Source organism: Oncorhynchus nerka, linkage group LG13 (genome assembly GCF_034236695.1).
Source record: "Oncorhynchus nerka isolate Pitt River linkage group LG13, Oner_Uvic_2.0, whole genome shotgun sequence".
NCBI classification, from domain to species: Eukaryota; Metazoa; Chordata; class Actinopteri; order Salmoniformes; family Salmonidae; genus Oncorhynchus; species Oncorhynchus nerka.
The window spans coordinates 32,589,329-32,661,417 of NC_088408.1; the positions used below are offsets into that span (position 1 = coordinate 32,589,329).

Here is a 72,089-nt window from a genome sequence, read left to right on the forward strand (position 1 = left end):
ACAGAGAGTGGAATGCTGGAGACCCACTTGACAGAAACGCAGAGGAATGAGGAAATGTATGTCACACCTCGAAGAAGCCTCAGACTGAGAAGCAGAGCTGTGTCCTCACCATATCCACAGTGTAGATGAAGCATTGTTTCCCATTACATTCCCTCACATTCTCTGGTGCAGAAAAGGAACACAAGATAGGTGCTGTGAAAAGGAATGATATTAGACATCTATGTCAACCAGTGATGTTGAACAAATCTCCTTTGCTATTAGTGGTATTGTAAATACAAATGAGTCTCTCCAGGCCAAGGTACCATGATACTGTAGGTGCACACTACAAGGATGAGATGGTGAAGATGCATGAAACGAGAAACGACTACCGAGACCTTGCATAGTCAGGGTATCAGTGGCACCATTGTTGACGTGAGCAGTCTCCTATTGTCTTTTAATAAAGTTCAGAGCGCTCCCTACTGGCCTGTAATGTCATGGTTGAAACAATAACCCAATGCTTTTCTCGCACAGAGGCTTTGGGATCAAATCCCAACTGTCTCTGTGTATCACTGTCTTACCATCACAGTATTGAACAACCAAAGACAGAGAATTTGAGTATGTTTATATTTGTTGGTATCTCCAGCACTGTTATAAAATTATTTAATATCCACTACCCTAACCTCAGATAGCTTAAAAATACAGAATAGCACTTTACTGTCTCCCAATCAGTAATGGAATGCTGTGTATTGTCTGTCGCTGCCTGAAAAGATCTAGCATGAAAGCCCGTTCTACCAGGAGAGAGAATGACTTATTTGGAGAAAAGGGATCCATTAGCCTGCTATCAAAGGGAGGGAATTCCACCGAGACACATTTAAAGGACAAATACAGTAACAATAGCCTTTTTACTGTTGACTCAAAAGAGATGATGTCTGTCTGTCTGCTGTTATGGAACAGAGATAGAGAGGACATCCAAGGACAACCATTATCCTGCATGCTACATCCATATCATCCTGAAATGTGTTTTCAGTCTGGTTGCATGTGGAATAATAACATCCGAGACACAAAATACACATTTCTTTATGTAAATTCCTTATTATACCTTAGACAATATATCTTAGGACAACTGTGAGGCAAAGTCTGCCCACCCATGACAAGTCATACGGTTTCCTAATACCTTTGAGCTCTGCCCTGACGACTAGAGCACGCAGTCAGCTTTGTCTCTATCATCTCTCCCGCTCAGCACAATCGCTGACCCCTCCCTGGCCATCGCTATCCTCCCCTCTCTCAAAGCCTCTGTGTCCCTCAATGGCACCTTTTGTTCAGGTGATGTTGCCATTGCAAGTGGAGAAGTACCAGAAACATCTCCACAATAGATCTGCATATGAGGGAAAAAAATAGCCGGTTCAATGGGAATGACCTAGCAACAGCTCTGACCGATCAGGACAAGAGAAATCCTTTTAAACCTTGAACAAAATTCAGAACAAACACAGAGTTGTTCATTACATACTTTGTTTATTGAGGGTGACACTTATTTTTGCTGTTCTGTACACCAATGTGATTTTACAGTTTTTTGGGGGCAAATTGGATAACAGTTAAGTGGTCTTTACATTTCACAAATGCATTGAATATCTCTCTTTGTGAAAGTAATGGCAGTCTCCAATGAGGATGTCATACTCTTCACAATCCAATCTTTAAACACCATCAAAGCTTATGCTATAATCTATGGTATATGTCTATTGTTCTATTATTTCTATCTTTAAAATCCCACCATTTAAATGGTTCATACAGCACCACTGGTCACTGTAGCCGTGTCTCCTCCTGCCATAACTTGTACCAATTACCTTCCCTTCAGCTCCACGTGCACACAAAGATACTTGCTTAAAATGGACAGTATCTATGGCAACTGGCCCAGAAGGATTTAGTGAACAAAACATTGATGTTTCACAAAAACAACAACCAATGAATAGTCATACAAAGTCACAGAAGGCTATTAATGTCTGTGTGTGATGAGAGTAGTTTAAATATGATAGACATATCTGAAGAATGATACACAAGGTATCCATGCAGAATATTACTGTATATAAAACAAGATCATCTCCACTTGCCATAAGTCTTAATAACATCACACCCTATACAATCGTGGAGGGCTTAACAGACACTGATACCATCTTCAGACTATTGAAGTCTGCTACTCAAGTGAGTGGTTAAACAGCTGATAATATACACAAAAGGAATAAACTGCACATTTCACTTTTTCATAAAAACCACTGAACACTGAATATTGCCCCAGACAGGATAGATAGTCCTTAGCACATGGTACAGTACTGTACATACAGTTGGCACATATTTATATTCTATTGTGTTATATTCTCTATTTTCACAGGACGCTTCGGGGTGTAGAAAACGTCTTTCCATCGATATTGACGTGCTCCTCATTCTACAAATGAGCTGTGAAGTGGAGCAGCAGCAGTTGCAGCAGTAGGCGATACGGTACAGTAGGTAGGGTAGGGTTAAGCCTGTGACTATCATCCTGCCTTGGCTCCCCGCCCAGTGGTGAGGCCTCCTCGCAGCTCTTTCTCTGCCCCAGTTGGTCGGGGGGGATGCTAGGAGACAACTCTACATCCAGGCTTAACGTTTAGCTGGGCTCAAACCTGCTGGGGAACCCCCTGATCCCTATAGCCTGGAGGAGAGACAGGACACAGTGAGGTTACAGGTCGATAAGTAGACTGGTGAACACACCACCTGAACACATTGAATGCAACGGTGCAGGTGAGCCCTGAACAGCCTGAGCAAACTGAGTAAAGCCATGCAGCAAGCTGGAAAATGCTTAATAGTGAAACCTTAATATATAACTAAATTTGAATCTATACTGAAGAATCTTATTAAAAAATCTTCCCAGACATGCACTGCTGAGAGTATAGCGTGCTCTCTGATCTGTGATGTTGCTAGTTGCAAAGCATGTTGTGACGGAGTCAGGGACAGTGCTGAGGACATTCAGGGCACTCCCAGCTATTTCTCCATTCCGGTCCTGCCAATGACGCCCGGTATAACGAGCATGATGGAGGACAACAAAGCCGAACAGTGTGAGAGACAGCCAGAAGGGAGGTGGTGGGATGAACAGGAACATTATCAGAGGTGGAGTCGATGGACCAGGAAAAAAGCAGTGGGGGCAGCGAGTGAAGAGCAACATGTTGGTGGAAACACAGAGACGGTGTAGTACTACAGAGACGGTGTAGTACTACACACACAGTACGTACCATCAGAAACTTTCATCCGTTTAGGAGGAAAAACAAAGAAAAACAAAACAAGAGAAATGAGTTTTGAAACCATGACAAGCTACAGGTGTACTGCACAGTGGCACATCGTGTTCCAGGAGATGTTCTGATAAAGACTATTATAGTGAGAAGCACGCTCGAAAAACATCCCTCTTTGATATGGAAAGAAGACGAGACAGAAGATGGGACCCAGAGCTCAGTGGTTAGATTCGATAACAGGGTTGATAATAACAGCATGAAAATGCTCAACAGTGTTCTGGGAGCAGTCTTTCCCTCCCACACACAGAGCAATTAATACCACACTGTTATCTTGACAAAGACCTCTTCTCTAGGCAAACAATAGTAATTGTCATGATTCCAATGAATCCATCCCCTTATGTGGCTCGGAGGGAGAGAACTATAATAATGTAATCCAAGATATATATCTAAGAAATATCAGTGGGATCCATGGGGAGAAAGAACTATGTAGCTAATGTAGCCTCATTTGAATAAAATACTGACTCAAGTGATAACATAAAGCAGACACAAGAGAGTGCAAGGGGAAGAACGGGGTTTGTTTGTTTATTTGGGTCCCCACTAGCTTTTGCAGAGGCAGAAGCTATTATTCCTGGGGTCCACAAAAAACACAGAGCATGACAAGTAACAAAACACTGATACACTGATAGATTAGGACAGTCACACAAATGTAAAATACACAACAACAGCACTTAAAGTTGTCCAGGGCAGCTCTAGAAGGGCAGAAATTTGACAAACTGACTTGCTGGAAAGGTGGCATCCTATGACGGTGCCACGTTGAAAGTCACTGAGGTCTTCAGTACAGACCATTCTACTGCCGATGTTTGTCTATGGAGATTGCATGGCTGTGTGCTCGGATTTATACACCTGTCAGCAACCGGTTCGGCTGAAATAGCTACATTTAGTAATTTGAAGGGGTGCCCATATACTTTTTGGCCATGTAGTGTACAATAATATAAAAACATTACATGTACAACAACAAAAAACGATGTGTGTGTGTTTGTGTGTCCCCTCAAAGTCCCTGCCGTTCTCTGAGATGTTGTTTAATATTTTTTTAAAGGTCATTTTGCTAGTTGCTTGAGTAATTGGACATGAAAGGAATTCCATGCGATCATTGTTCTGTATAATACTGTGTGTTGCCGTGAATTCATTTTGGACTTGGGGACTGTGAAGAGACACCTGGTGGCAGGTCTTGTGGGGTATGGGTGAATGTTATTTGATTATGCAGGCAATCTGGAATTTCATTACATGAATACTTATCATAAAAACTAGATGAGAAGCAGTTCATCGCTCGTCAACCCTCAACCAGGAAAGACTGGCATGTTGTTGATGTTAGTTCTGTTTGTGCAGTTAAGGGCAAGGCGTGCTGCTCTGTTTTGAGCCAGCTGCAGCCTTGCTAGGTCTTCCTTTGCTGCACTTGACCATATTATCGGACAGTAATCAAGATGGGGGCAGACCAGAGCCTGAACAACTCGCACAGATGACTTTTGTGTCAAAAACACAGAACATATTTTTTATAACAGACATACTCATCCACATCTTCACAACCACTTTGTCAAAATGAATTGACCATGATAATTGACATCCAATGTTATACCTCAGAGTTTAGCTTCCTCAATGCTCACACCCTTTACACACAACTCCAGTTGAGGTTTAGGTCTTAGAGAATGTTTTGAACCATATACAATGTGTTTAGTTTTAGATGTATTTAAGACCAGCTTATATTAATCACCCATTTTGATACTGACTGTAACTCCTTGTTTAAAATTTCAGTGAGCTCACTGGCTTTGGGTGCTGACATGCAGAGAGTGGAATAATCCACATACATAGTCATTTTAGCTTTGTGTAAGACCAGTGGCAAATCATTTGTAAAAATAGAGAAGAGTAACGGCCCAAGACAACTGCCATGAGGTACATCGCATTGTACATATCTGATGTAAGAGAAGCTCCCATTGAAGAACACTCTCTGGTTTCTATTGGATAAATAACTCTACAACCATGTGATGGCAGGTGATGTAAAGCTATTGCATGCAAGTTTTTTCAATAACAACTTATGATCAATACTGTACTGAAATCTAATAATACATCTCCAATTATCGTATTATCCATTTATTGTAACCAATCATCAGTCATCTGAGTCAGTGCAGTACAAGTGGAGTGCCCTTCTCTATAAGCATGCTGAAAGTCAGTAGTTAACATGTTCTCTGAAAAATAGCATTGTATTTGGTCAAACACAATTCTCTCCATCATCGTACTAAGAGCAGGCAGCAAACTGATTGGGCAGCTGCTAGAGCAAGCAAAGGGTGCTTTACTATTTTTAGGTAGTGGAATTACTTCAGCTTCCTTCCAAGCCTGTGGACACACACACTCCTTTAGGCTTTGGTTAAAGATATAGCAAATAGAGGTGGCAATACAATCTGCTACAGTTCCATTCTCATTAGTTTCCCATCAAGGTTGTCTATACCTTGTGGCTTATCATTATTGATGGATAACAATAGTTATTCCACTTCTCCCACACTAACTTGTCCAAATTCAAAACAGCAATCCTTTTCCTTCATTATTATAAGTTTTTGGCTCCCGAGTGGCACAATTGTTCAATACATCATCAATCCAGAGGGCTCTAACAGTTCTCACAGTTAATTTCTTAACAGGTGGATGCTTGTCAACAAATGAAATGAATAATTTTACAAATACCTCCAGTGCTGCATCTGGATTCACTTCCTCATACACATCAGACCAACATACATTTTTTACATTTTCAACAAAAGAGTCCTGAGAAAAACTTTTGTATGATCTCTTATAAATTACTTTAGGCCCAACCTTTGGCACTTTGGCTTTCCTTGTTATTGCCTCAATGTTATGGTCACCGCAGCCAATGGGAACTGATATTGCTCTTTTGCAAAGTTCTGCAGCCAATAGTGAAGAGTTGTATTTGTATTTATGATGGATCACCATTAGCAGCTACTCTCCCTGGGGTCCAGCAAAATTAAGGCAGTTTATACAATTTAAAAACATGACAATACATTCACAACACACTATGTGCCCTCAGGCCCCTACTCCACCACTACCACATATCTACAGTATCCATGTGTATGTGTGTGTATAGTGCGTATGTTGTTGTGTGTGTATGCATGTGTCTGTGCCTATGTTTGTGTTGCTTCATAGTCTCCTCTGTTCCACAAGGTGTTTTTTTAATCAGTTTTTTTAAATCTAATTTTACTGCAAGCATTAGTTACTTGATGTGTGATAGAGTTCCATGTAGTCATGGGTCTATGTAGCACTGTGCACCTCTCATAGTCTGTTCTGGACTTGGGGACTGTGAAGGGACCTCTTGTGGCATGTCATGTGGGGTATGTATGGGTGTGTCACGGCTGTTGAAGGAGGAGGACCAAGGTGCAGTGTGGTGAGCGTACATATTCCTTTATTTAGAAACAAGACGCCGAACAAAACAATAAACACTACAAAACAAACTGTGAAGCTAAAGGCTATGTGCCCTAAACAAAGTTAACTTCCCACAAAGACAGGTGGAAAAAAAGGCTACCTAAGTATGGTTCTCAATCAGAGACAACGATAGACAGCTGCCTCTGATTGAGAACCACACCCGGCCAAACACAAAGAAATAGAAAACATAGAACATAGAATACCCACCCCAACTCACACCCTGACCAAACCAAAATAGAGACATAAACAGGATTTCTAAGGTCAGGGAGTGACAGGGTGTCCAAGCTGTGTGCCAGTAGTTCAAACAGACAGCATGGTGCATTCAACATGTCAATACCTCTTATAAATACAAGTAGTGATGAAGTCAATCTCTCCTTCACTTTGAGCCAGGAGAGATTGATATGCACATTATTAATGTTAGCTCTCTGTGTACATGTGTACATCCAAGGGCCAGCCGTGTTGCCCTGTTCTGAGCCAATTGCAATTTGCCTAAGTCCTTTTTTATGGCACCTGACCACCCGACTGAACAGTAGTCAAGGTGCAACAAAACTAAAGCCTGTAGGACCTGCCTTGTTGATAGTGTTGTTAAGAAGGCAGAGCAGTGCTTTATTATGGACATACTTCTCCCAATCTTAGCTACTGTTGTATCAATATGTTTTGACCATGAAAGTTTACAATCCAGGGTTACCCCAAGCAGTTTAGTCACCTCAACTTGCTAAATTTCCACATTATTCATTACAAGATTTAATTGAGGTTTAGGGTTTAGTGAATGATTTGTTCCAAATACCATGCTTTAAGTTTTAGATATATTTAGGACTAACTTATTTCTTGCCACCCACTCCGAAATTAACTGCAACTCTTTGTTAAGTGTTGCAGTCATTTCAGTCGTTGTAGTAGCCGACGTGTATAGTGTTGAGTCATCCGCATAAGTAGACACTCTGGCTTTACTCAAAGTCAGTGGTATGTCTTAGTAAAGATTGAAAAAAGCAAGGGGCCTAAACAGCTACCCTGGGGAATTCCTGATTCTACCTGGATTATGTTTGAGAGAATTCCATTTAAGAACACCCTCTGTGTAATGCTTTATCTACATTATAGCAGGGGGTGTAAAGCCAAAACACATACATTTTTCCAGCAGCAGACTATGATCAATAATGTCAAATGCTGCACTGAAGTCTAACAAGACTTCAATGTACCTAACCATAAACATCAATGCCTTTCTTAACTTCTTCGATATAGGGGCGCTCTTTACATTTTTGGATAAAAAAACGTTCCCGTTTTAAACAAGATATTTTGTCACGAAAAGATGCTTGACTATGCATATAATTGACAGCTTTGGAAAGAAAACACTCTGACGTTTCCAAAACTGCAAAGATATTATCTGTGAGTGCCACAGAACTGATGCTACAGGCGAAAGCAAGATGAAATTTCAAACAGGAAATGCCCCAGATTTTGAAGGCGCTGTGTTCCAATGTCTCCTTATATGGCTGTGAATGCGCCAGGAATGAGCTTACACTTTCTGTCATTTCCCCAAGGTGTCTGCAGCATTGTGACGTATTTGTAGGCATATCATTGGAAGATTAACCATAAGAGACTACATTTACCAGGTGCTCGCTTGGTGTCCTCCGTCGAAATTATTGCGTAATCTCCAGCTGCGTGTATTTTTCCATTTGCTTCAGAGGAGAAACCAAACTGCCACGAATGATTTATCATCGAATAGATATGTGAAAAACACCTTGAGGATTGATTCTAAACAACGTTTGCCATGTTTCTGTCGATATTATGGAGTTAATTTGGAAAAAAAGTTAGGCGTTGTAATGACTGAATTTTCATTTTTTTTTCTTAGCCAAACGTGATGAACAAAACGGAGCAATTTCTCCTACACAAATAATATTTTTGGAACATTTGCTATCTAACTAAGAGTCTCCTCATTGAAAACATCCGAAGTTCTTCAAAGGTAAATTATTTTATTTGAATGCTTTTCTTGTTTTTGTGAAAATGTTGCCTGCTGAATGCTAGGCTTAATGCTATGCTAGCTATCAATACTCTTACATAAATGCTTGTGTAGCTATGGTTGAAAAGCATATTTTGAAAATCTGAGATGACAGTGTTGTTAACAAAAGGCTAAGCTTGTGAGTGAATATATTTCTTTCATTTCATTTGCGATTTTCATGAATAGTTAACGTTGCGTTATGGTAATGAGCTTGAGGCTATGATTACGCTCCCGGATACGGGATTGCTCGACGCAAGAAGTTAAAATCAATACACAGTAGTATATATTTTTAAACCTGCATAATTAGTTAAAATAAATTAATGTTAGAAGGCAATATTAAACTAGGGAGATTGTGTCACTTCTCTTGCGTTCATTGCACGCAGAGTCAGGGTATATGCAACAGTTTGGGCCGCCTGGCTCGTTGCGAACTAATTCGCCAGAATTTTACGTAATTATGACATAACATTGAAGGTTGTGCAATGTAACAGGAATATTTATACTTATGATAAAATACGGAATGGTTCCGTATTTCACTGAAATAATAAATGTTTTATTTTGAAAATGATTTGACCATTTTAATGACCTAAGGCTCGTATTTCTGTGTGTTATTATGTTATAATTAAGTCTATGATTTGATATTTGATAGAGCAGTCTGACTGAGAGGTGGTAGGCAGCAGCAGGCTCGTAAGCATCCATTCAAACATCACTTTCGTGCATTTTGCCAGCAGCTCTTCGCAATGCTTCAAGCATTGCGCTGTTTATGATTTCAAGCCTATCAACTCCCGAGATTAGGCTGGTGTAACCGATGTGAAATGGCTAGCTAGATAGCGGGGTACGTGCTAATAGAGTTTCAAACGTCACTCGCTCTGAGACTTGGAGTAGTTGTTCCCCTTGCTCTGCAAGGGCCGCAGCTTTTTGCGATGGATAATGCTGTTGTCAATCTGTTCCTGGTTCGAGCCCAGGTAGGGGTGAGGAGGGGGACGGAGGCTATACTGTTACACTGGCAGTACTAGAGTGCCTATAAGAACATCCAATAGTCAAAGGTATATGAAATACAAATGGTATAGAGAGAAATAGTCCTATAATTTCTATAATACCCTCAACCTAAAACTTCTTACGTGGGAATATTGAAGACTCATGTTAAAAGGAACCACCAGCTTTCATATGTTCTCATGTTCTGAGCAAGGAACTTAAAAGTTAGCTTTTTTACATGGCACATATTGCACTTTTACTTTCTTCTCCAACACTTTGTTTTTGCATTATTTAAACCAAATTGAACATGTTTCATTATTTGTTTTGAGGCTAAATTGATTTGATTGATGTATTATATTAACTTAAAATAAAAGTGTTCATTCAGTATTGTTGTAATTGTCATTATTACAAATAAATAAATAAATAAATGTTCTTTTAAATCGGCCGATTAATCGGCATCGGGTTTTTTGGTCCCCAATAATCGGTATCGGCGTTGAAAAATCATAATCGGTCTACCTCTAATAGACAACAACACTTTTTTCACCTCTTCCACGCAGACTTTATGGAATTCAGAAGTACAACTCGTCTTTCAAAATTTTGTCAAATATACTTGGATGTATAGTATCAGCTTTGTTGCTGGCATGTCATCCCTAAGTTTTCTTATCTTGCCAATGAAAAAGGCATTAAATTAGTTGGCAATATCAGTGGGCTTTGTGATGAATGAGCCATCTAATTCAATGAATGATGGAGCCGAGTTGGCTTTTTATCCCCAACATTTCAATTAAGTGCCTCAAAGCTTTTTACTATATTTTCTATTTATTTAGTTTAGTCATATGATTTCTTAATTTGCAGTCCATTTGCCAATTCAGCTGGGCTGCCAGACTTATTTGCCATACCTTTTGCCTCATCCCTATCAACCATACAATTTTTAAATTCTTCATCAATCCAAGGGGATTGAACAGTTTTTACAGTCATTTTCTTAATGGGTGCGTGCTTATTAATAACTGGAATAAGCAATTTCATAAATGTGTCAAGTGCAGCATCTGGTTGCTCCTCATTACACACCACAGACCAGCAAAAATGATTTACATCATCAACACATGAATCACTGCAAAACTTATTGTATGACCTCTTATACACTATATTAGGCCCAGCCTTTGGAACTTTGGTATTCCTAGATATGGCTATTATATTGTGATCACTACATCCTATAGATTTGGATACTGCTTTAAAGCAAATTTATGCAGCATTTGTAAAGATGTGATCAATACACGTTGATGATTTAATTCCTGTGCTGTTTGTAACTACCCTGGTAGGTTGACTGACAACCTAAACATTATCAAGCATTTTACACATATTATCCAGATACTGACTGTTAGCACTTGGTGGTCTATAGCAGCTTCCAACACGAATGGGCTTTATGTGAGGCAGCTGAACCTGTAGCCATATTACTTCAAAAGTATTTAACAATAGATCGTCTCTAAGCTTTACAGGAATGTGGTTCTGAATATAGATCGCAACATCGCCCCTGTTGCCATTTCTGTCTTTTCGGCAGAGGTTATAACCATGTATGCTACCACTGTATCATCTAAGGTATTATCTAAGTGAGTTTCAGAGATAGAATATGCATTTTATCTGTTACAAGCAAGTTATTGACTTCATGGACCTTGTTTCTCAGGCTGCATATGTTAATATGAGCTATTTTCTAGCACTTTTCTGGGTTGCTTGATTGTTTTGAATGCTTTACTGGGAAGCTTATCAGAAGTAGACTTGCTCATGTTATTTATATTGGAGCTGATAGTGCAGTGTGAGCTACAATAATATTTTAGCCAGATGTGCAATGCCAGCTGTCTGCCTAATCTTTCACACCCGCGGCCCAACGATGGTACTGGACCTGAAATGATTGGCCGTTTTTCGGAGTCTTTTAATACTAAAATTAGTTTTTTAAAATCAGTTTTCAAATGTTCTGAGTTAGCCCTCCTGATGTCGTTTGACCCAACATGGACTACGACAGTGTCAGCTCCCGGCACCTGTGGTAGCACAGTCGGAAACAGCCTTGTTATGTCCTGTACACATGCTCCTGGGTAGAACAGTCGGAAGCAGCCTTGGGAGGTCCTATACTCGTGCTCCTGGGTAGCACAGGGTTTTTGCCTTGGGAACCGAGATGTTTCTCACCATAAAGCTGCCTATGATGACAGCTGGTGATGTTGAATGGGCTGCTCTCTCAGGCAGCCTCACGGTCTGATGAGGGTGGGAGCTCAGAGGATCTGAACCCAAGGTAGAAGCCACCGGAGAGGGAGACAGAACCGAGGATGAAGACGCAGGTACCTCCTGATCCAATCTTTAATGGGAATCCCCCAAGGAAGAAAGTGCCGGAACCTCTGGATCCAGAGCGGCAAAGCTGTTTCTGCTCTGTATCAGATCAGGGTTGAACATCTCCAAGGAGACCCCCGATGACAAAGGATGCCTTCTTCGACTTCCACAGTGAGTGACTTACCTCCATGGCTGATTGGTTGGGTCAAGAACAGCTCCGTTCTCCAGGGAAGGTGGAGACCCCTTCGGGGATAGAACCCTGCTGAGCACCGGCCAGTCGGCTGTGGAGAGCCGACATGGGGGCGAAACTTCCACCAGAGCGGCATCCGGCTACTGGGGTGGAAGAAAAAGAAAAAGTAGGCGTGCGTGGATTCCCTGGCAGTTTGTGCAGGTTTGCTACTTGCTTGCTAAGAGTAGCCTGTAGTCCTCCGCAAGCAGTTGCTACATTGAAAGTCAGCACAGTCCACATTGTGATCACTGATCGTCCCTAAAGCCAAAACCTAATTTGGCCGCCTTTCCTTCCTGTTCTCTGCTGCCTGCGACTGGAACGAATTGCAAAAATCTCGGAAGTTGGAGACTTTTATTTCCCTCACCAACTTTAAACATCTGCTATCTGAGTAGCTAACCGATCGCTGCAGCTGTACATAGTCCATCGGTATATAGCCCACCCAATTGACCTACCTCATCCCCATACAGTTTTTATTTTACTTACTTTTCTGCTATTTTGCACACCAGTATCTCTACCTGCACATGTTCATCTGATCATTTATCACTCCAGTGTTAATCTGCTAAATTGTAATTATTCACTCCTATGGCCTATTTATTGCCTACCTCCTCATGCCTTTTGCACACAATGTATATAGATTCTTTTTTTTCTACTATGTTATTGACTTGATTTTTTATTGTTTACTCCATGTGTAACTCTGTGTTGTTGTCTGTTCACACTGCTATGCTTTCTCTTGGCCATGTCGCAGTTGCAAATGAGAACTTGTTCTCAACTAGCCTACCTGGTTAAATAAAGGTGAAATTAAAAATTAAAAATTGTCACGGAACAAAGCAAAGTAGTGATGTTGGGTGGGCGGGCGGGTGGGTGCAGCAGTGATCGGTTGAAGAGCATATATTTAGATTTACTAGCATTGAAGAACAGTTGGCGGCCACGGAAGGAGTGTTGTATGGCATTGAAGCTCGTGGAGGTTTGTTAACACAGTGTCCAAAGAAGGGCCAGCTGTTTACAGAATGGTGTCGTCTGCGTAGAGGTGGATCAAGGAATCACCCACAGCAAGAGCGATATCGTTGATATATACAGAGAAAAGAGTCGGCCCGAGAATTGAATCCTGTGGTACACCCATAGAGACTGCCAGAGTTCCGGACAACAGGCCTTCCAATTTGACACACTGAACTCTATCTGAGAAGTAGTTGGTGAACCAGGCGAGGCAGTCATTTGAGAAACCAAGGCTGTTGAGTCTGCCGATAAGAATACAGCGATTGACAGCGTCGGAAGCCTTGGCCAGGTCGATGAAGACGGCTGCACAGTACTCTTTTATCGATGGCGGTTATGATATAATTTAGGACCTTGAGCGTGGCTGAGGTGCACCTGTGACCAGCTCGGAAATCAGATTGTACAGCGGAGAAGGTACGGCGGGATTCGAAATGGTCAATGGATATAGGTCTGTAACAGTTGGATATAGGTCTGTAACAGTTTGGGTCTAGAGTGTCACCCCCTTTGAAGAGGGGGATGACCACGGCAGCTTCCCAATCTTTAGCAATTTCGGACGATACGAAAGAGAGGTTGAACAGCAAGTAATAGGGGTTGCAAAAATGGCGGTGGATAATTTTAGAAAGAGAGAGTCCGGATTGTCTAGCCCAGCTGATTTGTACGGGTCCAGGTTTTGCAGCTCTTTGAGAACATCAGCTATCTGGATTTGGGTAAAGGAGAAGCTGGGGAGGCTTGGGCAAGTAGCTGCGGGGAGTGCAGATCTGTTGGCCGGGGTTGGGTTAGCCAGGAGGAAAGCATGGTCAGCCGTAGAGAAATGCTTATTGAAATTCTTGATTATCGTGGTTTTATCGATGGTGACAGTGTTTCCTAGCCTTGGTGCAGTGGGCAGCTGGGAGGAGGTGCTCTTATTCTCCATGGACTTTACAGTGTCACAAAACCTTTTGGAGTTAGAGCTACAGGATGCTAATTTCTGTTTGAAAAAGCTAGCCTTTGCTTTCATAACTGACTGTGTATATTGGTTCCTGACTTCTCTGAAAAGTTGCATATCACGGGGACTATTCGATGCTAATGCAGTACACCACAGGATGTTTTTGTGCTGATCTAGGGCAGTCAGGTCTGGAGTGAACCAAGGCTATATCTGTTCTTAGTTCTACATTTTTTGAAAGGGGCATGCTTATTTAAGATGGTGAGGAAAGCATCCTCTACTGACGGGATGAAGTCAATATCCTTCCAGGATACCAGGGCCTGGTAGATTAGAAAGGCCTGCTCACAGAAGTGTTTTAGGGAGCGTTTGACAGTGATGAGGGGTGGTTGTTTGACCGCGGACCCATCACGGATGCAGGCAATGAGGCAGTGATCGCTGAGATCCTGATTGAAAACAGGTGTATTTGGAGAGCAAGTTGGTCAGGATAATATCAATGGGGGTGCCCATGTTTACAGATTTAGGGTTGTAGCTGGTGGGTTCCTTGATCATTTGTGTGAGATTGAGGGCATCTAGCTAAGATTGTAGGACAGCCGGAGTGTTAAGCATATCCCAGTTTAGGTCACCTAACAGAACGAAGATAGATGGGTGGCAATAAATCCACATATGGTGTCCAGGGCACAGCTGGGAGTTGAGGGGGATCTGTAACAGGCGGCAACAGTGAGATACTTATTTCTGGAGATACATTTTTTATATTAGAAGCTCGAACTGTTTGGGCATAGACCTGGAAAGTATGACAGAACTTTGCAGGCTATCTCTGCAGTAGATTGCAACTCCTCCCCCTTTGGCAGTTCTATCTTGATGGAAAATGTTGTAGTTGGGGATGGAAATTTCAGAATTTTTGGTGGCCTTCCAAAGCCAGGATTCAGACACGGCAAGGACATCAGGGTTGGCGGAGTGTGCTAAAGCAGTGAGTAAAACAAACTTAGGGAGGAGGCTTCTGATGTTAACATGCATGAAACCAAGGCTTTTACGGTTACAGAAGTCAACAAATGAGAGCGCCTGAGGAACAGAGGAGGAGTAGGATGAGGGTACGGCTAAAGGCTATCAGAACTGGTTGTCTAGTGCGTTGTGAACAGAGAATAAAAGGAGCAGATTTCTGGGCGTGGTAGGATAGATTCAGGGCATAATGTACAGTAGGATGCAGGTACAGTGGAGGTAAACCTAGGCATTGAGTGACGATAAGAGAGGTTGCATCTCTGGAGGCACTAGTTATGCTAGGTGAGGTCACCGCATGTGTGGGAGGTGGGACAAAAGAGCTATCTGAGGCATGTTGAGTGGGACTAGGGGCTCTGCAGTAAAATAAAACAATGATAACTACCCTAAACAGTATACAAGGCATATTGACATTAGAGAGACATAAAGCAATCACAGGTGTTGATTGGGCCAGCTAGCTAAGACAACAACGGGTAAGACAACAACAGCTAATCGGCTGACAACAACAACAGGTAAAATGGCGATGAATAGGCAGAGAGGGTCAGTTAACTACACACAGGGTCTGAGTTCGAGGTTGACAGATAAACAAAATAAACTAAATGGAGTACCATGATTAATGAACAGTCCAGCATGCATCAGCTATGTAGCCAAGTCATCATAGGGTCCAGTGAACAGAAATAGACGAAACAGGGAAGCCGTTAGGTAGTCGTTACTACGCTAGCCGGGAGATGCGCCTGTCTCGAGGATAACTGGTGCTAGCTTTGGGACAAGGGTGTCACCGACGTCCGGCAAAGGCCAGTTGAGGGCACATCAGACGGAATTATATCGGCAGACCAGTCATGATGGATCGGCGCTATGATGACGTCGCGTCCCGTGCTAAGATATGATCAATACAAGTGGATGTCGCAGATCCAACACTATTGGTATGCACTCTAGGTGGGTGAGCGATAACCTGGGTCATATTATAGGCTTTAGTCACAGTTAGAAGCTTCCTATTGAGAGGATAGCTAGTTGCTAACCAGTCACTGTTCAGGCCATGCAGAAAATAGTCCTCCCTGTTAACATCACACACACTATCAAGCATTGCACACATATTATCCAAATCCTGACTGTTATCACTTGGTGGCCTATTGCAGCACCCTAAAATAAGAGGCTTTAGATGAGGCAGATGAACTTGTAACCACAACACTTCAACAACTTTCGACATGAGATCCCATCTAAGCTTTACAGGAATACGGCTCTGGATATACTGTATACCGCAACACCTCTTCCATAGGCATTCCTGTCCTTTCTGTAGATGTTATATCCTTGTATTGCTACTGATGTATCATCAAATGAATTATCTAGGTGAGTTTCAGAGATGAACAGCATATGAACGTTATCGTTAGCAAGTTATTGATTTCATTATCCTTATTTCTAAGGCTAACTATATTAATATGGGCTATTCTTAGCCCTTTCCTGGGTAGCTTATCGGAGATAGACATAATATGGAGAAAAATATATAAGTAAAATAAAAACATTGTTAGCTAGTAGTCAGTTAATCAGGCACTTGTGAATGTTAGTTGGTGTATATATATATATATATGTGTGTGTGTGTGTGTGTGTGTGTGTGTGTGATGTTGGGCTGAAGCTACTGACCCGGAAGCTTGACTCCCTCCATCATTCCAGGCTTTTGGGAGGGAGGGTGGACAATGAGCTTGTTGTAGCAGATGTAAGCAATGTCCCCACACCCCCTGGCAGCTTTTATAGCTGGGAAGTCCTCGTCGAGGAAGATTTTAGTTCCTCTCAAGTTCTTGTCTTTCTCCAGAACAGCCATCTTGTCCTTGAACCTTAGGACCTTGACCACTATCGGCCTGGTTCTGTCACCTTGGGCGTGATCCATTGTGGGCGCTGGGCGCGATCCACCTCAATCTTCCTATGATCCATCTGCAGCTTTTCGGTGATAATTTCCCTCACTTTGTCCCTAGACTCCTACCAGGTCTCAAGTGGAGTCTCTTGTATGCCATCCACAACATTGTTATTCCTCCTGGATTGTCCCTCGATAGTCTGTTTTCCCAGTCACCTGTAATAATGATTCACAGACAGTTCTGTCATCTCACGTGGACTTACAGTTTGTTGTCATCTTGCTGCAAGTGTCTTTCATGACATACACCTCTCCCTAGAAGAACTGCAAACTGTTCTTAAAGTCTAGGACCTCTGGTAAGATCGCCCATTCTTTTGTTAGTTGAGTCCACCAGTTTTGGACAAATCATTTGAAGCAATTTTCCTGTTGCTGTAATAATTGCTTGGACATCTTGTTGATTTAAAAGATCACGCACCTGTGTTAGCAAAACACTGTCCTCTCCATTACTCCAACCTTCTTTAACTTTGTGCGGCATGATGGTAGCGATGTAGGCTAGTGCTGGTACTCCACAGGGTTCCAGCCAACACAGCTTGCAGGGCCGACAGAAATAATAACAAAGAGTAGGTCCCAGCCACAAACGCTAAGTGGGGTCTATACGCCAAGTAACTCATGCACAATGGGAGCCAAAATTCTAGTATTTTGACATTCTCATTCATAAAAACACATTTAGCAATGCAATTCAATCTGCATTGAGCAATGAAGAGAGAGGGCGATAGATAATTACGGTATCCATCAAACCACACAAAAAAAAAAATCTATCTGTTGGGGCTGTGGCTGGAAAGTGTTACTATAGTATTACTATAATACCATACCAACCCTCTATGAACAGGAGTGTTCCTGGACAGGACATGTGGTCAAGAAAAACTCATAACACTGTCCATGAACACATGATATGATACAATTTATTGTCCTACGGGGATATTTGACCTGGAAAATTAAAGTGTGCTGCTGCTTCCACATAAATAAACACATATATACATACAGTTGAAGCAGGAAGTTTACATACACATAGGTTGGAGTCATGAAACCTCATTTTTCAACCACAAGGCAATGCTACCAAATACTAATTGAGTGTATGTAAACTTCTGACCCATTGGGAATGTGATGAAAGAAATAAAAGTAGAAATAAATAATTCTCTCTGCTATTATTCTGACATTTCACATCCTTACAATAACGTGATGATCCTAACTGACCTAAGACGGGGAGTTTTTACTATGATTAAATGTCAGGAATTGTGTAAGGGCATAAACTGGGTCAAGACGCCAGCAGAGTAAGTAGACCATGTAGTAAAATAAATGTTACAAATAAATAAATAAATAAAAGACCTACAACACTTTTAAAAGCACATTACTGAACACTAGTGAGACTCATGTCACCTACGGTAGGCCGACAGTATAATTAAACCCGATAAAACTTGTTGCAACTAAAATGTAGTTGAAATAAGCAGCTGCATGTTTGCATGGCATGGATCGTTCGTCGCCCTTTTCAACCCCGCCAATGCCGCCTGATTCTCCGCCAATGACGTGACTCTCAGACAATAATTACATTTAGAGGATTGGAGCAATCTAAATTCATATCTAAGGGGCATTTTATGTTAGGGCAAATCTGCTCTGTGAGAATATCTAAGGGTCTTTTACTATAATTATAATTCAGGGTTAATAATAATAACAATAATAATGATAGCTTTGTAAATAAGGATGCATAATGAAAAGAAAATTACATGTGCAAAAGATGGTGGAATATATTTTTAACCAATTTTCTTTAACCAATTTTGGTCTTCAATGCAGGGCCGACAGACAAGTTCCTTGTTTTATTTATTTTATAACTGAAAGTGAAACCAACTTTCTATGGCTTTGAAAAAAAAAAAAATCTATTTTGGAGATGATTTCATTTCAAATAACCGAAAGTGAGCAATTGTAACGTGGGGTGGCAGGTAGCCTAGTGGTTAGGGCTGGGCCAGTAACTGAAAGGTTGCTAGATCGAATCCGTGAGCAAACAAGGTAAAAATCTGTTGTTCTGCCCCTGAACAAGGCAATTAACCCGCTGCTCATTGTAAATAAGAATTTATTCTTAACTGACTTGCCTAGTTAAATAAAAGGACATTCTTGAACATGCGGTGAGACATTCTTCCTAATTTGTAAATAAAACCATTTAGATGATTTATTTCTGATTTTAGAGGGAGAGAAACCAAAAGCCCACCGTGCCTATTTTTTGGAAAATCGTCAGTCCACATGTCAAGTGAAATTTCCCCATTGAGTTATATAGAGTTCAGTGTGTCAAATTGGAGGGCCTGTTGTCCGGACCTCTGGCAGCCTCTATGAGGGTGCCACAAGGTTCAATTCTCGGGCCGACTCTTTTCTCTGTATATATTAATGATGTCGCTCTTACTGCTGGTGAGTCTCTGATCCACCTCTACGCAGACAACACCCTTCTGTATACATCTGGCCCTTCTTTAGACACTGTGCTAACAAACCTCCAAACGAGCTTCAATGCCATACAAGACTCCTTCCGTGGCCTCCAACTGCTCTTAAATGCTAGTAAAACTAAGTGCATGCTCTTCAACCGGTTGCTGCCCGCTCCCTTTACAAAATAGCCCCAACACTCTACTCAGCAAATTGGATGTAGTCTATCACAGTGCTATCCATTTTATCACCAAAGCCCCATATACCACCCACCACTGCGACCTGTATGCTCTCGTTGGCTGGCCCTCACTACATATTCGTCGCCAAACCCACTGGCTCCAGATCATCTATACGTCTTTGCTATGTAAAGCCCCGCCTTATCTCAGCTCACTAGTCACCATAGCAACACCCACCCATAGCACGCGCTCCAGCAGGTACATTGCACTGGTCAACACTTCCTTTGGCCGCCTTGCCTTCCAGTTCTCTGCTTCCAATGACATGAACGAATTGCAAAAATCTCTGAAGCTGGAGTCTTATAGCTCCCTCTCTAAACATCAGCTGTCTGAGCAGCTTACCGATCACTGTACCTGTAAATAGTACACCTGACTACCTCATCCCCATATTATTACTTACCCTCTTGCTATTTTGCACCCCAGTATCTCTACTTGCACATCATCATCTGCATATCTATCACTCCAGTGTTAATGCTAAATTGTAATTATTTTTGCCTCTAGGGCCTATTTATTGTCTACCTCCCTACTCTTCTACATTTGCACACACTGTACATAGATTTTTCTATTTTTCTTTTCTTTTGTGTGTTTGACTGTACGTTTGTTTATGTGTAACTCTGAGTTGTTGTTTTTGTCGCACTGCTTTGCTTTATCTTGGCCAGGTCGCAGTTGTAAATGACAACTTGTTCTCAACTGGCCTACCTGGTTAAATAAAGATGATTTTTTAAATATTTTATTTGGTATTTACCCAAGTTCTCTCTTAACTCCAGGACCACCAACAGTTTTTGTGGTTGTTGCCTGATGCAGGACTCTAGTGCCAGAGGAGAGACTTTCAGACTGAAAATGCCTCCATTAATTGCCACAGTTTAGACTACCGATAGATCAGCATTCTAACTCCACCTTGTGATGGTGTGGTGCAATGACCGAATGCCACCATCTACCACTAACGATCACGGCATAAGCTCAAAACTTTTAAAGGAAGAACCACTGTACCTCTGCTGCAGAGGACAAGTTCATTACAGTTATCTGCAGCTCAGATTGCAGCCCAAATAAATGCTTCACAGAGTTCAAGTAACAGACACATCTCAACATCAACTGTTCAGAGGAGACTGCTTGAATCAGACCTTCAAGGTCGAATTGCTGCAAAGAAACCACTACTAAAGGACACCAATAAGAAGAAGAGACTTGCTTGGGCCAAGTCACATTAGCAATGGACATTAGACCGGTGGAAATCTGTCCTTTGGTCTGATGAGTCCAAATTTAAGATTTTTGGTTCCAACCGCGGTGTCTTTGTGAAACGCAGAGTAGGTGAACGAATGATCTCCACATGTGTGGTTCCCACTGTGAAGCATGGAGGAGGTGTGATGGTGTGGGGGTACTTTGCTGGTGACACTGTCTGTGATTTATTTAGATTTCAAGGCACAATTAACCAGCATGGCTACCACAGCATTCTGCAGCAATATGCCATCTTATCTGATTTGTGTTTAGTGGGACTATAATTTGTTTTCAACAGGACAATGACCCAACACACCTCCAGGCTGTGTAAGGGCTATTTGACCAAGAAGGAGAGTAATGGAGTGCTGCATCAGAAAGAAGGAGAGTAATGGAGTGCTGCATCAGAAAGAAGGAGAGTAATGGAGTGCTGCATCAGAAAGAAGGAGAATAATGAAGTGCTGCATCAGAAAGAAGGAGAGTAATGGAGTGCTGCATCAGAAGACCTGGCCTCCACAATCACCCGACCTCAACTGTTAGAAAAGCATTCCTCATGACGCTGGTTGAGAGAATGCCAAGATGTGCAAAGCTGTCATCAAAGCAAAGGGTGGCTACTTTGAAGAATCTCAAACATAAAATATATTTTGATTTGTCTTAGACTTGTTTGGTTACTACATGATTCCGCATGTGTTAGTTCATGGTTTTGATGTCTTCACTATTATTCTGCAATGTCAAACATAATAAAAATAAAGAAAAACCCTTGAATGAGTAGGTGTGTCCGAACATTTTATTGGTGATTTAAGGCCTACTGGCCAGGCTCCAGTCCTACCTCGGTGTCTCTTTTACTGTTTAGACATTTTATTGACAGGGGGGGGACAAAGGAATCTTTGTATATGTTCAGCCTGCATCTAGGCAACCTATAACACCACCCTAATGGCATCAGCTGAAAATCTGTGTTCAGTACATGTGTGGGGTACGATATGACCTTTCTGGACCTTTTCTGACCCGTCTTATGATGGTCTGCTCGAAAATGTCCTGTATAGACCTGTGATACACAACAATAAGCTTTATACACATAGACTTTCAAAAGTGAAATCAATCACGTCTAAAGGCATGATACATAGTGACACATACTTGCCAGGATGACCATGTCCATGCCCCAGAATATACTCATGATCCAGCCCACCATGACGATGGCCGTGAGGATCTGGATGAAGGCTGCTGCGATGTTCAGCCAGAACACACAGCACATGTGGCGGTCGGGCAGGTCCGTCCGCGCTCCGCACAGCACCGTGAAGGCCGACACGAATGTACCTGCGGAGAGAAGACGCAGGTGTAAAGGCGCACGGACACACACACACACACACAAACAAAATATTAGGACTCTGATGATCAAAGAGAGAGGGAACAGGTCAAAGGAAGTTTCAAATACAATATTAATTCCCATGCAGCAGTGCAACACTATGTAAAATGACTTATGGCCCAAAACATTGTCCAGTCAATTAGGAAAAAGTTCAATAATACGCTTGAAGTATACCACAGCTGGTTTACTCTGTCGAGGTCAATGGCGGCAGTATAGTGAGCATGTTTGTGCCTTCAGGCTGGTGATCTGAACCAAACCTCATACAGGGTAATTTATTTGAAGTGTTTCCAGAATCTGAACTATTCTCAATGGTTAAATGCCAGGCCTCTAAATCAATGTTACTTTCGCCAAAAAAAAAAAAAAAACATCCAAAGGAAGTGAACAAATAAATATTCTCCCATTTTCCCACTATGTTTCATTTGAATCTGTCTTATCAAATGAGACATACAATTAATCATACTGGAGATTCCAACGAGACACAGAGTAAGTACACTGCCAGAGATCTGCCTCCCTTTCCCTTTAAAACGGGCCAATCAGGCTAAGAATAGCCTCCACATGATTTACAGGGAAAGCGCTCAACAATCAACAGACAGCAGCAGGGGACTAGCAGTCCTTGTGTTCACTGTTCCTGTGCCAAGTTTGGCTTGTTCAGATGAGACCATTTCATAAGTGCATCAGAATGGTAGGTTCAATTTTACACAACATCTAATTTAGGAGAACTATACTTAACAGACTTGTGAAATGCTCTTTAATTGATTGATATAAGGATTTCATCCAAATAATTTAGAGGGTTATGTATGTGAGAATGAACATGACAGATCAGTTGATTTCAGACTGACTTGACAAGCTGCTTAATTGCTGTCCTTTTCAAATCAAGGTTATATCCTACTGGAAATTGGTCCATACCATACTGATCTAGAGATAATCAAATTATGCCATGGTGAGAGATGATGCAAAATTGTCTCCTCTCAGTAATTATAAATATGAACAACAAATCCTCTGACAGGCCCAGTGCAGCCAAAAACAAGATTTTCCTGTGTTTTATATACTCTATAATGTACCCCCCATGACCAGAAACTGCACCTAGCCTCAAAACAACCCTTTTTATCCCTTTTGTTTTTACACTGCTGCTACTTGCTGTTTATCTATGCATAGTCACTTTACCCCTACCTACATGTACAAATTACCTCAACTAACCTGTACCCCCGCACATTGACATGGTACCGGTACCCCTGTATATAGCCTCGTTATTTTTATTTTATTGTGTCATTTTTTACTTTAGTTAATTTAGTAAATATTTTCTTAACTCCATTTCCTTAAAACGGCATTGTTGGTTAATCTCAGTAAGGTCTACTCCTGTTGTATTCGGAGCATGTGACAGATACAATTTGATTTGTTTTGATTAGATTTAATTAGTACAGGCCAATTCCACATACCATACAATTCAATGCACGAGGACTAATTTCACAGAAAACTTTGCATCTGCACTGCTTAAGTAAATATGCTTTTGTCAAACTTTCAGTGGACATTTTTAAAAGTAGTCCTTGTGCATAGAGTTATATGGTGTGTTAAAATTTGCAATCATTGGTGTTTTGTTTGGAATACATTTTAAAGTGAGAAATCTCAGTGTCAGCATCACTGTTACCATGGAATTGCCCTACAGCATGTGGTCACAGATAGTAAGAGCTTTCTGCAATGACACTTATAATAACATACATCGTTAAAGCTGTCATTAGAACAAAACATTTGGGGTGGCAGGTAGCCTAGTGGTTAGAGTGTTGGACTAGTAACTGAAAGGTTGCTAGATCAAATCCCTGAGCTGACAAGGCAGTTAACCCACTGTTCCTAGGCCATTGTTGGAAATTAGAATTTTTTCTTAACTGACTTTCCTAGTCAAATAAAATAGGTAAAGACAAGAAACACAAATAAAAGTCCAACCACTGTTGGTGGAATTTCAATCAATAATCTTTGCCACACTGTTTCGCTTGTCTCCACCCCTGTTGCCCATTATCCTGTGTTTGTCTGTTGCCAGTGTGTCTTGTCAAGCCTACCAGTGTTTTTCTCTCTAGTCCCTGTTTTCTAGTTTTCCCAGATTTGACTATTCTGCCTGCCCTGACCCTGGGCCTTCCTGCCATTCTGTACCTTTCGGACTCTGCTCTGGATTGCTGGTCTGAGTCTGCCTGCCCTTGACCTGTCATTTGCTCCCTGTTTTTGTAATAAACTTTTGTAACTGTCTGCATCTGGGTCTTATCCTGAGGTCTGATAGTACGAACTGGTGATGACTGACCCTGCAGACTCAGACCAGCTCCGCAACGCCATCTCCTCCCATGGAGCCACCATTAAGAGACATGAGGAGATACTCAGAGGTCTTATGGACTGTGCCTTGAATACAGTGCTGAAGCCACGACAGTACCCTCCCACCCCCCCCAGTAACACCGCTGTCAGCAGTGCGTCTCTCCAGGCCACCCATGCTTCCCAAGAACCCCGCTTAAGTCCTCCGGAACACTTTGCTGGAGGATCAGGAACCTGTCGGGTGTTTCTCTCCCAGTGATCCCTCATTTTCGAGCTGCAGCCCTCGTCCTTCCCCTAGACTGCTCGAAGATAGAGTATCTCATAACACTAATGTCCGGGAGGGCTCTTGCCTGGGCTACTGCGGTGTGGGAAAAACAATCTGCCGTGAGTTATCCTGGAGGAGTTCGTGGCTGTGGTGAGAAAGGTTTTTGATTCTCCGTTGTCTGGGAGAGAGGCTGCCTGGAAGTTACTTCAGCTTCGCCAAGACTCTCGCAGTGTGGCAGACTATGCGGTTGATGTCTGCGCTTTGGCTGCCGAGAGTGCCTGGAACACAGAGTTCCTGTTCGTCATATTCCTTAATGTATTATCGGAGGAGGATAAGGACGAGCATGCAGCCCGGGAGCTGCCTACGGATCTCAATTGGCTCATCGTCTTGAGCATCGATCGATGGGTGGCTACGGGAACAGGAGGGAGAGGAGGTCTGATTCCAGTCCCAATCGCTCGCCAAAGGATCCCAACTTGCCTCCGAGGAACTCCGGAAGTCCCCGGCATCTACGTCTCCGAGGATCCGAGCTTACCCGAGGTCCCCCGAGAGTCTCTGAGGTCTGCCGACTCGCCTTTTTCCGGGCAACTTGGCAGAGCTAGGCTGTTTCCAGCCGAATGCTTATGCTGACTTAACACCCAGGGCTGTCTGTATTGCGGAACTGCCGGTCATTTTGTGTCTACCGGTCCTTTAAATAGACCAGGCTCATCAGTAGTTTATGAGTACTCTACTATGCCACACTGTGAGTTTTTCTTCTCCACTTATTCACACCCCTCTCCATGCCAACCTGCTGTTGGGTGACTCAGTCTAAATCGCTCTGGGTTCTCATTGACTCTGGGGCCAACGAGAGTTCCATGGACGCCACCTTGGTGTCTGAGCTGGGCATCCCCACTCAGCCCCTCTCCAGTCCCCTTGACGTTAGAGCACTGGATGGGCACTCCATAGGCATGGTTACCCACAATACTACTCCTATCCACCTGCGTGTGTCCCGGAACCACAGTGAGTCTATACAGTTTATGCTCATCAAGTCTCCTCAGGTTCCCATGGTATTGGGGTGTTCTTGGCTCTAGCACCACAATCCCCTTATCAACTGGACTGTGGGTACTATTGGGGGCTGAAGCCCGTTCTGCCATGCCCATCGCCTGAAGTCGGCGCAGCCTGCCTCGGGAACATCTTCCTGTGGGCTCGGAAGAAGCCTCTGACCTCTCAGCTGTTCCCGTGGTAGTACCAGGATCTCTGGAAGGTTTTCAGCAAGGCCCGGGCCACTTCGCTTCTTCCGCATCAACCCTATGACTACAGGATCAACCTTCTCCCGTGCACTACACTACGGCTGTATTTACTGTCGGGTCCGGAGACCAAGGCTATGGAGACGTGCATCGAGGACTTCCTGGCTGCAGGGGGTATCCATCCTTCTGCCTCCCCCTTGGCGCCCGTGCATCGACTACCTGGGCCTCAATGACATCACGGTTAAAAAAAACGTTACCCGCTACTCATCGCATCGGCTTTCGAGCCGCTCCAGGGGACCACTATCTTCTCTAAGTAAGACCTGCAGAAGACCTTCCACCTGGTACAGTTACAGGAAGGTGACGAGTGGAAGACAGCCTTTAACACTGCTTGTGGACACTATGAATACCTGGTGATGCCATTCGGTTTGACCAATGCTCCTGCTCTGTTCCACGCCCTAGTTAATGACGTTCTCAGGGACATGTTGAACCGGTTTGTGTTCATCTACCGCAACGATATCCTCATCTTTTCCCGCTCAGTTAAAGAACCCGTTCTCCATGTCCGACAAGTCCTCCAGCGTCTCCTGGAGAACCAGCTGTTTACCAAAGCAGAAATTTGCGACTTCCATTGTTCCATCATGTCCTTCCTTGGATACATCATCGCTGCTGGGAATGTGCAGATGGATCTAAGAAAGGTGAGCGCTGTGGTGGATTGGCCCTAACCCACGTCCAGAGCGCAGCTGCACGTTTCAGGCAAGCTCGATGGGCCCTGTTGTTCACCCGGTTCAACTTCACCATCTCCTACTGCCCGGGGTCTAAGAATGTTAAGCTGGACGTGCTATGACGCCGCAATTGTCCTGCTTCTACACCCTTGGACATTCTTCCTACCTCGTGCCTGGCGGCTACCCTCGTCATGGGTACAGAGAAACAGGTCCATGAGGCTCAGCGTTCCCAACCGGACCCCGGGGGGCCTGTCGGACCCTGGCCTTTGTGCGACAACACTTTTGGTGGCCCATCATAGTTCCGGATGTCTCCGCTTTCGTCTGCACTGTCTGTGCTCAGAACTAGAGGTCGACCGATTAATCGGAATGGCCGATTAATTAGGGCCGATTTCAAGTTTTCATGACAATCGGAAATCGGTATTTTTGGGCACCGATTTGCCGATTTCTTTTTTTAAATAGCTTTATTTAACTAGGCAAGTCAGTTAAGAACATTCTTATTTTCAATGACGGCCTAGGAACGGTTGGTTAACTGCCTCGTTCAGGGGCAGAACGACAGATTTTCACCTTGTCAGCTCGGGGGATCCAATCTTGCAATCTTACAGTTACTAGTCCAATGCAATAACGACCTGCCTCTCTCTCGTTGCACTCCACAAGGAGACTGCCTGTTACGCGAATGCGGTAAGCCAGGGTAATTTGCTAGCTAGCATTAACCTTATCTTATAAAAAACATTCAATCATAATCACTAGTTAACTACACATGGTTGATGATATTACTAGATATTATCTAGCGTGTCCTGCGTTGCATATAATCTGACTGAGCATACAAGCATACAAGTATCTAAGTATCTGACTGAGTGGTGGTAGGCAGAAGCAGGCGCGTAAACATTCATTCAAACAGCATTTTCATGTGTTTTGCCAGCAGCTCTTCGTTGTGCGTCAAGCATTGTGCTGTTTATGACTTCAAGCCTATTAACTCCCAAGATGAGGTTGGTGTAACCGAAGTGAAATGGCTAGCTAGTTAGCGCGTGCTAATAGCGTTTCAGACGTCACTCGCTCTGAGCCTTCTAGTAGTTGTTCCCCTTGCTCTGCATGGGTAACGCTGCATCAATGGTGGCTGTTGTCGATGTGTTGCTGGTTCGAGCCCAGGGAGGAGCGAGGAGAGGGACGGAAGCTATACTGTTACACTGGCAATACTAAAGTGCCTATAAGAACATCCAATAGTCAAAGGTATATGAAATACAAATCGTATAGACGGAAATAGTCCTATAATTCCTATAATAACTACAACCTAAAACTTCTTACCTGGGAATATTGAAGACTAAAAGGAACCACCAGCTTTCATATGTTTTCATGTTCTGAGCAAGGAACTGAAACGTTAGCTTTCTTACATAGCACATATTGCACTTGTACTTTCATCTCCAACACTTTGTTTTTGCATTATTTAAACCAAATTCAACATGTTTCATTATTTACTTGAGGCTAAATTGATTTGATTGATGTATTATATTAAGTTAAAATAAGTGTTCATTCAGTATTGTTGTAATTGTCATTACTAAAAAAATATATATGCAAAAAAATCGGCCGATTAATCGGTATCGGCTTTTTTGGTCCTCCAATAATCGGTATCGGCGTTGAAAAATCATAATCGGTCGATCTCTACTCAGAACAAGACCCCTCTGCCTGCCCTTGACCTGTCGTTTGCCTGCCCCCTGTTTTTGTAAACTTTTGTTACTTCGAACTGTCTGCATTTGGGTCTTATCCTGAGGTCTAATACTCTCCTCTGTTTCTGTCTCTGTTCCTGTCTCCCTCTCTCACCAAAGCCCCTTCTCACTCAACCCCCCACCCCATCCCTCCCCCGCCCACCCCTGCACAGAGTCTGTGTGTGGAGTGAGACAGGGGGATGGTGAGTGTCATCGTCCTCATGCATTAAGCCGCTGATGAATGTAATTTTCTCAAGCGTTCACACTTAGTGCCCACTGAAAAAGTGGGAGGTTAATTATCCTGTTTAGTCCTTGTTTTTTGACGACAAGAGAGAAATAGAAAACTCTCACTGCGAGTGGCCTTGGAAGGGACCACTTGTGACAGAATTAGAGGGGAACTCATCTGAGCTGAAGAAGCAGAGAGAGAGAGAGAGAGAGAGAGAGAGAGATGAGAGAGAGAGAGACCTTTTTAAACACTCAAACAATGTCAACAGTACTGAGCACCAATGAGTGTCTCATGTTGTTCCACACTTCAGTCCAGGTGCTAATTTGTTGGATAATCTAAAAAGCTTGTCCTTCATGATTTCAATCTACTCGTCTGTGCTATTCAAAGCATTGTTTTTCACATTTATGATTAAACATTGTTCATGGTGTAGTTCCAGAATGATTCAAAAAGGTCATTTCCACACAACATTTAGATACCCCGTCTTTGTAAAGTAAATCTACTAATACTCGAGTGGCACCAAATAAATTAAGAAACCCGATTCTAGCCAAAAGCCCTAAAGAGTTCACAGGCTGGTATTTACTAACCCACACAGAAACAGAAAACTGGATATGCTAAGATTGAAATAGAAAATGACCTCTGCTAAATTTAACCTTGGCTAAAAACATACTCCCCCTGCCTCACAACAACCGCCCCCCTTCCCATCCCTTCTCCAATCCCATCCCCACTGACTCACTCACTCACTCACTCACTCTGCCCTAGCCTTTTTTGGCGACCCAAGTGAAATTTTGTTCTGAGCATCAACATAAAAATGCGACCACCCCGTCTCGACAATGGAGAGAAGAAAATTAAATTTCCATAATTTCCTGCAATTCTACACATTATGCCATGGAATGTAGAGAAAATGTTTCAGTGTTAAAGCAAGTTTGCTGCAATTCTACACATTTTGGCATGGGGCAGAGGGAAGATTTTTGAAATTTTATAACAAATTTCATGCAATTCTACTATTCTACTTTTCTACTCAATTTGCCATATAGTGGAGAGAAATGTTTGCAGTTTTGAATACGATATCTGAGTGAGTGTGACGAACAAAATCAATGCCCCCCCCCTCCTCCTCGACGGTAATTTGACCATGGTTACTACAAGTTTAGATAGCTGGCAAGACTAACTTACCAATCTAAAAAATGTTAGCTGACATGGGCTAATTGAGTCACTGTCAGTGACTGACAACAAGAGAAAAATTGCTGATGCACAACCAAATTTCAAATTGCAACTTCTGTATTGTACTATTCTAACTCTCAACATTAAGTTGAGACCCCAACTGTTTTTCTTGGGGGGGGGGGTTCATCTGCGGGCCTAGAAAATGGGGTCCGTGGCCACCAGTTGCCCATCCCTGCTCTAGCACTAGCTGACACAGCCGATCAATCATTCACCCATGCAACCACCCCCACTTTCACTAGGCCTGCCTTCCTACCTGGGCTCAACATCTGCTCTCTCAACAGATCTGCTCTCTCATTATGGCGGCATACTACAACATCTGTGCTCTAGCTGGCTGGAGAGGGCCACATGTCAATTTGTTTGGATTATATCGCCTCCAAACATATTGGGATAGCGTATAACTAGTGGACGGTTAACTTCCATTAAAGCAAAACCCCACATTCAGTACTGTCTGTGCCTACCTGTGTTTCTGATCCCTAGACGCTAACAAACTGTGTATGACAGCTAGATAACAGTCTCTCTTTCTGTGTGTGTGTGTGTGTGTGTGTGTGTGTGTGTGTGTGTGTGTGTGTGTGTGTGTGTGTGTGTGTGGGATTAGCCTTGAGGTTGGGCACATGGGAGATGTGTAGCCTGCCATGATGGCACTATTGTCAAAGTCTTTCCAGCATGCAGACCGGAAATTGAAAATGTGTGCATAAGTGACCTCAATTTATGATTTTTATAAAATGACACAAGCTCAAGGACAAGTGCAGCATGCACTCTGGGCATGTGACAGCAGCGCCATACAGTAACAGGCTGCAGGTGCTACAATGTATGACTAATCTAATTTGATTAGTTTGAATGGCCAGAATCTAGAACAGATACACTCTTAGAAAAAAAAGTTCAGATGCCCCAAAGGAGAAAGAACCCTTTTAGGTTCCATGGTGAACCTTCTGTGGAAATGGTTTTACATGGAACCCAAAAGAGTTCTACCTGGAACTAAAAGGGTTCTACTTGGAACCAAAAAATGGTTATTCAAAGGGTTCCCCTATTCGGGCAGCCAAAGAACCCTTTTAAGTTCTACATAGTACCTTTTTTTACGAACAGTTTAGGGATTCAGTTTGAATTAAATTATATTAGATTGATTGACTGTGTTTGAAAAAACAGTATCCAAATATCACATCAACTCTATTAATCTGTTGCAATTGTGGTGGGTTGTAGAATATTTCTGCATCCACAAGTGCGAAAACCTGGCAAGAAACACCTTTCTCCCATTGCTATTAGACCGCACTTTATCAAGGGCATGGAGCTGCTTGTTTACAATGAAGTAAACTCTAACAGGCTGACCACACCACTAGCGTCGCGAGCGTTGCAAAATAAATGTAGAAATCTATGTTATTCAATTATTGCACCCACACTGCTTGCGTTTGCCAACGAACGTCTGCGTTGCCAAGGGCTAAAATAGAAATCAGTTCTATTTCTGATGCAGATCGCGCTGCAAGTCCTGCCTCTCCCATCTCCTCATTGGTTATACCCACGTGGGTGACTGAAAGACGAACGAGGTCAGTGGCGGTAATGCACCTAATTTATGAAAGTTGCCAATCGCAATATAAAGTCAAGAGAAGAAAAGGCGTGGAAGGAAGAGAGATGACTAGAAACGATTCGGTTGACCGGTTTGTGTGTGGATTAATTGGTGGAGTAGAGGACCTTGTGCATTTCAGGTAAAATAACAACTCAATGTTTATATCCCAGGACAAATTAGCTAGCAACAACAAGCTAGCTAAATAGGACAAATTAGCAAGCAAGCGCAAGCTAACTAGCTAAATTGCCATGAATGTTTAATGCTTTTCGACCTGTCCTCAAATGAATATAATTGGTTCAGAGTTTGTTTTGATATTTTGTGTCGTGGTCACCTTTGGTGTGGGGGAAAAAATACATGTGTGCTCGATGGGTTCCGTGTTAGGGAGAGACTTGAACCGTCTCTGAGGTTTGATTTTAAAACATTCCCATTGAATAATAGTTCTTATTGATATTAATTTGTCAACACTCAACCAAGATCACAAATACACATGACACTGAAACAGCAGGGGTAGCCTATTGTCTACTTCTAAATAAACCCACGTTATTCTCTTTTCCAAACCAAGACACAAAGCCATTCTGGAAGTTCAGTCAACACAATTAGAGACTGGGGGAGGATATCAAGATGTCCTCATGCAGCCCGACGCTTGTGCATCATATGATGGATCTCTGCTCTTATGAATCATTTTGCGATGTCTACCCAGACCTCATTTTCCTCTGTTTTCAGTAATGGAAATGTGCATGTGTCTGGATGGAGCTGATTAAGTTGCTTCTGGGAAGGAAGGCTCACGTTTATCGCTTAGAGGGGGTTTGTCATTAATCATCCAGCACTTACTCTGACACGTCACTGTAACCACTCACCACATACGGCAATTTGTTCTGGCCCAATGTATTTACATTTCTGATGGCCACCGGGTTTCTGGACAGTATTAAAGCAGGATGGATGGTAGAGATGGAAGACGTGTGTCTGATGTTATCTTACTCATCTAAAGGGTGAAACATCAATTCTCTGTGCTTCTGTTGGGGTGAGGACCTGTAAGCCAGCTGTGTCGCCGGACCAATGCCAAACCAAGCATCTCCATGGCATCGCTCTCTCTCTCTCTTTCATCTCTCTTCTCTCTCAGTCCTAATAAAGCTTGTTTACAGTGCATTAGATGGCCAGTACTGTACTGTAAGATATCCAATGAGTGTACAAAACCATAGGAACACATTTCTAATATTGAGTGGCACCCCCTTTTGCCCTGAGAACAGCCTCTATCTGTCGAGGCATGACCTGCAAGGTGTCGAAAGCATTCCACAGGAATGCTGGCCCATGTTAACTCCAATGCTTCCAACAGTCGTGGCTGGATGTCCTATAAGCGGTGGACCATTCGGGAAACTTTTGAGCCTGAAAAACCCAGCAGCGCTGTAGTTCTTGACACATTCAAACTGGTGCGCCTTGCACCTACTACCATACCCTGTTCAAAGGCACTTAAATATTTTGTCTTACCCATTCACCCTATGAAAGGAACACATACACAATCCATGTCTTGTCTCAAGACTTAAACATCCTTCATTAAACAGTCTCCCCCCCTTCATCTAAACTGATTGTGAAGTGGATTTAACAAGTGACATCAATAAGGGATCATAGCTTTTACCTGGATTCACCTGGTCAGTCTATGCTATGGAAAGAGCAAAAAAATGTGTTGTACAATCAGTGTATGTCCTACTGTGTTCACTCAAGTCATGGTTCATATTCTATGCAGGTCTACCATCTTGGGTTTAAAAATGTGAGTGGTTGTTTCAGGTGTATGCAATTAGCTTTCCCTAAAACAGCCCTTAATCTCCCCCTGCTATGCGTCCTACTCCTGCTGAGTGTCACCAGAAAGAAAGGCACAGCCATCCATAGAGAAGACATTTAATGGTAGGAACAGCCTTCTGTTCTGGTAGCTCTACCTGCTGTCATGGAAACGGCAGCGTACTACGGGGAGGGAGAGCAATGGGAGTGGTACAATGGGGGCCCTGTAACCATTCAGAAGGCCTTGTGATTAAAGGAGCCAATAACAACTGCTCTGTAACAGGTTAGGGGACAGAGAGAAGCCACACATGGCCTGTTGCTTCTGTGGTTTGACTGTGGTTTTCCTACGCTGTTTTTGATGCTGCCATTTTTTATTTTATGAATCGCATTGTAATGCTTTGCCATTGTCAGAATGCTATTCTATGATGTATCCACAGAAGAAGAAAAAACACATCCTGTCCAAGGTTACAGTGGTCTACCCATTGTGTGAAAACTAATGGAGAGTGATACAGTACCTCCAACTGTCTCACTTGTTGATCAGATTATAATGGACATCCTCCAAAATACCTTCATTGTAAAAGACGGGAAGACACAAAGGTGAAGAAAGATTGAGCAAAACATTTCTTTAATTCTCCATCAAGACCAATAATTAGAACTAATTGTTCTTTCAAATATACTGTGTTTACGTTTAGGGAGCTTCATGTAGCCTACAATGAAAACAGGTCTGAACAGTTAAAAAAACAGATACCAAAGTCCAATTTGAATGTTTCCATTGGCATATCTTTGAAGGGTATTCCTACGACTAGTCATTGATCTTGAAACGGAATTCAATTTGGACCAGCCTCGCCAAACAGATAAGGATCACATGGGACGAAAGCCAATGCTATTTCCCTCAACCAATGAATCCCCATCCCTCTGTCCACAGTCCCAGTCACACTATCTGGTCTCACTCTAAAGGTAGCCTAATTTCTCTCTCTAGAAAGCTGCTGGTGAGAGGTGCTGACAAACAAGCTAGCAGATATGAATTTCTTTCGTCAGTTCAGCAGAGGATTTTTTTAATATATTTCTTTCAATTATAGCCGTATCAAATCCAGTGCCAATTAACGAGATTTCATTTAACTTAATTTGGCACACAGCACATGCCACTAGCAATTACAGTAAACACAAGGAGAGGGTGTGTTAGATATGGCTCACTGACTGTAGAGGGGAGGAGATGTCTCTTTGTATTTAGCACTCAGCTACTGTACATTACTACTTTCTATCCGCTCTCTGTTCCTCATCTCAGGTGCTGACTTCACAGACGCCCAATCTGACCAGTCAGAATCTGGCCCTAAGAAATATCCCTCCTTCCTAATAAAACAAAAAGCTGCTACTTAAAAACAGCTTTGCCCAGCACCTGTGAATGCATTTATTTTCTCTCAGTCGTGGGACTAGTGGAAATCCCAGTTGATGTGATGGCCTTGCAGGGTTGAGGAAGTGTGATGCTGTTTCAGTGTAAATAGGCTGATGAGACAGCAACACTAGCCAGGGTATAGGTCAAACCAAAAAATCAAGAATAAGACTGGTGATTGGACAAAACCTGAAGAGACATGGTAGTCACACAGAACCCTCAGCTGCTGCTGGGTGACATGGGAACTGGGAAGGCCTGTTGGCAACTGGCAGTCTCACCCGCAACACTCAGTATAGCCAGTCTGGACTGAGAAGGGAGGAAAGCTGTTTTTCACTGGTGTGGATGGCCAGATGATGGACCAGACCACCCCACCCCTCGGGTTCCTGAGTGGCACAACGGTCTAAGGCATTGCATCTCAGTGCTTGAGGTGTCACCACAGACACCCTGGTTCAAATCCAGGCTGAATCACAATCGGCTGTGATTGGGAGTCCCATAGGGCGGCGCGCAATTGGCCCAGCGTAGCCCGGGTTTGGCCGGTGTAGACCGTCATTGTAAATACAAATTTGTTCTTAACTGACTTGACTAGGTTAAAAAAATAAAACAAAAATACTAGAAAGAATAAATATATATATTTTTTAAATACTAATAAAAACCACAAAAAATATAAAGAATATAAATTAAATCTGGGCCAGCCAGGAACACAATGACATTACTGGGATGCCACAGATATGCCACATGGAGAGACAAATTTATAGTGTTAAACACTCAGTACTATAGACTCCCTAGGCCTAGTCCCCACAAAGACAGCCCAAAGAGGACAAGTCATAGTACTCGGGCCATGGATAGTGTCGCATAAAAGGGCAATCAATAACTGTGGTCAATAACCATGGATACATGAATCTGAAAGGAATCTAAGAAAGACTGTGTGTAGCTCCGTCTGGCTCTATTGAAACAGATACTGAATAGAAATACTGTATGATAAATAATAACAGTGACTCAGTCAGTGAATGGCACTGGCAGTGAACAGCAGAGTAGGCCTAGTTCACTTTTCTAACGAGGGCCGAGCAGCTCCTGGCTCCTCTCCTTTCAGATGTGCCTGCTATGAAAGGGATATGTGGGGCCTGGGCTCCACAGGATTCATTAGGTTTAGGGCAGGATAGTGTGGAGATCAATGTTATGCTGAAAATGGAAATCACTACTATACAGATCCCATTACTGACTCCCATTAGATCCTCTAACTCCGTGGTCCAGGTTAGAGGTCGAGCGATTATGATTTTTCAACGCCGATACCGATACCGATTATTGGAGGACCCAAAAAAGCTGATACCGATTAATCGGACGATTTTTTAAAAATGTATTTGTAATAATGACAATTACAACAATACTGAATGAACACTTATTTTAACTTAATATAATACATCAATAAAATCTATTTAGCCTCAAATAAATAATGAAACATGTTCAATTTGGTTTAAATAATGCAAAAGCAAAGTGTTGGAGAAGAAAGTAAAAGTGCAATATGTGCCATGTAAGAAAGCTAACGTTTAAGTTCCTTGCTCAGAACATGAGAAGAAGCTGGTGGTTCCTTTTAATATGAGTCTTCAATATTCCCAGGTAAGACGTTTTAGGTTGTAGTTATTATAGGAATTATAGGACTATTTCTCTCTATACGATTTGTATTTCATATACCTTTGACTATTGGATGTTCTTATAGGCACTTTAGTATTGCCAGTATAGCCTCCGTCCCTCTCCTCGCCCCTACCTGGGCTCGAACCAGGAACACATCGACAACAGCCACCCTCTAAGCAGTGTTACCCATGCAGAGCAAGGGGAACAACTACTCCAAGTCTCAGAGCGAGTGACGTTTGAAACGCTATTAGCGCGCACCCCGCTGACTAGCTAGCCATTTCACATCGGTTACACCAGCCTAATCTCGGGAGTTGATAGGCTTGAAGTCATAAACAGCGCAATGCTTGAAGCATTGCGAAGAGCTGCTGGCAAAATGCACGAAAGTGCTGTTTGAATTAATGCTTACGAGCCTGCTGGTGCCTACCATCGCTCAGTCAGACTGCTCTATCAAATCATAGACTTAATTATAACATAATAACACACAGAAATACGAGCCATAGGTTATTAATATGATCGAATCCGGAAACTATAATTTCGAAAACAAAATGTTTATTCTTTCAGTGAAATACGAAACTGTATTACATGTTACATTGCACAGCCTTCATGTTACATTGCACAACCTTCAATGTTATGTCATAATTACGTAAAATTCTGGCAAATTAGTTCGCATTGAGCCAGGCGGCCCAAACCGTTGCATTTTCCCTGACTCTGCGTGCAATGAACACAAGAGACGTGACACAATTTCACCTGGTTAATATTGCCTGCTAACCATTCTTTTAGCTAAATATGCAGGTTTAAAAATATACACTTCTGTGTATTGATTTTAAGAAAGGCATTGATGTTTATGGTTAGGTACACGTTGGAGCAACAACAGTCCTTTTTCGCAAATGCGCACCGCATCGATTATATGCAATTCAGGACACGCTAGATAAACTAGTAATATCATCAACCACGTGTAACTAGTGATTATGATTGATTTATTGTTTTTTTATAAGATAAGTTTAATGCTAGCTAGCAACTTACCTTGGCTTCTTACTGCATTCGCGTAACAGGCAGGCTCCTCGTGGAGTGCAATGAGAGGCAGGTGGTCAGAGCGTTGGACTAGTTAACTGTAAGGTTGCAAGATTGAATCCCGGAGCTGACAAGGTAAAAATCTGTCGTTCTGCCCCTGAACAAGGCAGTTAACCCACCGTTCCTAGCCCGTCATTGAAAATAAGAATGTGTTCTTAACTGACTTGCCCCGTTAAATAAAGTTGTAAAAAAATAATACAAATAGCCAAAATCGGAGTCCAAAAATACCGATTTCCGATTGTTATGAAAACTTGAGATTGTCCCTAATTTATCGGCCATTCCGATTAATCGGTCGACCTCTAGTCCAGATAGGGTACAGTGGCATCCGTACAAAGACAGAGGCATGCATAGAGGGAACTCCAAATGGGACCTATTGCCAGCCCAGCATCGCCTCTTGACAATTAGGAGATGAGTAAGAGTTGAAGATAACGGAGGAGAGGGAAGAAGGGCATATAAAACCAAATTGCAAAATCCATATTAAACAGCAGTGTTGCAATTACTGAGACTTTAGGGAGGAAGCATCTGACTGAGATTCTCAATGAATTCATCTTAATAGATGTGAAGAGATGAAGGGGAGTAATAGTTTGCTGATGAAATGTCTTTCTAATGTATATTATGTATCACTATTCTGATATGCATCTCATAAATGTGTATTAATGATTTACACTATATATACACAAAAGTATGTGGACACCCCTTCAAATTAGTGGATTCGGGCTATTTTGCAAACACCCGTTTCTGACAGGTGTATAAAAACAAGCACAGTCATGCAGTCTCCATAAACAAACATTGGCAGTAGAATGGCCTACTGAGAGCTCAGTGACTTTCAAAGTGGCACCGTCATAGGATGTCACCTTCACAACAAGTCAGTTTGTCAAGTTTCCCTGCTAGAGCTGCCCTAGTCAACTGTAAGGGCTGTTATTGAGAAGTGGAAATGTCTCGGAGTAGCAACGGGTCAGCCGTGAAGTGGTAGGACACACAAGCTCACAGAACCGGACCACCGAGTGCTGAAGCACGTAAAAATTATCTCAACTCGGTTGCAACACTCACTACCGAGGTCCAAACTGTGTCTGTAAGCAACGTCAGCCCAAGAACTGTTCGTCGGGAGCTTCATGAAATGGGTTTCCATGGCCGAGCATCCGCACACAAGCCTAAGATCCCCATGCGCAATGCCAAGCGTCGGCTGGAGTGGTGTAAAGCTCACTGCCATTGGACTCTGGAGCAGTGGAAACCCTCTGGAGTGATGAATCCAGATTCCAGGAGAACGCTACCTGCATCAATGCATAGTGCCAACTGTAAAGTTTTGTGGAGGAGGAATAATGGTCTGGGGCTGTTTTTCATGGTTCGGGCTAGGCCCCTTAGGGAAATCTTAACGCTACAGCATATAATGACATTCTAGACAATTCTGTGCTTCCAACTTTGTGGCAACAGTTTGGGGAAGGCCCTTTCCTGTTTCAGCATGACAATGACCCCATGCACAAAGCGAGGTCCATAAAGAAAGGGTTTGTCGAGATCGGTGTGGAAGAACTTGACTAGCCTGCACAGAGCCCTGACCTCGACTCCATCGAACACCTTTGGGATGAATTGGAACGCCGACTGCGAGCCAGACCTAATCCCCCAACATCACTGACCGACCTCACTAAAGCTCTTGTGGCTGAATGGAAGCAAGTCCCTGCAGCAATGTTCCAATGTCTAGTGGAAAGCCTTCCCAACTCCACATTAATGCCCATGATTTTGGAATGTGATGTTCGACGAGCAGGTGTCCACATGCTTTTGGTCAAGTACTGTGTCTAACAATTTGTATCACTAATTCACTTAATTGTGTATTTTGCTATTGTTTAAAGTTATAGCCTCTCTTTCATGGAAACCAGCTACCAGAGTTGACACTGGCAAAGAAGGGAACAGTTCTCCACAGAACGCTACCCTAACGTAGCAGGCGAAAAACAAACGCCTGAAACTAGTGGACATGCCCCACATTCTGGTCATGACGAGAGGAAAAAAACTGTTTGGAGGTTCTCTTTTGCACTGTTCAGTAAATTTGGAGGAGTTGTTAAGATGGAGTGTTGTCTTGTTAATATTGGACACAATTTCAGAGAGCAAGCTAGCAAACCTGCCGTAGCTAGCTGCTTCCCAGATATTAGCTAGTGTTATCTAGCGATAATAGAATCTCCAACAAAGTTGACAGCAACAAAATTGGTATGTGGAAGTGCCTACAAAGAAGCTAACCTAAATTCACTCACTTTGGTATATCGCCTTGATCCGTACAATTGACCTTTTTTTAGCGCCCCAAAAACGTAAAACTTCCAGATCAACTGTAATGTCAATACCATTGTAAAAGCACACTTTCTCCCCTTTCCAACAAAATAAATGCCATACCTAAACGCTGCCCATTTCTGCTTAATTCAAGAAGACAATGAGCCCCGTCGGGTCTTTTTAAAAATGGCGGGCGGGGAAGCAAAACTAATGCGTGTTAGTGAGAAGGAGAAAATTGTTGTTGTTTTAAAAAAAAAATTACCCCTTTTTCTCCCCAATTTCGTGGTATCCAATTGTTGTAGTAGCTACTATCTTGTCTCATCGCTACAACTCCCGTACGGGCTCGGGAGAGACGAAGGTTGAAAGTCATGCGTCCTCTGATACACAACCCAACCAAGCCGCACTGCTTCTTAACACAGTGCGCATCCAACCCGGAAGCCAGCCGCACCAATGCGCCGGAGGAAACACCGTGCACCCGGCCACCTTGGTTAGCGCACACTGCGCCCAGCCCGCCACAGGAGTCTCTGGTGCGCGATGAGACAAGGACACCCCTACCGACCAAGCCCTCCCTAAACCGGGCGACGCTAGGCCAATTGTGCATCGCCCCACGGACCTCCCGGTCGCGTCCGGTTACGACAGAGCCTGGGCGCAAACCCAGGGACTCTGATGGCACAGCTGGCGCTGCAGTACAGCGCCCTTAACCACTGCGCCACCCAGGAGGCCTAAATTTATTTTTTTTACTCGATCTGTCCAACTTATCACCTTATCGCCTCTAAAATGTAAATAAAACACTAGAGTTTATATAATGTGTCATTACATACCTATTTGAAGGTTTGTGTTGAATTTGAATCGGGTTTTTAGGGCGGTGCTAAAGTGATCTTAGAAGTTAACAGCGGCTTTGAAAATGATGATCGCATGCAATGATGATGCAAAAAATGACTAGGTTTCCCCCCCTTATCCCCGTCACTGTCCATTTCTTGTTTTTAATGGACGAGAGAAGTGCTACACCTGGTGGAGAGAGATTGTAAGGCAGAAATAGTTGCTTTATGCGTGATGTACGTTACGACATGACACGTCAAGATGTAACGGAGGGTCCGTTTTTTCAACTTTTCTCCAATACTATAGAGCCATTACCATGTCGATCAACGCTTGAATAGAAACCTAGTTCACACCCCCGATTTTGAAGTCAACACAGTCGCTACAGTTCCATTAGTTTTCTTTGTAGCCTCGTTTGAATGTTGCGGTTGCGCACATTTGTACGGAATGGGGTGAGTTTACGTTATCCTGTGAAAATTAAAAGTTTTAGTTAGAGCTTCCTCGAATACTTGCTCAGAAAGCTCAATGTTTTCCAGTCGTACGCTAATCCGTTTCACCAGGGACTGTAAACAGCGAGGCTCTCATCCAAAAGCGGAAGTTATGTCACAGGCTCTCCCTTGTGTTCAGAGGGCACTTTCGTTACTGCAGTTTATCTGATGTACTGCCAAAAAGACAATAGAGAAGTTACATTTTTCTAGTCCAAATAAGACACTTTAGTCATTACTTTTGTGCACAAAATAACAATTTAATTACTAAAATATTTGTTGCAGGGTCCTTTTTTTTTGCACTCAGTGTATGAGTGCATCAAAACTGTGATGTATCATGGGTAAAACGTGACCGACTGACTGATCTACAAATAATATTGAGTAGTTATTTATGATGCAAGTTGATTTGTGGATTAGTCAGTCTCACCTTGCCTTCAAAGTGGGCTGCAATGTCGAACGCATTAACATTTTATATTAATATCAATGTCTGTCAAGGTTTTGGATGACGTCATGATGACGTCGTCGCTCCTTCGCTGATCCATGTACGCACTGAGCGCTAGTGAGCGGACAGAGTTGTCCCAGTAAAAACTGAACTAGCAAGATGGCAGCAACCACTTGTAGTTTTATGGCCTCGCTTTTCTCTTTACTCCTACGCCCAGAAAATGTTACAACCATGTCCCAAGCATCAGTAGTGCATTCATTACGTCTTGCAACGGAAACTGTTTACAGTTTAAGAACCAACCAGAAGCAAACTGAGCAAAGGGAATGAAGGGAGCAGGGACCTACCAGAATTTGTCCAAAATAAAACAGTGTTTTGTTGCAAAACGTTTTAAGTTTGGAGTAAACAGTATCTGTTGCAAAACGTTTTCAACAGAATGGCATAATTAATACATCCCGGGTGCGCATAACGGTGAATTCAGACATTCACAAAAAATAAATAATAATACAACTACAATGATAATATAAACGAATTTGTGATGAATACAAACCTTTTCAAAATGTATGCAAATATTCAGTTCTAAGAAAAACCAAAGAAAAACAGTGCCATATTCTCACTGTATGCTTTCGACAGTTGCTACTTCACATGGTGTTATAAAAAAAAGTTGCTAAATCAAAGTGTAAACTCACCTAAACCAGGAACAAAAGTGTTGAGAAATAGGCATATTACTGCTACTGGGAATGGCATGTATGGAATAGCTGCACGCAAAGGTCCTTTCTTCTCTCTTACTTGGACCACAACTCCACTGGTCGAAGAAGTAACTCCCTTTTCATTCATATCGGTGTCTTTCTGGTCCATTTTGAGCATAAAACACGCAAAGTGTGAAATTTTTATCACACTGGATGAGCACACCTCTCCAAAGATGACCAACTGAATGAAGTGGACTGACTGTGTGTGTGTGTGTACGAAGGTAGCACGCAAGCACCGAGTATCTGCTCCTTTACACAGTTTTGTGAACACTGGTGGACTGACTACTTACTGTAGGTTACATAGCCTGATATATTTAAAGCGGCAGTACCCTGCTTGGTGTTTCAAAATATCTACCAATTAATGCCACCGATACACCAAGAATTAGGCAAATAATAATTATAATAATAAATAAATACAACAAACAATATTTGCTCTATTTATATTCATATTATGGATGCACAACTAATGGCCTTTGGGTAGTAGAGAACACTGAATTTAAAACAGATATGTTCCTCTAGCTAAACCTCTCACCTGCAGATTCACATGTGTAATAAAGTGTTGATAAATGTTGAGTACATCATAGGCTAGACAGTTCTGATTGGAGAATCGCCGTTTGCATCACAGAGCAGTGAAAAGAATCTATTAAATCCCGTTTTTAGATGCTACCCCCCCCCCCCCCCCCCCATTTACTTCACGTCTGCTCATTTTGCGTGACTCATTAGCCAACAACAGACAGGTGTAAAAGCAGGGGGGAAAAAAACTGAAAACATTGGATTTAATAGATTCTTGTTCACTGCTGTGCGATGCAAACGGAAATTCTCCAATCAGAACCGTCTACCGATTATGGATGTAGCTTCGAACGCAGGACAAATGCTCCTAGCAGGTGCATTCATTGGACCATGAGTTGTCTCAAACGCAGTCGCTATAGTCTGCCCTCATTAATTTATGAAATAATGAATCAAAGGTCTAACATTGGGTGAGGTGAGATAGAGAAAGAGAGAGAAAATAGAGAGGCAGAAAAAGGAAAGAGACAGCTTGACATGTAATACTGGTTGAAGTCAGAAGTTTACATACACTTAGGTTGGAGTCATTAAAACTTGTTTTTCAACCACTCCTCAAATTTCTTGTTAACAAACTATAGTTTTGGCAAATCGGTTAGGACCGCCTACTAAAATAATGACCTACCCAAAACAGGACACCAAACAGTCCAAACACAACCATCCACAAACAGAACAGAAAACAAGCCCGCACAAACTCAGGCGGGCATAGAAGGCTTAAATAGCCCTGAACAAAACCCCAAACGAGAAACAGGTAAAACCAATACAGACATAACCAACAGAAAAGGAAAAGGGAATCGGTGGCAGCTAGTAGACCGTTGACGATGACCGCCGAGCGCCGCCTGAACAGGAAGAGGAGCCACCTTCGGTGTAAGTCGTGACAAGCTCTGTCAGTAGGAATGGGCCACAATTCACCCAACTTATTGTGGGAAGCTTGTGGAAGGCTACCCAAAACGTTTGACCCAAGTAAAACAATTTAAAGGCAATGCTACCAAATACTAATTGAGTGTATGTAAACTTCTGACCCACTGGGAATGTGATGAAAGAAATAAAAGCTTAAATAAATCATTCTCTCTACTATTATTCTGACGTCAATAAAGTGGTGGTCCTAACTGACCTAAGACAGGGAATTTTTACTAGGATTTTTACTAGGAAAAACTGAGTTGAAATGTATTTAGCTAAGGTGTATGTAAACTTCCAATTTCAACTGTAGATTCTAAAGGCTTTCCTGGTCCTTTTAAATGGCCTAGTCGTCTCCCAGCCCTGTTTCTTGGCTGCTGCTTGGTAATCATGCCTGATGTTTCCAGTGGGCCCACAGATCAAAGCTGAAATTACTGGACTGTCCTATTAAAGCTCTGTGCAGAGCCTTAGGTTTACACTGTAATTAATGGGATAATTAAGGGCAGTATGAGTCCAAATCAAGGGCACCGCCCCAGAGAGATATGAAGACAGTCATTGGATATGACTGGATGACCTCTCACTCTGACCTTAGTACAGTCCCCGTCTACCTTATTAGAAATAACAACTGAAGTCTCCCTACGGCACAGCGGTCTAAGGCACTGCATCGCAGTGTTGCGGCGTCACCACAGCCTGGGGTTTGATCTCACAACCGGCCGTGACCGAGAGTCCCATAGGGCGCCGCACAATTGGCCTAGTGTAGTACGGGTTAGGGGAGGGTTTGGCTGGGTGGGATCTACTTGTCTCATCGCGCTCTAGCAACTCCTAGTGGCGGGCGACTTCGGTCACATGTTGAACGGTGTATCCTCCAACACATTGGTGCATTAAGCTAGCAGGTGTTAAGAAGCGCGGTTTGGCGAGTCATGTTTTGGAGGACGCATTACGCGACCCTTCGCCTCTCCCGAGCCATCTGGGAATTGCAGCGATGAGACAAGATCGTAATTGGATATCACGAAATTGGGGAGAAAAAGGTGGTCAAATTTGAAAAATAAATCACCACTGATATTTCTCACTGACCGGCTGGGTTATTGAGCGTGACCTTCTATTGCCATGTTGTAAGAGGGTTATAATACCAGTGAGATTGTAGAGGTTATGCCTGAAGTGCTTCTGTTCTGCAAGATTGGTGTAATTTGTCCTGCCAATTAGCCAAATGGCATTAATGGGAACAGAACAGTATCCACTGGGTTGGGTTCCCTCCTACATGCATAGGCCTAATTAGGTTAGCATTGTCTTATTGACATGATTGCTTTGTAATGTATTTTTATGATATAAATACGAAATCTCCTAAAAAGAATTGGATAATTTGGACTCCTAATAAGGTAACAATGGTATCAATTCCATTATGTTACTGTGTACTCATTGTGGGTATGGAACAATTTTAACCATTTATATTCTACCATTGTAGAATTGTTGGAAGAAATTGAAACTTGATACTGTGTGGTGAGACTGTAGAGTGCCTTTTAATATAGTCCAATTCAATACATCTGATTTTTAATATGAATAAAAGCTAGCTAAATTGACACAATTCTGCATTTTTACATTTCTTTCCTCACACCTGTATCACTTAGGAAGATTTTAAGCCACATAACCCCAAAAAATGTTTAAAGTTATTTTGTTACTTTGTCAAAAGTCACTTCTGAAAATGATGATTTATTTACATCTGTCCCTCCTTTTAAGGTCAACACCTGTTATGTGAACTATCGTTTTCATGATGGTGAAACTATTTTAAATATGATTTTTAAATGGAACATTGAACATCTAATAGTCAAACCATAGAGTAAAGGCAGGTGAGCTGGTTCTACTCTTTTTGGCCATTTTCTGGTGTTTTGTGGTGGAAACCTGAGACAGACAGGATAGAAATGTTTTGGGATGAAGCTTGCATTCAATTGCCACTCCCTGATGCACACAACAAGCTTCCATTCCCGCTGTCACAAGGGAATTTCAAATCATATCAAAAATCAAATTGTTTTGTAACATGCACCGAATACAACATGTGTAGACCTTAGTGAAGTGCTTACTTACAAGCCCTTAACCAACGATGCAGTCTTAAGAAAAATATATGTTAAGGAAAAAATAGGAAATAAAGGTAACAAATAATTCAAGAGCAGCAGTAAAATAACACTAGCGAGGCTATATACAGGGGGTACCGATACAGAGTCAATGTGTGGAGGCACAGGTTAGTCGAGGTAATTGAGGTAATATGTACATGTAAGTAGAGTTAAAGTAACTATGCATAAATAATAAACAGAGAATAGCAGCAGCATAAAAGGAGGAGCAATGCAAATAGTCTTGGTAGCCATCTGATTAGCTGTTCAGGAGTCTTATGGCTTAGGGGTAGAAGCTGTTGCCATAAGACTCATGAACAGTGAATCAAATTTATGGCTGATTTAAGAAGAAATCGTCAACCCTGTTACTTTATTTGGCACAAACCTGTTTTTAATGAAGTTGAACATGTGCTCTTTATGACAGAATGTTAAAATTAGGTAAATCCCAACGTCTATTTTGACCAAGTTACACTTCTCAAAAGGCACAGAATTGGTGAAATTACCAAGAGGTCGAGCAGAATTTTCCCAGACTATGGTTTATTAATTTAGGACTGGACATGGAAATGCAATTGTCAATTCTCAGTAAATATTCATAATCTAACCCAACACAGATTGTCACTCTTTATCCCTACAAGGTTGTTTGTTGCCTAGCAACAGTGAAAACTGTAGGTAGAAGGGGCCATATTGATCGAGGGGGTTTGGGGTATTTCGCTTCTTGACCTGTGTGTGGGATTTATGTCATTTAAACTATAAGGTAATATGCTGAAATCCCTGTGACACAGCCCCAAAGCATTTCAAACATACATTGCGTCCATTTAAGAGGCACACATTTGGGTTTGATGAAGATTGGTCTCACCATAGAATTTGAAATAATTATATTTCTATGGGTCTCCCTTTGAATGAAATCTCCTTGAGGCATGTCTAAGTAATTACCATTTCATAAACAGCTTTAATGGACTACTGTTATACCTTACGGGTGACATACATCAGCAATATGCAATGCTGATTTATTATGCCCAATGTATTTTTCATTCCAATTCACTGTTCAATTTATTTCATTTATACACATTTACTGTTACATGTTTCATTGGAAACAACTCGTATTGGAGAACGCTTTGGATTTCAATGATATCATATCCCATAGAGAAGCCCAACCAAATGAGAGAGAAAAAGGGAGAGAGAGAGAGGGGAGAGAGAGAGAATTTAATTTTCTCCAGACATATTGAAGTACCATATGAAAGGGGTTCTCATTGCGTATTTGATATGATCCGATCTTTCCTACTCAGAACTTGATTATTTCTCCACAGTCTCTCGTATCCCTGGGTCATGTGTTCGAACTGAAGTTCAGGCTATAACTGAGGAAATTAACAAGTGTGAACAAGTCAAAAAGGTCAACACTTGCTGACTGATAAGGATCAGATGATGTCCTTCTTACTCATACATTTATTCTCCATTTATTTTATTTTATCAATCAGTTTAAACTTTGGAGTACATTTGGAAAGGTTTAGCAACCAATAAAGCTTCTCTGCATCTTATTTTTCACAGAAATAAAGGCACCGCCATCTTTGTTAACTTGTGGCGGCAAAGAAGGCACAACCGACTTGCCAAAACTATAGTTTGTTAACAAGAAATTTGTGGAGTGAGTGATTGAAAACGAGTTTTAATGACTCCAACCCAAGTGTATGTAAACTTCTGACTGACTGTTGTCACGCCCTGACCTTAGTTATCTTAGTTTTCTTTATTATTTTGTTTAGGTCAGGGTGTGACGAGGGTGGTTTGTTTAGTTTTTGTATTGTCTAGGGGTTTTGGTAGTCTAGGTGTTTATATGTCTATGGTTGCCTAGATTGGTTCTTAATCAGAGGCAGCTGTTTATCGTTATCTCTGATTGGGGACCATATTTAGGTAGCCATATTCCTTGGGTAGTTTGTGGGTTCTTATTTTATGTTTAGTTGCCTGTCTGCACTATGCATATTAGCTTCACGGTTTGTTTTGTTGTTTTGATAGTGTGTTCAGTGTGTTCAGAGTGTTCAGTGTTTAGTGTTCTTACTTTAATTAAAGAAGTATGTACGCTTACCACGCTGCGCCTTGGTCTCCTCCATACAACGACCGTGACAACTGTAGGTAGTGGTAAAGTGACAAGGCAACAGGAAAGATAATAAATAATAACAGCAGTGTATGTGATGAGTCAAAAGAGTTAGTGCAAAAAGGGTCAATGCAGATTGTTCAGGCAGCTATTGGTCAACTGTTTAGCAGTCTTATTGCTTGGAAGTGGAAGCTGTTCAGGGTTCTGTTGGTTTCAGACTTGGTGCATCGGACATGGTGCAAAATATACATATATAATCCGGTGTTTCTATGTCAAACGGTTTTGTTATATTTCAGTCTTCTGTGATGTATATAAAGTGTGGTATGCATTTCAACCATACAGTAAATTCAGAAAGTATTAAGACCCCTTCACTTTTTCCACATTTTGTTACGTTACAGCCTTATTCTAAAATAAATGTTTTTTTCCCCTAATCAATCTACACACAATACCCCATAATGACAAAGTAAAAAAAGAACAACTAAAATATAACAGTATTCAGACCCTTTACTCAGTACTTTGTTGAAGAACCTTTGGCAGTGAAGCACCTTACAGCCTCAAGTATTCTTATGTATGACTACACAAGCTTGGCACATCTGTATTTGGGGAGTTTCTCCAATTATTCTCTGCAGATCCTCTCAAGCTCTGTCAGGTTGGATGGGGAGCATCCAGAGATGTTTGATCGGGTTCAAGTCCGGGCTCTGGCTGGGCCACTCAAGGCCATTCAGAGACTTGTCCTGAAGCCACTCCTGCGTTGTCTTGACTGTGTTCTTAGGGTCATTGTCTTGTTGGAAGGTGAACCTTCGCCCCAGTCAGCATATCGAATGCTCGACCCGGGCTGGCAAAACCATGGATCATTGTTATTCTATCTTCCGTGACGCATACAAAGCACTTCCCTGCCCTCTTTTCAGAAAATCTGACCACGACTCCATTATGTTGCTCCCAGCCTATACACAGAAACTAAAAACAGGAAGCGCCTGTGCTCAGGTCTGTTCAACGCTGGTCTGACCAATCGGATTCCACGCTTCAAGATTGCTTCGATCACGTGGACTGGGATATGTTCCGCATATCGTCGGACAATAACATTGATGAATATGCTGATTCGGTGAGCGAGTTTATTAGCAAGTGCATCGGTGATGTTGTACCCACAGCGTCTATTAAAACCTTCCCCAACCAGAAACCGTGGATTGATGGCAGCATTAGCGCAAAACTGAAAGCGCAAACAACTGCTTTTAATCAGGGCAAGGTGACCGGAAACATGACAGAATAAAAACAGTGTAGCTATTCCCTCCGCAAGGCAATCAAACAAGCTAAGCATTAGTATAGAGACAAAGTAGAGTCGCAATTCAATGGCTCAGACACGAGAGGTATGTGGCAGGGTCTGCAGTCAATCAAGGACTACAAAAGGAAAACCAACCCCGTCGTGGACCACAATGTCTTGCTCCCAGACAAACTAAACAACTTATTTGCTCGCTTTGAGGTGAATACAGTGCCACTGACACGACCCGCTACCAAAACCTGCGGGCTCTCCTTCACTGCAGCTAACGTGAGCAAAACATTTAAAGGTGTTAATCCAACGTCATCCCCAGCCGCGCCCTGAGAACATGCGCAGACTAGCTGGCTGGTGTGTTTACGGACATATTCAATCAATCCTTATCCCAGTCTGGTGTTCCCACATGCTTCAAGAGGGCCACCATTGTTCCTGTTCCCAAGAAAGCTAAGGTAACTGAGCTAAATTACTATCGCCCCGTAGCACTCACATCCGTCATCATGAAGTGCTTTGAGAGACTAGTCAAGGACAATATCACCTCCACCCTACCTGACACCCTAGACCCACTCCAATTTGCTTACCGCCCCAATAGGTCCACAGACGACGCAATCACAATTACACTGCACACTGCCCTAACCCATCTTACCTATGTAAGAATGCTGTTCACCGACTACAGCTCAGCATTTAACACCATAGTACCGTCCAAACTAGTCATTAAGCTCGAGTCCCTGGGTCTCAACCCCGCCCTGTGCAACTGGGTCCTGGACTTCCTGACGGGCTGCTCCCAGGTGGTGAGGGTAGGAAATAACATCTCCACCCCGCTGATCCTCAACACTGGGGCCCCACAAGGGTGCGTTCTCAGCCCTCTCCTGTACTCTCTGGTCACCCATGACTGCGTGGCCATGCACGCCTCCAACTCAATCATCAACTTTGCAAACGACACTACAGTGGTAGGCTTGATTACCAACAATGACGGGACGGCCTACAGGGAGGAGGTGAGGGCCCTCGGAGTGTGGTGTCAGGAAAATAACCTCACACTCAATGTCAACAAAACAAAGGAGATGATCGTGGATTTCAGGAAACAGCAGAGGGAGCAGTCCCCTATCCACATCGACAGGACAGTAGTAGAGAAGGTGGAAAGTTTTAAGTTCCTTGGCATACACATCACGGACAAACTGAAATGGTCCACCCATTCGCATTAACATCTGCTAGCCATGAGTATGTGACAAATACAATTTGATTTGATTTGATTTTGTACTTTGCTCCGTTCATGTTTCCCTTGATCCTGACTAGTCTCCCAGTCCCTGCCGCTGAAAAACATCCCCACTGCATGATGCTGCTACCACCATGCTTCACTGTAGGGATGGTATTGGCCAGGTGTTGTGCAGTGCCTGGTTTCCTCCAGATGGACCGCTTGGCATTCAGACCAAAAAGTTCAATCTTGGATTCATCAGACCAGAGAATAATGTTTCTCATGGTCTGAGAGTACTTTAGGTGCCTTTTGGCAAACTCCAAGTGGGCTGTCATGTGCCTTTTACTGAGGAGTGGCTTCTGTCTGGCCACTCTACCATAATAGGCCTGATTGATGGAGTGCTGCAGATATGGTTGTCCTTCTGGAAGGTTCTCCCATCTCCACAGAGGAACACTGGAGCTCTGTTAGAGTGACCATCGGGTTCTTGGTCACCTTACTCACCAAGGCCTTTCTCCCCCGATTGCTCAGTTGAGCCAGGCTGCCAGCTCTAGGTAGAGTCTTGGTGGTTTCAAACTTTCTGAAATTGTATTTTTATCAAACCCCCCTTTTTATAATTGGAATGTGATACCACTAGGCAACGGTGTGCTTTAGGACCATGCGGACACCTCCAAACCGTAGGGTAGGCTGTTTGGTGTGTTTATCTGACTGGATAAAAATAATAATAATAATTATGTCCCCCCCACTTCTAAAACCAAAATTGCACCCCTGAAAATAGGCAATAGTGAAATTACAAAACAACAACCAACAATTCAATGAGTCAGGATCGCAGTCTTTGGTCAATTGAGCACCACCACTCAATAGTCAGTCTTTCTGGAGGCCTGCTGGTCCTCTGTCCTGACTGTATATGACCTCCTCCAAGACAGTAGCCTTTCTGTCCCGTGAATCCGGACCCCAAATCCTAACCACATCCTGAGCTGCCAACGATGGCAACACTCTAGCAGCTTAGTCATATTATAGTTTTTGTCTTGCCTTCAACTGCAGGGCCCTATCCTGTACAATGGATTGGCAGTCTTTCCTGCAGGGGACAGGCAACCTGGAATGCAACTTGCATCCTATGCAACTTCAAAAGCTTCCCATTTGGACTTCCTGTCACTCACTAATGCCGTTTAACCCAAAAGGCTCAGACTTTTCTTTTTCCATCTACGCGGGCCGGCACTTGTGTCTCACTGGACCATGGCTCCTGCAGACCTGCTCTAACTTGGAGACAAGGCCCTGGGTACTTTTCAGCTGGCATTTACATGAGAATGGCTAACTGTGACCTTTAAGACCTTCTTACAAAGCAACAGTCTTGAATGATCAATCAATCAATGTATCAATCAAATGTATTTTATTAAACCCTTTTTACATCAGCAGTTGTAACAAAGTGCTTATACAGATACCCAGGTTAAAACCCCCAAAGAGCAAGCAATGCAGACGTAGAATAATGCAAAGATTGGAGATTCTGCTCACCACAAGTCTTTAGTGTCACATTCCTGAGGGAAACACAATAACACTAGAGCTCACATTGACATAAATCAGTGGCAGCCCACAAGTGTGGGGTAAGTCTCATTGGAAAAGCACCACGAGAGAGAGAGCCTTTCAAACCCAGCAAGAGGGACAGGACTACTTCCTGTTCGCGTCCCTCCCTCATATTGCCTGTCAGAAATGTGATATATTTAGCACCTGAACAGGCAGTTAACCCACTGTTCCTAGGCCGTCATTGAAAATAAGATTTTGTTCTTAACCGACTTGCCTAGTAAAATAAATAAAACTCTCAACTAAGGATTGTCTTTGCACGTGTCGCATGAGAAACATTCATTGGCTTGTTATGCATTCACATTCAGGATGTATTCAAAATAGTATCGTGTTTGTGAGCAAGACTAGACAGGTGTCTTAACCCCAGACAGCAAAACATCTTATGAAACATAGCCTCTCGGTGCTTTTCAAGCTTCAGTTCAAATTTCTAGATGCACAGACATGCACGCGCCGAGGGTCGTATAGTTTTATTGTATTACACAGAGAGCTCAGTGCTCTTCTCATGTCATCTCTGGGGAGGCAGAGTGGCCCTCTTCCGTCTATAAGGCAAGTGCAGCGTAAGTATATTGAACTGGATATTTCAATTGAAATTCAAGAGAACAACAGAGCAGGATCCATCCTTGTCTGTCTCAGAGAAAGAGCTTTAGAAATGCTTCCCAATGCTAAACGAGTACAGTTTGTCCCCGTGTCTAGGAGGCAGGCAGTAGCATTGCTAAAATGCCCCAGTGTGAGGGGGATTAAGATGCCACTTGTTGATGAGATTACAGTAAAGTGCCTGGGCCTAAACACTGAGTGTACAAACCATTAAGGACACCTGCTTTTCCATGACATACTGTAGACTGACCAAGTGAATCCAGGTGAAAGCTATTATTGATGTCACTTGCTAAATCTTCAGTCAGTGTAGATGAAGTGGATGAGACAGGTTTAAGAAGGATTTTTAAGCCTTGAGACTATTGAGACATGGATTGTGTGTGTATGCCTTTGACTGACAACTTGGGGAACATGGGTGTGGATGTGGTTGACGAGTGCCCTCTTGTGGTGGATGATGGTACTACTGCTACAAGCATTTCTCCTCACAAACCAGCCAGTGCAATTGAGTCAGATAATAAGCCAATACTAGTGAAAAGCCATGCAAGTGTACACCCCATTTACAGAAAAGTGTTCAGAATCAGTGATCAGACTGGTGAAGTTGGCCAGAAGGATACATTTTACTTCAACAGATTGAAAGAGCTCAGAAAAAAGGCTATGATGAAGGGGAAATTGTTGAAGCCGTCATTCAGTCGATCGCTCCAGAGGTTAAACTGAAAACATACTTAGAAAGCAGAACTGAGTTGACACTGAGCTCATTGAGACAAATACTGAGAACTCACTACATTGAAAAAGATGCAACAGAGCTGTATCACTCATTGACCAGTGCAGTTCAAGACCCAAAGAAACCCCAATTCAGTTGCTAGTGCGTGCAATGGACATGAGACAGAAAGTAATCTCTGCATCAGAAAGCGCTAAAGCTGGATTGACGTACAATCCAGAACTGATCCAAACATAGTTCTTGCAGACAGTGATGACAGGCCTCCAAGATGACGTCATATGTGCAGATCACAAGCCTTGCTTACAGGATCCAAACATGACGGACGAGACATTACTGGAGAACATGAACACTGTCTACATTCTGGAGATGGAAAAGAAAAACAAGTGGTCGGCCTTATTGAAGAGCAGAGGAGTTAAAGTAGCTGCAGTTCAGGAAGAGGAGAAAGATGACACAGAACAGGTCAGTGGTTCCAGGAAGGGGAAAGTCACACCTAAATAAAATACCCTGGTTGAGAAGCTTGACGCTGGAAACAAAGCTATCTCTGATGTTCTTCAAAACCTCACCACACAAGTAGCCAGCCCCTCTGAGACCAATAGGACAAAGACTGGGAAGTAAACACACCAGCCACGTACAAAAAAAAAGACTCTGGTGGTGGTAACGAGAAATGCAAACCAAGATAGTGTGAAGAGTCCAACCCTGATGGAAGATGTGCACACTGTTACAAATGTGTCAGTAATGAACAATTCTCTGCAGGCTGTTGTAAACAAAAAGAGAATACTGCAACTACAAGCAAGATTGAGATTACTCTCACTGAAACATGTTCAGCTGCAATTACAGAGAGACAGTTGCCACTTACCAGGAAACAAGCGAGAGCTGCCAAGCTGGTAGGACACATATGTCTAGTCCAGTGCTCTCTTGACAGAATCAACACCTCAGTGTTGTGGGATGCTGGATTACAAGTGTCAATTGTGGGGCTGAACTGGAAGAGGAGATACTTATCTGACGTTGAAATCAGATCCGTTGAAGAACTACTTGATGATGGAGGGTTGAACCTCCCAGCTGCTAAAGGAACAAGTGTACCTTTCGACGGCTGGTTTGAAGTGGAATTTGGTCTGACAGACAACCCAGACAGGAAGTCCCAGAGTTGGTAAGCACCAGTTCCTTTGAGAGGCCAAGATGGCGTAGCAGTAAGTCGTCCTGTCGTGTCGTGTCCCCTGTATATATTGTTTCTTTTTCGTTTTTTACATATTTTTCTTCGCATATCTCTTTAAAAACTTTTTGCTTAACCTAAGCTTCCAAATATTCTCCTGCAACCCGCCTCACCCAATGTAGCTATTTTTCCTAAAGTATTTATATTTACTTCGGAACCGGAACCCCTCAACTGAAGCTCAACTGAAGCTAGCCAGCTAACCACCAGCCATGCTAGCGGTCTTCAGCTAACCGGTCATCAGCTAACCTTCAGCCCGGAAAGCTCTCGCCAGTTCGAACAACGCGACTCTAACCAGAGCATAACGGACCTATTTATTTTTCATCCCCGGATTCTTCCCCGGATTCCCACCGCAAACGGAACATTTTTCAGCTGGATCTTCACAACTAGCTATCTAGCTATCTACGAACTGTTAGCTTGCTAGCACAGGCCTGCTAACCGTCTGCATCGCCGCGTCCCAAACACCCATATTTACTTTCTTTCTCTTTTTGATTTTTAATTTGTTTATACCTTCCGGAAACCTGCCTCACCCAATGTGATACGGAATCGCTATTATTTTTAATTTTTTAGAACACACTCAAGAACCTCCAGAAGCTAACCAGCTAACTAGCTACAAGCTATTTAGTCATTGTTAGTTTTTTTAAACCTGGATAACACTCGCCAGTCCAGCTTCCCTGCCCCATCCACCGCTGCCCCCTAGACACTGATCTCTTGGCCACATAGCTGATGCACGCTGGACTGTCCATTAATCACGGTACTCCATTCTGCTTGTTTGTTTTATCTGTTGGCCCAGTTGCCTAGTCAACGCCATTTTACCTGCTGTTGTCGTGCTAGCTGATTAGCTGTTGTTGTCTAACCTACTGTTTTAGCTAGCTTTCCCAATTCAACACCTGTGATTACTGTATGCCTCGCTGTATGTCTCTCTCAAATGTCAATATGCCTTGTATACTGTTGTTCAGGTTAGTTATCATTGTTTTAGTTCACAATGGAGCCCCTAGTTCCACTCTTCATACCCCTGATAACTCCTTTGTCCCACCTCCCACACATGCGGTGACCTCACCCATTACAACCAGCATGTCCAGAGATACAACCTCTCTCATCATCACCCGGGGCCTGGGCTTACCTCCGCTGTACCCGCACCCCACCATACCCCTGTCTGCGCATTATGCCCTGAATATATTCTACCATGCCCAGAAACCTGCTCCTCTTATTCTCTGTCCCCAACGCTCTAGGCGACCAGTTTTGATAGCCTTTAGCCGCACCCTCATACTACTCCTTCTCTGTTCCGCGGGTGATGTGGAGGTAAACCCAGGCCCTGCATGTCCCCAGGCACCCTCATTTGTTGACTTCTGTGATCAAAAAAGCCTTGGTTTCATGCATGTCAACATCAGAAGCCTCCTCCCTAAGTTTATTTTACTCACTGCTTTAGCACACTCTGCTAACCCTGATGTCCTTGCTGTGTCTGAATCCTGGCTCAGGAAGGCCACCAAAAATGCAGAGATTTCCATACCCAACTATAACATCTTCCGTCAAGATAGAACTGCCAAAAGGGGGAGGAGTTGCAGTCTGCAGAGATAGCCTGCAAAGTAATGTCATACTTTCCAGGTCCATACCCAAACAGTTCGAACTACTAATTTTGAAAATTACTCTCTCCAGAAATAAGTCTCTCACTGTTGCCGCCTGCTACCGACCACCCTCAGCTCCCAGCTGTGCCCTGGACACCATTTGTGAATTGATCGCCCCCCCATCTAGCTTCAGAGTTTGTTCTGTTAGGTGACCTAAACTGGGATATGCTTAACATCCCGGCAATCCTACAATCTAAGCTAGATGCCCTCAATCTCACACAAATCATCAAGGAACCCACCAGGTACAACCCTAACTCTGTAAACAAGGGCACCCTCATAGACGTCATCCTGACCAACTGGCCCTCCAAATACACCTCCGCTGTCTTCAACCAGGATCTCAGCGATCACTGCCTCATTGCCTGTATCCGCTACGGAGCCGCAGTCAAACGACCACCCCTCATCACTGTCAAACGCTCCCTAAAACACTTCTGTGAGCAGGCCTTCCTAATCGACCTGGCCCGGGTATCCTGGAAGGACATTGACCTCATCCCGTCAGTTGAGGATGCCTGGTCATTCTTTAAAAGTAACTTCCTCTCCATTTTAGATAAGCATGCTCCGTTCAAAAAATGCAGAACTAAGAACAGATACAGCCCTTGGTTCACTCCAGACCTGACTGCCCTCGACCAGCACAAAAACATCCTGTGGCGGACTGCAATAGCATCGAATAGTCCCGTGATATGCAACTGTTCAGGGAAGTCAGGAACCAATACACGCAGTCAGTCAGGAAAGCTAAGGCCAGCTTCTTCAGGCAGAAGTTTGCATCCTGTAGCTCCAACTCCAAAAAGTTTTGGGACACTGTGAAGTCCATGGAGAACAAGAGCACCTCCTCCCAGCTGCCCACTGCACTGAGGCTAGGTAACACGGTCACCACCGATAAATCCATGATTATCGAAAACTTCAATAAGCATTTCTCAACGGCTGGCCATGCCTTCCGCCTGGCTACTCCAACCTCGGCCAACAGCTCCGCCCCGCAGCTCCTCGCCCAAGCCTCTCCAGGTTCTCCTTTACCCAAATCCAGATAGCAGATGTTCTGAAAGAGCTCCAAAACCTGGACCCGTACAAATCAGCTGGGCTTGACAATCTGGACCCTCTATTTCTGAAACTATCCGCCGCCATTGTCGCAACCCCTATTACCAGCCTGTTCAACCTCTCTTTCATATCGTCCGAGATCCCCAAGGATTGAAAGCTGCCGCAGTCATCCCCTCTTCAAAGGGGGAGACACCCTGGACCCAAACTGTTACAGACCTATATCCATCCTGCCCTGCCTATCTAAGGTCTTCGAAAGCCAAGTCAACAAACAGGTCACTGACCATTTCGAATCCCACCGTACCTTCTCCGCTGTGCAATCTGGTTTCCGAGCCGGTCACGGGTGCACCTCAGCCACACTCAAGGTACTAAACGATATCATAACCGCCATTGATAAAAGACAGTACTGTGCAGCCGTCTTCATCGACCTTGCCAAGGCCTTCGACTCTGTCAATCACCATATTCTTATCGGCAGACTCAGTAGCCTCGGTTTTTCGGATGACTGCCTTGCCTGGTTCACCAATTACTTTGCAGACAGAGTTCAGTGTGTCAAATCGGAGGGCATGCTGTCCGGTCCTCTGGCAGTCTCTATGGGGTGCCACAGGGTTCAATTCTCGGGCCGACTCTTTTCTCTGTATATATCAATGATGTTGCTCTTGCTGCGGGCGATTCCCTGATCCACCTCTACGCAGACGACACCATTCTATATACTTTCGGCCCGTCATTGGACACTGTGCTATCTAACCTCCAAACGAGCTTCAATGCCATACAACACTCCTTCCGTGGCCTCCAACTGCTCTTAAACGCTAGTAAAACCAAATGCATGCTTTTCAACCGATCGCTGCCTGCACCCACATGCCCGACTAGCATCACCACCCTGGATGGTTCCGACCTTGAATATGTGGACATCTATAAGTACCTAGGTGTCTGGCTAGACTGCAAACTCTCCTTCCAGACTCATATCAAACATCTCCAATCGAAAATCAAATCAAGAGTCGGCTTTCTATTCCGCAACAAAGCCTCCTTCACTCACGCCGCCAAGCTTACCCAAGTAAAACTGACTATCCTACCGATCCTCGACTTCGGCGATGTCATCTACAAAATGGCTTCCAACACTCTACTCAGCAAACTGGATGCAGTCTATCACAGTGCCATCCGTTTTGTTACTAAAGCACCTTATACCACCCACCACTGAGACTTGTATGCTCTAGTCGGCTGGCCCTCGCTACATATTCGTCGCCAGACCCACTGGCTCCAGGTCATCTACAAGTCCATGCTAGGTAAAGCTCCGCCTTATCTCAGTTCACTGGTCACGATGGCAACAACCATCCGTAGCACGCGCTCCAGCAGGTGTATCTCATTGATCATCCCTAAAGCCAACACCTCATTTGGCCGCCTTTCGTTCCAGTACTCTGCTGCCTGTGACTGGAACGAATTGCAAAAATCGCTGAAGTTGGAGACTTTTATCTCCCTCACCAACTTCAAACATCAGCTATCTGAGCAGCTAACCAATCGCTGCAGCTGTACATAGTCTATTGGTAAATAGCCCACCCATTTTCACCTACCTCATCCCCATACTGTTTTATTTATTTACTTTTCTGCTCTTTTGCACACCAATATCTCTACCTGTACATGACCATCTGATCATTTATCACTCCAGTGTTAATCTGCAAAATTGTAATTATTCGCCTACCTCCTCATGCCTTTTGCACACATTGTATATAGACTCCCCTTTTTTTCTACTGTGTTATTGACTTGTTAATTGTTTACTCCATGTGTAACTCTGTGTTGTCTGTTCACACTGCTATGCTTTATCTTGGCCAGGTCGCAGTTGCAAATGAGAACTTGTTCTCAACTAGCCTACCTGGTTAAATAAAGGTGAAATAAAATAAAAATAAATAAATAGGGTTCAACATGATTGAAGAGTTGGCCCAAGAAGATTCAACTGCAGACAAAACTGTTTCCTCAAGTCAGTTTGTTTACAGCCTGAAATCAGCTTTAGATGTAGGGCCTAGAGCTGCTTTTACAGTGCTGAAGAAACCGAAACGCAACACCGACAGTCACATTGCAAGACAATACAAAGTTGCAAAAGTGAACTATGGCAATTTGAATAAGAATTTAACGACAGGAGCTCGTGATGCTACAACCCAATGAGAATACTTCATGGCCTATAGGATTGGAGGTAAAGAAACATGAATACAAAGCTGTTGTCACAGTGACAGTAGAGAGCACTACAAACAAAATGACTTCACTCTCCAGAATAAAACAGTGCTTGGTTGGTTACATGCTATTGATGCCATCCACCCTTTTGAAGCTAATCCAGCACCTCGAGCAGTCCACACGGCCCAGATCCGGACATGAAATACAAAGTGGATAAACACCAAGAGAAGAAACCTGAAGAGGCTAGTTGGGACCCACCAGTCGACCTCAATTACTTATCAGAGGACCAGCAAGAGAAGATTTGTTGCATGTTAAGAGAGGAATGTGATGTGTTCTCAAAATACGATTGGGACGCTGGATGTATTCCAGATCTACAAATGGAGATCCAACTGAAGGATGCATTCCACTACCACTGTATCAAGATGGGAAGAATCACGTACAAGATCTACACGGTCGAGGATGGACTCAGAAATTGTACTCTTTCTATTCCTCTCTGATCGTGTGTGTCAGGAAGAAGGATGGTAGCCTGCATCTATGTTGGGACTACTGAGGGTTGAATGAGAACACACGGCTTTCCGAATGCTCGAGCGTCTTTCCAGCGCTACATGGAAGGTTGTCTGGGAGACCAGAGAGATGAGATGTGTGTCCCTTACCTTGATGACATCCTGGTCTTCAGCTCCGACTTTGACAAACATACCGAGAATGTTCGAAAAGTGCCGCAAAGACAAAAGGAATGTGTTTTATTTAATAGAGAAGTCTGGGACTTGCGAGAGAGAATGAATGCTGCATGGATACTGCATGAACCCCAACGAAGTGGAGGCTATCCAAGCTCTGACACTGAAAAACCAAAGACATTCAAGGAGGTGAGAACACTGTTTGGCTTCCTGGGATACGTCAGAGCTTACATCGCTGATTTCTCCAGGATCACCAAGCTGCTGTACGACATGTTATTACACCCAAAGAAGAAAAATTGTGGACGTCATGCTTTCCAGCTGCCATCATCCCAAGCAGTGGAATGGACAGAGAAACATCAAGAGGTGCTAGAGAGGTTCGTCAAGACACTGACTAATCCACCTATGATGGGATATTCAGATTTCAAGAAGCTGTTTTTGTTACACACAGACGAGTCTGAAGAAGGTCTTGGTGCCGTACTGTATCAGCGACAGGGAAGTGTGTTGAAAGTTATCGGATACGGGTTGCGGACCGTTAACCCCTACTGAGAAGAACTACAGGTTGCATTCTGGGAAACTGGATTAAAGTGGGCCATTACTGAGTGATTCCGGACTATCTGTTCCATGCCCCTCATTTCACTGTACATAGTGACAACAAACCTTTGACTTACGTGATGAAGTCAGTGAAGCTCAATTCTGTAGGACATCTATGGGTGGGAGAGTTGGCCGGATTATCGGTTCACACTGAAATACCGACCTGGAACCGCTAACAGAAGTGCAGATTTCCTATCAAGACGTCCATCAAAGAGATGTAACACTATGTGACAAGTCTACCGCTGTCTGAAGCAAATGAAACCAAACAGAATGACAAGAACACCGCTGCAAAACATCAAAACCTCTTCCCCATTTGAGATCATCTCAATTGACTACCTTATAAATGAGGAAGACACATTTCAGTTGAATGCATTCATTTGTACAACTGACTAGTTATCCCCCTTTCCTTTTCCTTTCAATTGGAGAGAAGCAAGGATGATGTTGATTACATTCAGGGGATCACAAAGTTTTTCAGGCTTACGCTACAATGAACAAGTCCACAAAGACTGCAGCTTGCAAGATCTTCAATGACTTAATTCTGCGCTTCTTCTACACATCCAAAATGAATCACAATTAGGGGAGGGAGTTTGAGAATGAACTGTTCAGAAAGTTGCAAAGCTACAGTGGAATACATCACTCAAGAACGACCCCATACAATCCAGATTCAAACCCAGGAGAACGCTTTAACAGAACCTTGTTAATTATACTGAGGACACTGAAAGAAACACCGAAACTGAACTGTAAGGATTACCTCAACAGTTGTTCATGCCATCAACTGTTTTCACTCCCTTTTTCCTTCTCTTTGGATGAGAACCGATACTGCCAATCGGCCTGATTTTATGGAGAGAAAATGGAGGAAGAACACAGTCTTGTGAAGGATACGTAGAGAAATGGAAGACATCGATACTGGAAGCTTACAACGTTGTGACGAAGAACATGAAAAAAGCAGCAAACTACTACAATGAAAGAGCATGGAGTTCAGTACTGGAACTCGGAGACCATGTCCTGGTAAGAAATCTTTCGCAGAGAGGAGGCCCGGGCAAAATCTGTGCATACTGGGAAAACCATGTCCACGTGGTTAAAGGAAGAAGAGGAGTGAACAGTTCAGTCCATGTGGTACAACCTTTGGAAGGAATCGGACTAAAAAATATGTTGTTACCCTGTCCTTACCTCATCGATATACAAAACACACGGCAAAACTCAACAAACCTGAAAGAGAAAAATAGAGAACCAAGAAAATAATCAGTGAGACGTAAACAGTCAAAGACTCATACTTACCGTGGACAATATGAAAGTTCAAGTGAGGAAAAGTACAACCTGTGGATATCAAAGCAAGAAAACATTCTCAACCCTCAGGCAAGTGTCTTCCGACCTGAAGTAAGAGAGCATCTTGAAGAAGCAGAAGCTGAAGAGGAAGCTGAGGCACCAGAGTATGCTCAGGATGAAGGTCATACTGAGGAGCCGGGAACTGAAGAGGAACCCAAAAAGGAACCCAGATATGGAACCAGAAAAAGAGCATGAGAGGTACAAATGTCAAGCTGACAATACAGAATCAGAGGATGATCAAAATGATACAGAGATTAGTAGACGCTCCAACCAAGAATCATCTACACTTATGACAACCTTCAATCTTCAATCAAACCCGCAAACCAGGGAATGTGCCGTGTAGCTGTGGAACAAGCATTGTCTGGAAGAATTCAGAAGAAAAGAACATGATCATAAGAGTACTACAAGACAACTTAAGAAGAACAAGTTAGACATGAAGTTCAAGAAGTAGAATAACATTATTACATTAAGTCAATACTCTACAGTTAAGTTGACTAAACTTGGTAAATTCTAAGTCAAACTAAAGAGACTATTTGGCATGACAGGCCCACCAATGTACCTATAGTTCTCTGTTTTTCTCTTTCAGGGTTGTTGAGTTTTGCTGTGTGTTTTGTCTATCGATGAGGTAAGAACAAGGTAACAAAATATTTTTGCATCCGATTCCTTCCAACGGTTGTACCACATACACTGAACTTCATTGCCCACAAAGCTCATCACTAAGCAAAGAACCCTGGGACAAAACACCTCCCTCTGCAACTAGATCCTGGACTTCCTGACAGGCCGCCCCCAGGTGGTAAGGGTAGGCAACAACACGTCTGCCATGCTGATCCTCAACACTGGGGTCCCTCAGGGTTATGTACTTAGTTCACGGCTGTACTCCCTGTTCACCCATGACTGCGTGGCCAAACACGACTCTATCACCACCATTAAGTTTGCTGACAACACAACAGTGGTAGGACTGATCACCGACAACGATGAGATGGCCTATAGGGAGGAGGTCAGAGAACTGGCTTTGTGGTGCCAGGGCAACAACCACTCTCTAAATGTGAGCAAGACAAAGGAGCTGATCGTGGACTACAGGAAAAGGTGGTCCGAACAGGCCCCTATTAACATCAACGGGGCTGTAGTGGACTGGGTAGAGAATTTCAAGTTCCTTGGTGTCCACATCACCAACGATCTATCATGGTCCAAACACACCAAGACAGTCGTGAAGAGGGCACGACAAAACCTTTCCCCCTTAGGAGACTGAAAAGATTTGGCATGGATCCCCAGATCTCGTACAACGCTGTGTACTACTCCCTTGACAGAACAGCACAAACTGTCTCTAACCAGAATAGAAAGAGGAGTGGGAGGCCCCCCGGTGCACAACTGAGTAAGAGAACAAGTACATTAGAGTGTCTAGTTTGAGAAACAGACGCCTCACAAGTCGTCAACTGGCAGCTTCATTAAATAGTACCCTCAAAATACCAGTCTCAACGTCAACAGTTGTAATGGGTGCGTGTCGGTGGCAGGGAAGTCAGGCGCAGGAAAACGATCTTGGTATAAACGGAGTCATTTAATAAGTGCTCATAAAACTCCAAAAACCAAAATATACAAAAAAGAATGTAAGTGGGTACAAAACCCGTCGCACACCGACACATGACTTGCACATAAAATACAATATAACAATCTCCAACAAGGACATGAGGGGAAACAGAGGGTTAAATACACAACATGTAATTTATGGGATTGGAACCAGGTGTGAAGGAAGACAAGACAAAACCAATGGAAAATGAAAAATGGATCAGTGATGGCTAGAAGGTCGGTGACGTCGACCGCCGAACACCGCCCGAAAAAAGAGAGGGACCGATTTCGGCGGAAGTCGTGACAACAGTGAAGAGGCAACTCCGGGATCTTGGCCTTCTAGGCAGAGTTGCAAAGAAAAAGTCATATCTCAGACTGGCCTATAAAAAGAAAAGATTAAGATGGGCTAAAGAACACAGACGCTGGACAGAGGAAGATTGGAAAAAAGTGTTATGGACAGACAAATCTAAGTTTGAGGTGTTCGGATCACGAAGAAAAACATTCGTGAGACGCAGAACAAATGAAAAGATGCTGGAGGAGTGCTTGACCCCATCTGTCAAGCATGGTGGAGGCAATGTGATGGTCTGGGGGTGCTTTGGTGGTGGAAAAGTGGGAGATTTGTACAGGGTAAAAGGGATCTTGAAGAAGGAAGGCTTTCACTCCATTTTGCAACTCCATGCGGATGGCGCTTAATTGGAGCCATTTTCCTCCAACAACAGGACAATGACCCAAAGCACAACTCCAAACTTTGTAATAGCTATTTAGGGAAGAAGCAGTCAGCTGGTATTCTGTCTATAATGGAGTGGACAGCACAGTCACCGGATCTCAACCCTATTGAGCTGTTGTGGGAGCAGCTTGACCATATGGTAATCCAACTTGTGGGAGGTGCTTCAGGAAGCATGGGGTGACATCTCTTCAGATTACCTCAACAAATTGACAACTAGAATGCCAAAGGTCTGAAAGGCTGTAATTGCTGCAAATTGAGGATTCTTTGACAAGAGCAAAGCTCACAATTATTATTTAAATTGAAAATCCTTATTTATAACCTTGTCAATGTCTTGACTATATTTCCTATTCATTTTGCAAATCATTTCAAGTATGTTTTCATGGAAAACAAGGACATTTAGTGACCCCAAGCTTGTGAACGGTAGTGTATGTAACAGGTGGTGTCAGAGGAAAGCCCATAAATTTGTCAGAGACTCCAGTCACCCAAGTCATAGACTGTTTTCTCTGCACCAAGTCTAGGACCAAAAGGCTCCTTAACAGCTTCTACCCTCAAGCCATAAGACTGCTGAACAATGAATCAAATGGCCACCAGACTATTTACATTGACCTCCCCCCTTCCATTTGTTTTGTACACCGCTGCTACTCGCTGTTTATTATCTATGCATAGTCACTTCACCCCTACCTACATGTACAAATGACCTCTAACCTGTACCCCCGCACACTGATTCGGTACCGGTACCCCCTGTATATAGCCTTGTTATTGTTATGTTTCTGTGTTACTTTTTATTATTTTTTACTTGAGTTTATTTGGTAAATATTCTCTTAACTCTTCTTGAACTGCACTGTTGGTTAAGGGCTTGTGAGTAAGCATTTCACGGTAAGGTCTACACTTTGGCGCATGTGACAAATAAAGTTTGATTTGATTTGATACACTTCTTATGCAGGAATGTTGCAGAATAATATGTATCCTGTGTGTATGCCGTTTTCGTCAGAAAAGAGATGTGGGCGTACTCTTTTGTAATGTAACTGTATGCCAGTGGCAGTCTGTGCCATTTTAAGATGGAGGACTGTTATTTTTTCATGTCATTCATGTTCCATTCACCCAGCTCATTGTAATTTTAATAGGTTTAGGCTACTACATGAAACTCTAATTTTCCCTGTACTCATCGTGAGGTTGCTACAACCTAGCATATGAATAAAAGTTTACAACGTAGGCGCACAGGTCGAGAGAATTTTGAGTAATCAAGGTGACAGACAGTGACACATTCAATACCGCCTTGCACATTCTTGCCTGCATCTATCTGATCTAGGGTGTAATCCTTAGTCCAACAGTTGCAAATGAGAGTTTCTGTTGAACAAATTCAAGTATGTTAATCCCTGTTTTGTTCCGTTTGCTTCCATTTTAGAAATGTTTTTCAACAGAATTGGCGGAATGAATATACCCCTGATCACACGCAAACATTTCACTTTCATAGCAGCAACATAAAAACAGCATGATCACTTTGTTTGTGGTATATATAATTCCTTCTCACAGCTATCTATGTGCTATACTAATCTGATCTTTTCCCTTCACTTGTGGACTTCAGTGCACAACACATCAGCTCTCTGTGACCAGGCCAAAAATGATTTCCAAGCCAAACCTTCATATCATGACCGCTAACCACTATACACAGCCTACATTGATTTCAGGTCATAGTGAACTAGAACTACTAGAACTAACGTGTTAGTAAATCCGCTACAATCATGCAGTACAGTGTACAGCCAGAAAGCAGTTTAGCAGTTACACCAGGGTTCCCCGATGGCAATAAATTAATGAAACCAAAAGCTTACCTTGACTTGGATGAGTTCCAGTGTTGGATACCCATAGCCAGCTAGCTAACATAGCATCCCAATATGTTTGAGCCAAGTGTTTGAGTAGGCTAAACTAGCTAGCTGCATTTGCTAGCTATGTGAAAGTTAAAAAAATTCCAACCAAATGTAGCTCTTCTCTCTTTCTTTTTTTGCTTCTCCTTAATTTGTTAAAAACTGTTAATCTACTGTCTTTCTCTTTCTTTGAGTCAACTACTCACCACATGTTATGAGCTGCAGTGTTGTTACTAGCTGTAACTTATGCTTTCAGTACCAGATTCATTCTCTGATCCTTAGGTTGGCTGTAACTCAATATTAGGAGGATAGGATATAAGGATATTAGGAAGGTGTTCTTAATGTTTTGTACACTCAGTGTATATTACCTTAATGTAAAAGTGCCACATATGTTAACTTCCAGTCTCGGCTCTCTAAAGCAAGCCCAGATACACGGACGGTATGGACTAAAACCGTTGAATCTTGGTGGAGTTACCATGGTTTGCAATAGGCAAACTGTAACCAAAGAAGCTCCTTAGAGTATCATTTCTCACCCCATGTCTCTCCTTCCATTTTCAGTACCCACTTCCATAATCCAGCTGCACTGTGCGCTCTGCAAGCGCATTGTTCGAATGTAACCTTTAAATGCATCACTCAGACTACCATTCTGCAGTTTACAAATTCATATATTCATACCATGACATTTTCATACAGTACAAGGAGAATAGATATTTTTAGATACAGTTTAAACCGCATAACATTTATACGCTCCGTTGTGTCTCCCTGCCAATGCTTCTCATAATGATGGTAAAATGATTGTTTAATTGGTTGGCTTTGTGTGAAGGTCTTAACACCAGAGATATTGTAATGAAGGCTGTTCCTTTGTGTCTCCAGACCAAAATACACTCAAAGAAAAATGGGTTCCAAATGGGTTCTTTGCGGACGGATAGAGTTCTACCATGAACCGTTTTGATCTGAATAAATCTTTTTGGAAGGCAAGAGTTCTTTTGAAAGGCAAAGGGTTCTACCTAGATTAGGGATGGGTGCTTGCAGGTCTGGGTACCCACATCGGGGCCGTAATCTATGAATTTCACATGACTGGGAATCAGTGGCGATTTTAGCGAGTAAATATTGGTGGGACAAACTGTATGTATGTTTTTTTATGCATTCCATCAAAGCCACTACACAACACAACCCTAAACAATACATTAATTGGACTATAACGGTGACAAACGGTGTCCACAAACTGTTAGGGCCTACATAAAGCTGTCCCAACCGTGGAGTCCCAACAGCAGTCCCAAAACCTTACCACTGTAACCCCTGGCAGCGAAACAGTTCATGCAGCCTCATTTACTGCCGTTTAAAAAAACATAGCTGATATGGCTGACTTGCTTAAACAAATGTGGTTTCTACTGACAATTGAGATGTACAAACTACGGCATAAGGGGACGACAAGCCGACAAGAGGCAATCCCTTATTTTTATTAAGAAATTAATGAGCGAACTAGGACGGACGTAGTCAATATAACTATTTGTTCAGCACATTTGAAATGTACAGCAACAGAATTCAGACCATGGGCCTTTTGTACAGTATTCTCCCTGTACACTAAGTCAGAACTAGGATAAATAAAGGGGGTATATAAGTAGCCAATGAAAGCTCTTGCAATACTCAATTAATACATTTCTCTTAAACAAGCTATAGGCTACATGTGTACCACCACCAAGTCAGAACAGTAGACTAAATTGTGAGGGGAAAAGAGAACAAATTATTAGGTTGAGGCACAACTACTAACAACTTACTGCACAACATTACATTTATTATTATTTTCTTAGCTGCAGTATACATATTTCCCTGTCATATTACATCATTTATGCAGCATCATACAATACATCTTTGGACTCACATTGTTGTGCTGTGCTCACTTGAACAGGAAGGTGGCTTGGCAGTCCATCTTGTGGGCAGATTTTGTCATCAAAGTCTGTCATTCTCTGGATTTATGGTGCTTTTAAGACAACTGGGAACTCTGAATCGTTATGACATTAGTGATCTTCAGGTCAGAGCTCTAGAAAGAGGTCTGAGTACCCGACTTGGAATTCCAAGTTGGATGACCTTTCAAAACATATTTTCCCAGTCGGAGCGTGAGTTTCCAGTTGTTTTGAGCGTGGCAGACGTCATGCTGGATTTACAGCATGGCCAATGTTGAATGATTATCATTTTAAGCTTGGAAAAGAGACCATTAAACCCAGACTTGGACCACACATCCACGCCACTGAATAACAGGCTAGTGATTGCTTTGCAATGCTTCCAGTTATACAGCTGCACAATCGAGAGCATCATGATAGGTTGCATTACCGCCTGGTATGGCAACTGCTCGGCATCTGACTCTAAGGCGCTACAGAGGGTAGTGAGTATGGCCAAGTACATTACTGAGGCCAAGCTTCCTGACATCCAGGACCTATATACTAGACTGGTGTCAGAGGAATGCCGCAAAAAATGTCACCCACATAGACTGTTCTCTCTTCTACTGCACAGCAAGCGGTACTTGCTAGGACCAAAAGGCTCATTAACAGCTCCTACCCTCAAGCCATAAGACTGCTGTACAATTAATCAAAATGCCACCTGGACTATTTACATTAACCCCCCCCCCCCCCCCCCCTTTGTTTTTACACTGTGCCTACTCGCTGTTCATCATCTATGCATAGCCACTTTACAAATTACCTCGACTAACCTGTACCCCCGCACATTGACTCTGTACTGGTACCCCTGTACATACAGTTGAAGTTGAAAGTTTACATACACCTTAGCCAAATACATTCAAACTCAGTTTTTCACAATTTCTGACATTTAATCCTAGTAATAATTACATGTCTTAGGTCAGTTAGGATCACAACTTTATTTTAAGAATGTGAAATGTCAGAATAAAAGTAGAGAGAATTATTTATTTCAGCTTTTATTTCTTTCATCACAATCCCAGTGGGTCAGACGTTTACATACTCTCAATTACTATTTGGTAGCATTGACTTTAAATTGTTTAACTTGTGTCAAACATTTCGGGTAGCCTTCCACAAGCTTCCCACAACAGAGCTGGTGTAACTAAGTCAGGTTTGTAGGCCTACTTGCTCGCACACTCGTTTTCATATCTACCCACACATTCTTTATAGAATTGAGGTCAGGGCTTTGTGATGGCCACTCCAATACCTTGACTTTGTTGTCCTTAAGCCATTTTGCCACAACTTTGGAAGTATGTTTGGGGTCATTGTCCATTTGGAAGACCCATTTGCGACCAAGCTTTAACTTCCTGACTGATGTCTTCAGATGTTGCTTCAATATATCCACATCATTTTCCTCCCTCGTGATGACATCTATTTTGTGAAGTGCACCAGTCCCTCCTGCAGCAAAGCATCCCCACAACATGAGGCTGCCAACCCCGTGCTTCACGGTTGGGATGGTGTTCTTCGGCTTGCAAGCATCCCCCTTTTTCCTCCAAACATAAAGATGGTCATTATGGCCAAAAAGTTATATTTATATTTCATAAGACCAGAGGATATTTCTCAAAAAAGTACGATCTTTCTCCCCGTGTGCAGTTGCAAACCGTAGTCTTGCTTTTTTATGGCGGTTTTGGAGCAGTGGCTTCTTGATATAGGACTTGTTTTACTCTGGATATAGATAGTTTTGTACCCGTTTCCTCCAGCATCTTCACAAGGTCCTTTGCTGTTGTTCTGGGATTGATTTTCACTTTTCGCACCAAAGTACATTCATCTCTAGGAGACAGACCGCGTCTCCTTCCTGAGTGGTATGGCGGCTGTGAGGTCCCATGGTGTTCATACTTGTTTGTACAGATGAACATGGTACCTTCAGGCGTTTGGAAATTGCTCACAAGGATGAACCAGACTTGTGGAGGACTACAATTTTTTTCCTGATGTCTTGGCTGATTTCTTTTGATTTTCCCATGATGTCAAGCAAAGAGGCACTGAGTTTGAAGGTAGACCTTGAAATACATCCACAGGTACACCTGCAATTGACTCAAAATATGTCAAATAGCCTATCAGAAGCTTCTAAAGCCATGACATTGTTTCCTGGAATTTTCCAAGCTGTTTAGAGGCACAGTCAACTTAGTGTAAGTAAACTTCTGACCCACTGGAATTGTGATACAGTGAATTATAAGTGAAATAATTTGTCTGTAAACAATTGTTGGAAAAATTACTTGTGTCATGCACAAAGTAGATGTCCTAACCGACTTGCCAAAACTATAGTTTGTTAACAAGAACTTTGTGGAGTGGTTGAAAAACACGTTTTGATAACTTCAACCTACGTGTATGTAAACTTTCAACTTCAATAGTAGCCTCGTTATTGTTATGACATTTTCTTGTGTTACTTTTTTATTTTGGAGCTGCATTATGGAAGAAAGCAAAAAAGAGACCATGTTTGTATGCGGCTTTATTAACTCAATGATTTTTGATTGGATTTTTTACATTGTTTGCAAACCGATTGTTTTTATTTTTATATATAGCTGTTGGAGGAAATTATAGTTGAAATGATTAATAATGTATAAATTTCAATTAGAACCATTTATTCTAATACTATTATGTTATGGTATGAAATGTATGGGTTCTTGGTTAAGCTGTTACTGAAAATGTAAGTAAAACAAATTAATTGTCTGTACCTTGCGGGAGGTTTAAGGGAGAGGGATGATATATCTTTTCTGACAGATAAGAATGGTCCTTGATATTCCATTAGTGGAGGAGAAGATATCTTTTAGACAGATTGGAATGTCTGGTTTATGAGGGGAGTAGAAGACATCTCCAGACCTGAAAACACTGTGCTATTGTGTGGATCGGAGAGAGTGTGAGAAACTGATGATGTCATTTCATGTCCTCTCTTTAAATGTAAGGTTCGTTGTATTTTTAGTTAGTACTCTCTTGAATTAAACGCTGTTACCTGGCTTTTAAGACTGGTCTCGATCTACTTCATGCATAATTAATGAACTTACAACTCATTAATGAAATAGAAAGAGTGCGAATTTGGTTTTGGCTACAAAACATATAGGAATTTAGAATTCCACTAACAATAGCTTAATAGGTGGGGCTCAAAACAGCTCTGCCTCACCTGCCCTGAATGGCAGGTCACCACTGCTAGGAATACAGATATTTATTTATTTTTACATTTATTTAACCAGGTAGGCTAGTTGAGAACATGTTCTCATTTGCAATTGTGACCTGACCAAGATAAAGCATAGCAATTCAACACATACAACAACACAGAGTTACACATGGAATAAACAAAACATACAGTCAATAATACAGTAGAAAAAAGAAAACAAAAGGTCTATATACAGTGAGTGCAAATGAGGTAAGATAAGGGAGTTAAGGCAACAAATAGGCCATGGTGGCGAAGTAATTACAATATAGCAATTAAACACTGGAATGGTAGATGTGCAGAAGATGAATGTGCAAGTAGAGATACTAGGGTGCAAAGGTGCAAGATACATAAATAAATACAGTATGGGGGTGAGGTAGATAGATGGAGTGTTTACAGATGGGCTATGTACAGGTGCAGTGATCTGTGAGCTGCTCTGACAGCTGATGCTTAAAGCTAGTGAGGGAGATATGAGTCTCCAGCTTCAGTGATTTTTGCAGTTCGTTCCAGTCATTGGCAGCAGAGAACTGGAAGGAAAGGCGACCAAAGAAGGAATTGGCTTTGGGGGTGACCAGTGAGATAAACCTGCTGGAGCGCGTGCTATGAGTGGGTGCTGCTATTGTGACCAGTGAACTGAGATAAGGCAGGGCTTTACCTAGTAGAGACTTCTAGATAACCTGTAGCCAGTGGGTTTGGCGACGAGTATGAAGCGAGGGCCAGCCAACGAGACCATACCATACAGGTCGCAGTGGTGGGTGGTGTATGGGGCTTTGATGACAAAACGGATGGCACTGTGATCGACTGCATCCAATTTGCTGAGCTGAGTGTTGGAGGCTATTTTGTAAATGATTGCCGAAGTCAAGGATCAGTAGGATAGTTTGTTTTACGAGGGTATGTTTGGCAGCATGAGTGAAGGATGCTTTGTTGCGAAATAGGAAGCTGATTCTAGATTTAATTTGGGATTGGAGATGCATAATGTGAGTCTGGAAGGAGAGTTTACAGTCTAACCAAACACCTAGGTATTTGTAATTGTCCACATATTCTAAGTCAGAACCGTCCAGAGTAGTGATGCTGGACAGGTAGGCAGGTGCGGGCAGTGATCGGTTGAAGAGCATGCATTTAGTTTTACTTCCATTTAAGAGCAGTTGGAGGCCACGGAAGGAGAGTTGTATGGCATTGGAGCTCATCTGG

The 72,089-nt window shown here is 42.8% G+C and overlaps 1 protein-coding gene across 1 annotated transcript; it reads right to left on the minus strand.

Annotated features, from left to right (window-relative positions):
- Nucleotides 1-1,471: 1,471 nt before the first annotated feature.
- On the minus strand, nucleotides 1,472-42,304 carry LOC115139386 (protein stum homolog). Its single transcript, XM_029676704.2, has 3 exons — nucleotides 41,977-42,304; nucleotides 22,002-22,181; nucleotides 1,472-2,659 (listed from the first exon to the last, which is right to left on the minus strand). Exons 1-3 carry the CDS (start codon nucleotides 42,152-42,154, stop codon nucleotides 2,625-2,627), a joined length of 393 nt encoding a protein of 130 aa, XP_029532564.1. The 5' UTR covers nucleotides 42,155-42,304; the 3' UTR covers nucleotides 1,472-2,624.
- Between the last annotated feature and the right edge of the window lie 29,785 nt (nucleotides 42,305-72,089).

Bases quoted from the DNA above. Each gene is read 5' to 3' on its own strand.
- LOC115139386 (XM_029676704.2), bottom strand. From the start codon at position 42,154: ATGCTCAAAATGGACCAGAAAGACACCGATATGAATGAAAAGGGAGTT. The intron at 22,182-41,976 runs GTGAGTTTACAC...TTCTCTCCGCAG, and splicing joins CACTTTTGTTCCTGGTTTAG to GTACATTCGTGTCGGCCTTC. The intron at 2,660-22,001 runs GTATGTGTCACT...TCTCTCCTCCAG, and splicing joins GGACATGGTCATCCTGGCAA to GCTATAGGGATCAGGGGGTT.